The sequence below is a fragment of the Rhinopithecus bieti genome, unplaced genomic scaffold, assembly GCF_001698545.2.
Source record: "Rhinopithecus bieti isolate Rb0 unplaced genomic scaffold, ASM169854v2 scaffold_6717, whole genome shotgun sequence".
NCBI classification, from domain to species: domain Eukaryota; kingdom Metazoa; phylum Chordata; class Mammalia; order Primates; family Cercopithecidae; genus Rhinopithecus; species Rhinopithecus bieti.
This window is the reverse complement of record NW_016805334.1, coordinates 444007-508061: the sequence shown is the minus strand read 5'-3', so window position 1 is coordinate 508061 and position 64055 is coordinate 444007. Positions and strand designations below refer to the sequence as shown.

Sequence of the window (64055 nt, the reverse complement as noted above, 5' to 3'; positions counted from 1 at the left end):
TCCCCTGCTTGAGGAAGGAATTAATCCTGAAGTCTGGGCAACAGAAGGACAATATGGACGAGCAAAGAATGCCTGCCTTGTTCAAGTTAAACTAAAGGATTCCGCCTCCTTTCCCTACCAAAGGCAGTACCCCCTTAGACCTGAGGTCCAACAAGGACTCCAAAATATTGTTAAGGACCTAAAAGCCCAATGCCTAGTAAAACCATGCAATAGCCCCTGCAATATTCCAATTTTAGGAGTACAGAAACCCAACAGACAGTGGAGGTTAGTGCAAGACCTCAGGATTATCAATGAGGCCACTGTCCCTCTATACCCGACTGTACCTAACCCTTATACTCTGCTTTCCCAAATACCAGAGGAAGCAGAGTGGTTTACAGTCCTGGACCTTAAGGATGCCTTTTTCTGCATCCCTGTACATCCGACTCTCAATGCTTATTTGCCTTTAAAGATCCTTCAAATCTAACATCTCATCTCACCTGGACTGTTTTACCCCAAGGGTTCAGGGATAGCTTCCATCTATTTGGCCAGGCATTAGCCCAAGACTTGAGCCAGTTCTCATACCTGGACACTCTTGTCCTTCAGTACATGGATGATTTACTTTTAGTCGCCCGTTCAGAAACTTTGTGCCATCAAGCCACCCAAGCGCTCGTAAATTTACTCACTACCTGTGGCTACAAGGTTTCCAAACCAAAGGCTCAGCTCTGCTCACAGCAGGTTAAATACTTACGGCTAAAATTATCCAAAGGTACCAAGGCCCTCAGTAAGGAACATATCCAGCCTATACTGGCTTATCCTCATCCCAAAACCCTAAAGCAACTAAGAGGGTTCCTTGGCATAACAGGTTTCTGTCAAATATGGATTCCCAGGTACGGCAAAATAACCAGACCATTATATACACTAGTTAAGGAAATTCAGAAAGCCAATACTGAATTTATTAAGATGGACACTTGAAGCAGAGGCAGCTTTCCAGGCCCTAAAGAAGGCCCTAACCCAAGCCCCAGTGTTAAGCTTGTCAACAGGGCAAGACTTTTCTTTATATGTCACAGAAAAAACAGGAGTAGCTCTAGGAGTCCTCACATAGGTCCAAGGGACGAGCTTGCAATCCATGGCATACCTGAGTAAGGAAACTGATGTAGTGGCAAAAGGTTGGCCTCATTGTTTACAGGCAGCAGTAGCAGTCCTAGTGTCTCAAGCAGTTAAAATGATACAGAGAAGAGATCTTACCGTGTGGATATTTCATGATGTGAACGGCATACTCACTGCTAAAGGAGACTTGTGACTGTCAGACAACCATTCACTTAAATATCAGGCTCTATTACTTGAAGGGCCAGTGCTGCGACTGCGCACTTGTGCAACTCTTAACCCAGCCACATTTCTTCCAGACAATAAAGAAAAGATAGAACATAACTATCAACAAGTAATTGCGCAAACCTATGCTGCTCAAGGGGACCTTTAGAGGTTCCCTTCACTGATCCCAACCTCAACTTATATACTGATGGAAGTTCCTTTGTAGAAAAAGGACTTCGAAAAGTGAGGTATGCAGTGGTCAGTGATAACGGAATACTTGAGAGTAATCCCCTCACTCCAGAAACTAGTGCTCAGCTGGCAGAACTAATGGCCTTCACTTGGGCACTAAAATTAGGAGATTGAAAAAGGGTAAGTATATATACAGACTCTAAGTATGCTTACCTAGTCCTCCATGCCCATGCAGCAATATAGAGAGAAAGGGAATTCCTAACTTCCAAGGAAACACTATCAAACATCAGGAAGTCATTAGGAGATTATTATTGGCTGTACAGAAACCTAAAGAGGTGGCAGTCTTACACTGCCAGGGTCATCAGAAAGGAAAGGAAAGGAAAATAGAAGGAAACCGCCAAGTGGATATTGAAGCCAAAAGAGTCTCAAGGCAGGACCCTCCATTAGAAATGCTTATAGAAGGGCCCCTAGTATGGGGTAATCCCCTCCGGGAAACCAAGCCCTAGTACTCAGCAGGAAAAATAGAATAGGGAACCTCACAAGGAGGTACTTTCCTCCCCTACAGATGGTTAGCCACCAAAGAAGGAAAAATACTTTTGCCTGCAGCTAACCAGTAGAAATTACTTAAAACCCTTCACCAAACCTCTCACTTAGCCATTGATAGCACCCATCAGATGGCCAAATCATTATTTACTGGACCTAGGCCTTTTCAAAACTATCAAGCAGATAGTCAGGGCCTGTGAAGTGCGCCGAAGAAATAATCCCCTGCGCTGCAGGCCATACATTTCAATCCCTGTATCTTTAACCTCCTTGTTAAGTTTATCTCTTCCAGAATCGAAGCTGTAAAATTACAAATCGTTCTTCAAATGGAGCCCCAAATGCAGTCCATAACTAAAATTTACCATGAACTCCTGGACCGGCCTGCTAGCCCATGCTCCAATGTTAATGACATCGAAGGCAGCCCTCCCAAGGAAATCGCAACTGCACAACCCCTACTACACCCCAGTTCAGCAGGAAGCAGTTAGAGCGGTTGTCGGCCAACCTCCCCAACAGCACTTGGGTTTTCCTGTTGAGAGGGGGGACTGTGAGACAGGACTAGCTGGATTTCCTAGGCCAACTAAGAATCCCTAAGCCTATCTGGGAAGGTGACTGCTTCCACTTGTAAACACAGGGCTTGCAACTTAGCTCACACCTGACCAGTCAGATAGTAAAGAGAGCTCACTAAAATGCTAATTAGGCAAAACAGGAGTAAAGAAATAGCCAATCATCTATTGCCTGAGAGCACAGTGGGAGGGACAATGATCGGGATATAAACCCAGGCATTTGAGCCAGCAACAGCTACCCTCTTTGGGTCCCCTCCCTTTGTATGGGAGCTCTGTTTTCACTCTATTAAATCTTGCAACTGCAAAAATAAAATAAAANCAACTAAGAATCCCTAAGCCTATCTGGGAAGGTGACTGCTTCCACTTGTAAACACAGGGCTTGCAACTTAGCTCACACCTGACCAGTCAGATAGTAAAGAGAGCTCACTAAAATGCTAATTAGGCAAAAACAGGAGTAAAGAAATAGCCAATCATCTATTGCCTGAGAGCACAGTGGGAGGGACAATGATCGGGATATAAACCCAGGCATTTGAGCCAGCAACAGCTACCCTCTTTGGGTCCCCTCCCTTTGTATGGGAGCTCTGTTTTCACTCTATTAAATCTTGCAACTGCAAAAATAAAAATAAAAATAAAAATCTTCTCCCTAATGCTACTTAAACAATGTATTTCCCAATTTTTTTGATTGATGATAAAACAAAGAGACAAAGATATTGGCTTCAGTATGAGGCCACCAGACTGCCAAGAATATCATTCAGTCACCTGAATGAAGGCACACTTTTCAGAAATGACTTTCTCCTGAAATTCCTGTTATCAGTAAAGAAGACACCGGAAGGGGACAGAACTAGAAACCCCAGATAAGGAAAGAGAGATAATACCACTATTTCTTCAGCAAAGGAAATTAAGAGACACTGCAAATAAATACTGGAATTGTTCTCTGAGGACAAAAACAACCATGATATTAAATACACACATACACATGCATGCATATATGTACACACATGAAGGCAGGAAAATGGATATCTCTGAAATAGATTAAACAATGAGTGACAGAATAACGACAGCTTTCTGCCCCATGTATGGTGTCTGGCTGGGAAAAAAAATGTCAAAAACGCAATCATTTAAAAACTAAATATAAATCAGAAATTTTCTAAGACAAAACAGTCTTAGAAAAGCAAGGAAAACTGTCAGAAAAGAAAAAACTAGTTAAAGGATATATTTGGTTTTGTATTTTAAAAAATTAAGTTATTAAAGAAAGTTAAACATAGCTTCTTCACTGGAATTTTTTTTTTTTTGAGACAGAGTCTTGCTCTATCGCCCAGGCTGGAATACAGTGGTGTGATCTCGGCTGACTGCAACCTATGCCTCCCAGGTTCAAGTGATTCTCCTGCCTTAGCCTCCCAAGTGGCTGGGATTATAGGTGCGTGCCACCACGCCTGGCTAATTTTTTGTATTTTTAGTACAGACGGGGTTTCACTGTGTTAGCTGCGATGGTCTTGATCTTCTGACCCTGTGATCTGCCCGCCTCAACCTCCCAAAGTGCTAGGATTACAGACATGAGCTACTATTCACGGAGGTAATTCTCCAGCAAATCAACCACTATGAGTTTGTTTCATAAGGCCTGCAATAAGTGGGCCTTTTGAAACAAATGAGGAAATGGGGATTTAATATGGTTTGGCTATGTCCTCACCCAAATTTCATCTGGAATTGTAGCTCCCATAATCCCCACGTGCTGTGGGAGGGACCCAGTGGGAGGTAATTGAATCATGGGGGCAGGTCTTTCCCATGCTGTTCTCATGATAGTGAATAAGTCTCAAGGGATCTGATGGTTTTATAAAGGGCAGTTCACCTATACAAGCTCTCTTGCCTGCTGCCATGTAAGATGTAACTTTGCTCCTCCTTTGCCTTTCGCCATGATTGTGAGGCCTCCCCAGCCATGTGGAACCTCTTTCACTTCATTAAACCTCTTTCCTTTATAAATTACCCAGTCTTGGGTATGTCTTTATTAGCAGCATGAGAAGAGACTAACACAGGGTTGAGATAATATCATTGGATTATACTCAACACTCAACATGTATGCCCACAGAAAGATATTAAATAAGACCAATCCGATCAAGAAATCAAGTTCTCCAGATGAGGGACACTGGAATTGCTTTTTTCTTGCAGAAGACCTAACCCAGAAGAGTCCAAGCAAATTCAGTGTTCCTGTCACTGTATTCCTGTTTCTGTCTGGTCTGCACCATGGCAAGCACTAACTGGCTCCGCACTTCCCGCTAGCTGGAAGGCCCAGATATTGACTTCCAAATATTAAGGGAAGAAGTGTGGGGGGTGGGAGGGAGGATAGTCAAAGACTTAATCACAAGATCTGAGAAATCTCTGTTTTTATACTCTTATCTCCCACATGTTCTTAGAAACCTACTATCTGACACAAATAGACCCACAATAGATTTTTCTGAATATGGAACTGCCAAAGCAACAACCTTCCATTCTACAGAATTATTATTATCACTTGAGAGCACAGATTAATTTCCATCTTCCATGGGGGTATACAGAAAGAATTTTTTTAAAGTTTGATTTATTTAGAGTAAGTAGATATCTTCAGAGAGATTTCTAATATACAGAAAGTGGGACTTCTTTAAGTAGGTAAGAAATATTAGTACTAAAATATTTTAAAGAGTTAACCCAAATAAATTCCAAGTATGTTTTCAAGAGTAATCAGAAATTTTAAGTTGGCATTTTGGAGCAGGAAAGACATTAATATTCAACAAGAGAAGAAAATCAACCTATACAAAGATCATGTCCAAAGCTTAATTTATACAGTTATAAAATGTGTATAAAATGTGTCATTATCTTATTTTAATAAAATAACATTTTGTTATGTTTGTATTTCAAAGATGCTGAATACAGCTCTTGTAGAGTTATGCCTGAAATGAGTATGATACATTTATCATTGTGAGAATATCTATTCCCTAAAAAAAAAAGTCAGACATAGAAGTCAAATGTATCAGGCAAGGTGAAAAATAAACCATTATCCCTTCAAAAATCAAACTGCATTTTTGCTGACAAGATAAAAGACACTGAAATATGCACAAGGTGGCATGTACTTATCAAGGCAGGCTTTCTTCAATGACGAAGAAATGGAAAACACACCAAAACTTCTCCCACTTTACTAATTCACATCACTCAGGTAGCACATCTGTCTTCATAGACAGCTGGCAAACTCTTCAGAAGCAGACCCCCTGTTACATGTTGAATTGTGTCCCTCAAAATGGTAGGTTCAAGTCCTGACTGGTAGTACCAATGAACGTGACCATATTTGAAAATAGGGTCATAATTAAGATGAGGTCATTAGGATGGGCCCTAATCCAATAACTGGTGTTCTTATAAAGCGAGGGAAATTTGAGCACAGAGACACAGAGGGCCATGTGAATAGACTGGAGTCATGCTGCCTCAAGCCAAGGAAACCCTGGGGTTCCTCCCCTAGAGGCTTTGGAGAGAGCAGAGCCCTGCCTATATCCTGACTTCCAACTTGCAGGCTCCAGACTGTGTGAGAATAAATTTCCGTTGTTTTAAGCCACCCAATGTGTGATACTTAGTTTTGGAAATGATACTTGGAAACTCATACCCTCTCTCAGTCATCATATTGTAGAGATGTGAGGAACAAGGAAGAAGACAGGGTGGAAGGAAGTAGGCATCATTTTTAGAGTGATTTGGGCTGTCAGTTATCTCTTAAAGGATAAACAGAGCTGTGGATTCAGAAATTCCCATAAAGGTTCATTCTTCTTTGGTGTCTAGTGTCTAACAAGGGATGTCCCTTTCCAAATCCCATGGAGAAAAGTACCTCATTTCCCAGAGAAATGCTCCTGCCCCCTTGTGAAAAAGCAAGATATTAAAATAACATATAAAAACATCACAGAGACTAAAACAAGAGAGGCGGATAACTTGACATAAGTAATACAGTGTTCTAGATAAGAAAAAAAATTGCCTGCCTCTAGGCATAAGCTTATGGTAGAATTAAAATGTTTCACCCAGTCAAAGCTTCAAGCTGCATTTATATTCCTCGGCAAGGTAGAAAAACATACATTGAAAATGGAGGCCTCCAATACATCCAGGAGTCTAGTAGGTTGATTTGTTTGAATCAGTGCAGTCAATTCAGCTTTCGGAGGACTAGATGCACCATCATAAAACTAACAGTGGTATTATTAATGTATACTAATTAAACATAAGTTGTACTCCTTGGTATTTATGAGTAAAACTGTGCTAATTCAAAATCTTAAGCCCAACAATGTAGCAAAAATAATACCTTTTGACCAAAATGTTTTGTAACCCATGACAAGGATAATTTAGACCAAAACTAACAAAATATATTATCAAAAGTAGCTAAAATTGAATTGTGTAGAAGAAAAGAACTAAAACCCCAGGACACCTCAGGCGTGTCAGAAAATTCTAACATATTTCAATACAACTGCCATCATCTACTAAATTTAGAAAATTACTGCAGTTTCACAAGTATGGATTATTCACAAATATTTTTTTTCTCTGATTTAATGAGCCCTGCTGGGTAAAGCTGTCATGTCGAACTCAGGTTAATTTAGGGAAACCTGCTTTTTCCAGATGGCATCAAGGAGAACAGACAGTTAATATGAGACGCTAAACTCAAAGTCATATCACACAGTATTTATCTTAATGTGGAATGCAAGAGCTGTTAGCCCCTGAGCCCACTTTGATCTATTTCTTAAACCAGCCTTCTACTGTGGAATTCTCCACACTGCTCCTAAAATGTCATGTTTCTCTGGAATTCTCCACGCTGCTCCTAAAATGTCATGTTTCTCTCTCAGCAGCCAACCAGTGTTACCCAGAAAGTCTGTAGCAGAGTCAGCTGCAAACCTAGCTCAATCACCTTCCCTGCTTTAGACAAAACAAAATAATAGCACATCCTATGTCTTCTACTGCAGCAAACACATGGCTAATTGAGTGCCCAAAAGTTTACCAGTGTTCCAGATTAATTTAAGAAATTCTGCTCTATAAATCTTTGGACATTTTGTATCTCTAGCCAGGAGCTATTCACCTGCCAAAATGCTGATTAATTGACTGTGTGTCATATTTCTAGTCTTCTTATTTGTTGATAGGCAGCTGTGCCCCAAGTTTCTTTTACATGCTCAAAGCCAATGTCTTGGAAAGTACAATTTGGCATGAATTTCTTGGTCTTAGTAAACAAAGAAACTGCCTATCTCCAAATAGTAGCACAGACTAACCCAGAGATGTTACTAAGGGAGAATAACCCAGCATTAACAACCAGAGCAATGCTGTAAAAATACAATTCACATTAAAACTTGCAACCAAGAAAATGTGGTGGGGAAATGCAAGATCTCCATCTTAATCTAGTATTCTCAAACCAGCTTGAATACCGAAATCATCTAAGGCAGTCTTTTAAAATGCTGATGCGATTCCACGCGAAACCCCTCTCCTACCCTCATGTTCCTCCTTGCGACCATTTTATGGAGTGCGCTAAAAAAAAAAAAAAAAAAAAAAAGAAACTGGTTGGGTTTGGGGGAGAAAATGATTCTATAAAAATAGATTCTCACCCCCCCCCACCGTCTTACATCTGAATCAACTGGAGTGACTCAGGCACTGGGATGTTTCAGAAGCTCTCCAAGATAATTCTAATGGTCAACTATAGTTGAGAACCACAGATAATAGCAGAGTCAGCAAACTTGCTCTATAAAGGGCCCTATCATAAATGTTTCAGGCTTTGTGGGCCACTGAGCTCTATCACAGCTCCTTAATTCTGCCACTGTGGCACAAAAGTAGCCACATACATATGTAAATGAATTAGTATGGCTGTGTTCCAATACAGCTTTATTTATGAACACTGAAATTTGAATTTTTATAACTTTTCTACATCACAAAATATTCTTCTTCTTTTGACTTTTTTTCAATCATTTCAAAATGTAAAAATAATTCTTAGCTTACAGGCCATTCAAAAATAAGTGGTAGGCCAGATTTGGCCCAGCTGTAGTTTACTGACCTCTGATCTATACTGCAGATTGAATATACTCCCACTTAATTCTTTCTCAAAAACATCTGCTCAGTGACTCGCTCAACCAGTCCTTGAAAAGATCCCCTTCAAAGCATGAATACCTTCAGATTCAAGTTGGTCCAGGCCATACGAGGCAGCTGTATTAACGTGAGTAATCGATGGAACAACAGTTCTTCTCTCAGAGGACGTCTCTGAAGCAGGAAGTGCAGGGGAAATGCTGGGTTCCCCCACCATTATTCCAGGGGGTGTCACTGGAGATCCCAGAACTGGTGTGAACTCCTCATTTGGCCCTGTGACTGTGTCCGTTTGTTCTGCCAAACACAACAGACAGGACTTGACCCACAAGATAATCATTATGGCAAATGTAAGCATGTATTTTCACTTTTTAGGCAAGAAATGATTAAACCAGTATCACACAATACAGTAAGTTTGGCACTTGGGTTGGCTGTCCTTTCCCATACTGTATTAATCCAACTCCTCAAAGCACAGACTTTCAGGAAAATGTGTTGTCTTCCAGGAAACGTATTATCTCTAATCAGAACTTTGTTTTTAAATTTTAATCTCCCATTTATTCTATTGGCAATATTATGGATGTTGTAGGATTTTATATTATATATTGCCAAAGGTAAAATATTTAACAAAAATATATTAAAATACATTTCAAAGACTACTTTGGAAAGACAGAATGTCTTTCTCAAAATCAAGTCATAGAGTAAGAGCCTTGATCAGGGTCTGGAATGTCAATTTAAAACCAGCCAAATATAGCCCCAGAAATTCCCAAGTCCAGAGACTCTAGAACAGTAGTAGCTTTCACACAGCTTTAAAAACTTCACTGCCTTTAAGAGATCAGAGCATTTGAGGGCCTCCTATATAGAAAGCACTTTGTAGACATTATTTCAAATTCTTAAAATAACCTATAAAACAGATAGGCATTATTTAGAGGTGAACAACCAAAGCTTACAGAAGTTAAGAAACTTAGCTTGAGGCCACAATATTAGTGAAAGCCAAATTTGCGATTCAAATTCAGGTCCACGCTGTTTTCACCTCATCCCCCCTGGCTCCTTGCAGCAGAGTTACCAAACAGGAAGAGCCTTAGAGCCTTCTCAGAGGGTCTGGCCTTTGAGGACCCAGAGGTGAGCCACCAGGAGACCTTACTTACAAACTAAACCCTTGTCCCTTTTCTTTTTTTTTTTTTGAGACAGAGTCTAGCTCTGTCGCCAGGCTGGAGTGCAGAGGTACGATCTCGGCTCACCACAAGCTCCGCCTCCCGAGTAGCTGGAATTACAGGCACATGCCACCACACCTGGCTAATTTTTTGTATTTTTAGTAGAGACGGGGTCTCACCATCTTGGCCAGGATGGTCTCAATCTCTGACTTCGTGACCCACCCGCCTCAGCCTCCGAAAGTGCTGGGATTACAGGCCTGAGCCACCGCGCCTGGCCAACCCTTGTCCTTGTAAGGCTCTGTCACACCTCTTCAAACAAGACACAGTTCGCACCCCTTTCCAGGTAAAGGTGTGTGTGTGTGTGTGTGTGTGTGTATGCACGCGTGCACGTCGGCTGCCAATGTTGGCTGCCTCACTCATTCTATTCCTCGTCCACTTAACAGAAGAGATCCACCCCCAAAACAGAGTCCAATTTCCTCCCTTACAGACCTTCCACAGTGGGAGTAACTTCAAAAGACAAAGGGATGACTGTAGTTGAAACTGTAGTGGCCAGAGGCTCCCATCTTCTTGACAGTTGAGTAACACCAGGAACGTCAGACACAGGAGAGGGGTCCTCCTTTTCTTCCTCAGTCTTGCCCCTGTCTCTGATAAGCTCCAGGGTAGCAACCTGCTCTTGTGTCACCACGGATAAAGTGGCATCTGGCTCTTGAACAGCTGTTGTCATCTCTGGAGTGATGATGTCTTAAAGGGGGGAAAACATTTTAAAATAGACCAAATCCCTATTTTAAAAACAACAAAAAGAATCATGATATGATTAAAAACTTGGGGGGAGGAGAGCAGATGCTATTTCAGGAACTGGGAAAGCAAAGAGAGAACTCAGAAATAAAATGACAGTAAATAAATGCTTTCTCTGTCACTGCTTTCAGTAAACGTGAATCAATCTACAACAGAGATAAAGAAGTTCATGGAAAAAGCTAAAATGAAATCTAAAACAAAGTAGGAAGATCAATAGCTGAGCTCCCTTTCAGGCACGATTGAATGTCAACATAATCAGTTTGTTAAGAAACAAATTATACAGAACCAAGCTACACTCAAAAACTCTCAGAAACATTTGTATACAGTATATTAATTTTCACATTTGCATTTCTAGATGGTCAAGGAAGATAGCATTTTAAAATAAAGGAGTAATAATTACAATAACTAATATTTACTGAGTTTCTATGTTAAACACCATGGTAAGTGCATGGCATACAGTATCTTATGTATGCATCCTCCCATATGTGCTACAGGGAGATAGGTGCTAGTATCATTCCATGGAAGCTGCATCATAGCGCTCAAGAATGCAGGCTCTAGAGCCAACCTGCCTTAGTCACTTACTAGCTGTGTGATCATAAATTATTTCACATATGTGGGCCTTGAGTTTCCTCAGCTATAAAATGGGGATAATAATAGTATCTATCTCATAGAGCTGCTACAAAGATTAGATAACACAAGCAAAATACCTAGTATTCGGTAAGTATTCAATAATTACCAGCTATTATAACTCCACTTTATAGAATTTAGGTTTAGAAAAGCTAAGGAGCCTACCTTTGGTCACATAGCCAGCACTCTTAACCACTGTGCTAAGCCCAAGGAACAACTTAGAGACGCCTCTGTAGAAGATGTGCACTTGCTTTTAGATCAGAAAAGGAAATGAATAGAACTGGTAGGGTGTGACATTATCTGTCACAGGTCCACTTTCTTTACAACATTATAATTCCCTCAAATACAATATTAAAGACTATAATTATACTCTGCTTTCTCTTCAGATCATATAAATGTTTTGCCTTCTACAGACTACTTATAAGTCAAGATTTGCCTTCTTATGAAGGGGCTATGCTAGAAATTTCAAACACTGTACAGAGCAACTACTAAAAACTTAATTTCTTGAAAACCTTATTGTCTCTCTTTTTTAAAATATCAGTTCTAGATACTAAGTATTTTAGCAAGATCGGTAAGTTATACAATGAAAAATAACATTCTAGGGATAACTTAAAAAAGGTTTCTCAAAGTTTTTATTAATGACATGCCGGGTGCAGTGGCTCACGCCTATAATACCAGCACTTTGGGAGACTGAGGTGGAAGGATCACAAGGTCAGGAGTTCGAGACCAGCCTGGCCAATATGGTGAAACCCCATCTCTACTAAAAATACAAAAAAATTGGCCAGGCATGGTGGCACATTCCTGTCATCCCAGCCACTTGAGAAGCTGAAGCAGGAGAACTGTTTGAACCCAGGAGGTAGAGGTTGCAGTGAGCCGAGATCACGCCACTGCACTCCAGCCCGGATGACAGAGCAAGACTCCGTCTTAAAAAAAAAAAGAAAAAAAAAAGTTTTTATTAATGACATCATGGCATATCCTATTACTTTAAAAAAATGTTGCCTCAAAAACAATGTATTTGCTTTAAAATAATGTGTATTTGTTTGTTTTTCACTATAGGCAGTTCCTTTTCTTGGTACTCATCCAGATTACACTATTTTTCCTTTTGAATTGAAGAGATTTTTATATTTGATGGATTAATATACCTGGTTACAGGACAAACATGTGAGTTAGGGTAAGGTTCTCACATGAGCTTCATATTTGCACTCTATATCATTGTTTGAATTTTGTCTCTCTTTTATTCCTTTCTCCAATATTACCGTAAATCCCTAGAGAGCCAGGATTCATTGTCCTTCTGTACCTCCAGCACGTAGGGCAAAGCTCTGTTTGCCACAAGAAGACAATAACATATAGTTTTACCATTTTAAGCAGTAGGAGTTCTCTCTGTTGCCCTCATTTTTTTTTTTTTTTTTTTTTTTTTTTTTTTTTTTTTTTTGAGACGAGTCTCACTCTGTCGTCCAGGGTGTTGAGTCAGTGCTGGATCTCAGCTCACTGCAAGCTCCGCCTCCCGGGTTTACGCCATTCTCCTGCGCTCAGGCCTCCCGTGTAGGGCTGGACTACAGGCGGCCGCCACCTCGCCGGCTAGGTTTTTTTTTTTTTTTTTTTTTGTATTTTTTAGTAGAGACGGGTTTCACCGTGTTCGCCAGGATGGTCTCGATCTCCTGACCTTGTGATCCGCCCGCTCTCGGCCTCCCAAAGTGCTGGGATTAACTGGCTTGAGCCACCGCGCCCGGCCTGTTGCCTCATTTTTTAAAAGCATTAATGAACACTTTTGAAACACATATACAAAAATAATATGCAGGCGCTGTTTGTATTTTATGAAATAGCAAGAAATGTCAAAATGCATAGTATTTTGAATAAGATAATTACTGTTAGAGAAAAAAGTGAGAACTAGAAACAGTAATAAAAAAATTTTTAAATAAACTTTAAATTTTCCTTAACATCTCTCATTCTTCCTACTTTCATGTTGGAGAAAAAATATTACAGTTTTTTTTTTTTTTTTTGTTTTTGTTTTTTTGAGATGGAGTTCGGCCTGTCGCCCAGGCTGGGAGTGCAGTGGCTGCGATTTCAGCTCACTGCAAGCTCTGCCTCCTGGGTTTACGCATTCTCCTGCCTCAGCCTCCCGAGTAGCTGGGACTACAGGGGCGCTGCCCCTTGCCTGGGCTAGGTTTTTCGTATTTTTTAGTAGAGATTGGGGTTTCCTGTGTTAGCCCGGATGGTCTCGATCTCCTGACCTCGTGATCCGCCCGTCTCGGCCTCCCAAATGGCTGGCAAAGTGCTGGGGTTTACAGGCTTAAGCCCACCGTACCCGCCTATAAGATATATTTTGAAAACCTGATCTTCATTTGGAAGCAGCTGAGTCAAAGGGCTAACTTATAATTCTCAACGTACTCATCTGTTAATATCCAAAACACCAAGAAATCAATGCATATTCTGAAGAAGATAATGTCCTAAGTGGTCCCTGGACTCTAAAGATTAGCATTTGAGGTTGTTTACTTCAGAAAAAATACTATGATCACCGAAAACTGGAGGTATCTAAACTTTTCGGCGCGGGAGCCGGTGGCTGACGCCTGTAAATCCCAGCCACTATTGGAGGCCGAGACGCGGATCACGAGGTTAGGAGATCGAGGAGCGCATCCTGGCGAACCACGGGTGAAACCCCCGACTCTACTTAAAAATACAAAAAAAAAAAAAAAAAAAAAAAAAGAAAACTAGCCGGGCGAGGTTGGTGGCGTGGCCGCCTGTAGTCCCAGCTACACGGGTAGGCTGAAGGCAGCTTGAGAATTGGCGATAAAAACACACGGAAAGGCGGAGCTCCTGCAGTGAGCGTGAGATCCGGCACTGCACTACAGCCCTGCGGGCGACAGAGCCAGACTCTGTCTCAAAAAAAAAAAAAAAAAAGCCTGTCCAAAACATTCTGGCTATTCTATAACAACTGCTGTCAAGAACTGCAATCTTTCCCATTCCTTTTAACTCTATGGGACAAAAAAAAAAGTAAAACAAAAGGAATAAATTGACTGTTCCTCTTGGTACAAAGAACATTTAGAAATTGTTCGATTTTGGATAAGGTAGGCCTGCATGGTTCTCTATCCTCATTTGGAAATCCATTGAAAGGATATTTACTGAGTACCTACTATGTGCCAGGAATTGTGCTATGTGCTAGGAATAACAAGAAGTGGCCTGTTAAAAGATTACAATTTGCTGAGGCAATTATGACTAAGTACAATATTCAAAAATCAAAATAATCAGGAAATTACCAATTCCATTTTACTTCTTAGGCTGTATTAATAGAAGCCAATACAAGTTTAGTACACAAGAATCATGGATTCAATTGTGCAGTGAACAATCTGGGGCTATATGACTTAATGCTCCAAAAATAAAAGTTCTATGAAGAACTGAAGTAAACTTGTTGCTCAGTCCTATCTAAGGTCTTCATGGCCATGTGAACCCAACTCCATGTAAAAACCAACTTACAAGACATTTTATGAAAGCTTCTATGAAAACAGCATACTAGGTCTTTCAGTCTTTAAATAAAAATGACATGTAAAATTCAATCTTTCTTTTGTCATTTATCAGGTGATCTTTCACCATTTTAATTCAATCTCAACACCTTATAAAACATATTACTGATTTGATATTTTCCATTAATTGGGCTAATTGGCTGAAGTAACATGTTGTACATGTTCCAAAACAATTTGAAATGAGCATGTAAACATTACAGTAAGCTTTTCCTTTCCAATGTTGTTATCTGTCCAACTACCCATAATAAAAGAAAACCATTATCCATCAACAACAAATAGAAGGCTTTTCAGCTTATAATATTCACAGATGCAAAGGCTAAAAGAAAGTAGAAAATGCAGAACCAAGCAAGCAGATGATTTATCTTCCACCCTACCTACCCTTCCTTATTTCTAAATGTCCTCATTTTAGGAACACAAAATTAGAAAATTCATATAGTTAATACCATGAGATAACTACAGTACTTACCTAAAACTTTTTTTGTAAGAAATATAAGGGATGTGAGCATATTTTACAACAATGTGTATGTAAGTATCCAAGATTGTTTATTACAGTTTAAACATATAGCTAATTCTTTCATATTTTCTTGTATATTTATACATTTTCATAGTAAAATGTTTGAAAAATATTAGTCTAAAATAAAAATAATAGTATCAGGGTTTCTCAGCCTCAGAGCTATTAACATGTTGGCTGGGATAATTCTTTGTTATGAGGGGCTGTCCTATGTAGTCTAAGATATTTAGCAACATCTTAGCACCCCTCAGTTCTAACAACGAAAAAGGTCTCCAAACATTGCTAAATGTCCCCTGGGGTAAGGGTAAAGCAAAACAAAACTATCCCCCGTTAAAGAACACTGGTCTATAGGCAGGATTTATATTTGGGTGTAATTTTTTTTTTCTTTTTCTTTTTTGAGAGGAAGTTTCGCTCTTGTCACCCAGGCTGGAGTGCAGTGGCACACTCTTGGCTCACTGCAACCTCTGCCTCCCAGGTTCAAGCAATTCTCCTGCCTCAGCCTCCTGAGTAGCTGGGATTACAGGCACCTGCCACCACGCCCAGCTAATTTTTGTATTTTAGTAGAGATGGGGTTTCACCATGTTGGTGAGGCTGGTCTCAAACGCCTGACCTCAAGTGAGCTGCCTGCCTTGGCCTCCCAAAGTGCTGGGGTGACAGGAATTGGGTGTAATTTTTATATAAAATAGATGATGTATTTGTATGCTTCTGCTTTTCTTTATTTTTCAAATTTCATTTTTTTATTCCTTTTCAGAGAAGGGGTCTCACTATATCACCCAGGCTGGTCTCAAACTCCTGGGCTCAAGCAATCCTCCCACCTCGGCCTCCCAAAATGCTGGGATTATAGGCATGAGCCACTGCACCTGGCCTGCTTTTCATTAAAACTTCAATCTATTTCTAAATTGCCATTTTAAAAAAAATTGAAAGTTTCTAAATTAAACCAAAGCTTGTTTTTTTCTTTCTTTTACCTTTCATTGTATTTCCCAACAGTTGGTCTGCCTCAGACTCATATTCTGAGACAGAAACAGTGGTCTCTAAGAAAAACGGGGCATTGTTTTCCTTGGTAGATTCCGTGAAGTCTCCCGTACTTTGGAGCAAGTTCACAATGGAAACTTTCATGTCTTCCATTAGACTTGTGGGGGTAAAGGAACTTGGATCGGTGAAAGCAGGTGATCTCTCATTCCCATGCACTATTAGCAGGGCTGTGCCCGTGTGTGTTTCCCCTTCAGGCAGCTCCAGAGCCACCTCTGCAGCCTCTGTCCAAGGCTGGCCCCCTTCCATACCCTCATGGTTTACTTGTGCTGTCTGAGACATCTCCGTTCTCACCTGAGTCTCTTCATTGTCTCCAAGCTTGGGGGTCCTTATCCGGCTTACACTCTCTAATTTGGTGTCATCCCACTCATCACTTAAGGCAGAAACAGCTGGAACAGCTGCGCTGACACTCACTGTGACTTCTGGGGCTCCTAGCAGACTGTCAGTTTCTGGCTCAACACTCAGGGTGTACTCGGAAGTTGCAAGTGGTTGCTTGGTGGCAGCAGCCTGGGTGTTATCAGCTGTCATCTGCGAAGGCTTCTCCTTATCAGGTGTGAGGCTTCCAGGCTCAGTGCCTGCTGTGGACTCAGCACCAGGAAAATAAGTTGTCCCGTGGTCTGTGTCTGCTTCAAATTTCTCAGTCCTCGGATTGGTGGTTAGCATTTCCTTAGTATTCACATAGGATGAAGGTGAATGTCCCAAACCAGCTCCTTCCTGACTTTCAGTTGCAAGTGATTGGTTATCCATATACTTCAGAAAACCTTTTGTGGTTTCTGTGATCTCTTCTACAATGGGCTGAAAGTTAGTGCTTGTAAGGAGTTCCTCCTTTCCATCAATAGTCAGAGAAGCAGTCGCAGTGATAGCAATGGTTAACATGGCCTTGGAAAGTCCACTTTCAGGAGATATTCTCTCTGGTTGGCTAGAACCAAATACTTCTTCAACTGCTGGGACAGCTGACTCAGTAGCAGTGGAAACACCAGGGCGTTCAGTCTGCATGAGCCCAGCTCGTCCAGGCTGGGTTTCTTTGTTAATAGAGAATGCTTTATTTAATGATGTTGCCGATGGTCCTGCTGACACCATCATTGGATCTTCAGAGACCACCAGTTGGGGAGTCTGCTTTGAGGTAATGGAGCTATTTTCTAGGTCATCGGTGTTCATCTTATCAGACTGCCCTTTTTCCGCATGAACATGTGCTATCTCCCTCCTTTCTATTTTGGGGAAGGCCAGACATTGTGTGGCAACGTTGAAAAGTAGAAGGTTACAGAAAGCCAGACAAATGTGCAATACAATCGGTCCACTCATAGTGGAAGAGAAATGGCACGTACACTGGCAGAGTTGACAAGTCCAGTAATTGAATCCTGCAGAAAAATAAAGCATATCAAACTGTCATATAAATACGTGTTGTAAATAAGTCTCTTTAAATTAAACCGTAAGTAAAATAATCTCCTTGACTTTATAACACACAGAGATGGTAGGTAGGAGAGGACTGTTCTATTTCTTTGTACCTTTGAGACATGGATAACCCAGTTCATTTTTCCCTGCTGAATTTTGCTGATTTAACTTGAAGTTCCCTAGAAAAAGGTACACATAGTTCAAGTATTAAGTTCATTGTTTCTTAAATACCTACTTGAAATAAATTACCCTTGAAGTCACATTTGCAGGAAAATAAGTTGTCCTGTGGTCTGTGGACAAATTCCTCTATTAACCATGTAGTCAAATGATGTAGAAATAGCAACATGTCAAAGAAATAAAAAGTAAGTCTTGTACATTCATTCAAATAACTTTTTAAGTGTTGCCACATTCTGAATGCTTGTGGCCCCCAGAATTCATGTGTTGAAACCTAATCAGCAACATGGTGGTATTAGGAAGCGAGGCCTTTGAGAAGTGATGACTTCATGAGGGCAGAACCCTCATGAATGGGATTTGTGCCCTTATAAAAGAGACCCCAGGGCCAGGCACGGTGGCTCACACCTGTAATCCCAGCACTTTCAGAGGCCAGTGTGAGTGCATCACCTGAGGTCAGGAGTTAGAGACCAGCCTGGCCAACATCGTGAAACCCCGTCTCTACTAAAAATACAAAAATTACTGGGAGTGGTAGCAGGCATCTGTAATCTCAGCTACTCAGGAGGCTGTGGCGAGAGAATCGCTTGAACCTGGAAGGCGGAGATTACAGTGAGCTGAGATCATGCCATTGCACTACAGACTACGCAACAAGAGCAAAACTCTGTCTCAAAAAAAAAAAAAAAAAAAAGAGAGAGAGAGAGAGAGACCCCAGGCCAGGCGCGGTGGCTCATGCCTATAATCCCCGCATTTTAGGAGGCCGAGACCAGCAGATCACTTGAGGTCAGGAGTTTGAGACCAGCCTGGCCAACATGGTGAAACCCCATCTCTAATAAAAATACAAAAATTAGCCAGGCATGGTGGCGCAAACCTGTAATCCCAACTGCTCGGGAGGCTGAGGCAGGAGAATTGCTTAAACATGGGAGGTGGAGGTTGCAGTGAGCTAAGATCATGCCACTGCACTCCAGCCTGGACAGGAGACTCCATCTCAAAAATAAATAAATAAATAAATAAATAAACAAATAAAATAAAAGAGGGCCAGGCAAGGTGGCTCATGCCTGTAATCCCAGCACTTTGGGAGACAGAGGCAGTCAGATCACCTGAGGTCAGGAGTTCAACACCAGCCTGGCCAACATGGTGAAACCCCGTCTCAACTAAAAATACAAAAAAATTAGCTGGGCGTGGTAGCAGGCATCTGTAATCCCAGCTACTTGGGAGGCTGAGGAAGGCGAATCACTTGAACCCGGGAGGCAGAGGTTGCAATCGGCCGAGATCGCGCCATCACAGTCCAGCCTGGGCGACAAGAGGGAAACTCCGTCTTGAAACAATAAAATAAAATAAAATAAAGAGACACCCCAAGAGCTCCCTGGCCCCTTCCACCATGTAGGACACAGCGAAAAGGTGCCTTCTGTGAACCAGAAAGTGGACCCTACCCAGACACCAAATCTACTGACACCTTGACCTTGGACTTCCCAGTCTCCAGAACTGTGAACAATAAACTTCTGTTGTTTACAAACATCCTGTTTATTATACTTTGTTATAGCAGCCCAAATGGACTAAGAAAAGTGTGTTTGAAAACACTAAATATCATCATTAAATGCTGAATACCAGTTACTTTTAAGAGTTTTTAAAAGTAAGTAAATAGTTTTCAATGAAAATGTGTCTTTTAGCTCTTTTTCTTCAGCGAGGCAGCCGAGCAGCAGACGCAGAGATGCAGATCTTTGTGAAGACCCTCATGGACAAGACCATCACCCTTGAGATCGAGCCCAGTGACACTATTTAGAATGTCAAAGCCAAAATTCAAGACAAGGAAGGGTATCCCACCTAACCAGCAGCGTCTGATACTTTCTGGGAAACAGCTGGAGGATGGCCGCACTCTCTCAGGCTACAACATCCAGAAAGAGTCCACCCTAAACCTGGTGCTGTGCCTGCGAGGTGGCATTATTGAGCCTTTCCTCCGCCAGCTCACCCAGAAATACAACTGCGACAAGATGATCTGCTGCAAGTGCTATGCTTGCCTGCACCCCCGTGCTATCAACTGCCGCAAGAAGAAATGCCACAGCAAGAACCTGCACCCCAAGAAGAAGGTCAAATAAGGTTCTTCCTTCCTCGAAGGGCAGCAGCCTTCTGCCCAGGACCCATGGCCTTGGAGCCTCAATAAAGTGTCCCTTTCATTGACTAGAGCAGAAAAAAGAAAAAAAGAAAGAAAGAAAATATGTATTTTAAATGCTTAAGTCATTTGTTATTCTCTGCAACAACTATACAAATTACAGGCAAAACATGTTTCAAAATTGAAGGATTAGAAAGGTTTAAGAGTTTAAGCAAGGTTAATAGTTTCAGAAAAAAACAAAATATATTTTAAAATTAGCAATCTTTACTGAATATCCATTATTATAAGATAAAAAATGTATTGTAGTATTTAAAATAAACTACTCACATTCTCATTACAACTAAAACTATATTAAAATTGTTAATTTTCCCCCAAATTTAAGGGTTTCAGTTCTCTTTTTTATCTATGTTGCTGAGTAGGACCTTTTCTCTTCCCATCATCAGAAATTTCTCAGAGATGCTGCAAGTTTTCTAGAAAATTAAACCTTGAAACTAAAATTCTAAAATAAAAACCTCAACTTTATAAAGTTTACATTTTTTTCTTTCTTTCATGTCTAATCATTCAATGATCTAAGTTAAGCAAATGATGTGCACATGTGAAATTTATAAATTTATTATCATAGGGCCTTCTTCCCTTAAGGAGTTTCAAAGCTTCCATGTGTTATCTCATTTAGTCTTGTAGGTCCTTTCAAGAAGGAAGAAAGGTAAAGTCCTCAGGACATGATCTACACGGCTGAAGACAAAAAGAAGGCTGAATTTTCTTTCCTTCCTCTTTTTTTTGTTTCTTTTCTTTTTTTTTTTTTTTTCTTGAGACGGAGTTTCACTCTGTTGCCCAGGCTGGAATGCAGTGCGAGTCAGCTCACTGCAACCTCCAGCTCCCGAGTTCCTGTGCCTCAGCCTCCCGAGTAGCTGGGACTACAGGCGTGCACCACCATGCCCAGCTAATTTTTGTATTTTTATTAGAGATGGGGTTTCACCATGTTGGCCAGACTGGTCTTGAACTCCTGACCTCAAGTGATCCAACTGCCTCAGCCTCCCAAAGTGCTGAAATTACAGGTGTGAGCTCCCCTCCCCTTCCCTTTCTTCTCTTTTTTTCTTTCCCCAGGCTGGACTTGAACTCCTGGGCTCTAGCAATCCTCCTGCATCAAGCTCCTAAGTAAGTAGGACCACAGGCATGCACCACCACACAGCACAAGAAGACTGACTTTTTCTATGTGAGAAAAAAAGGAATCCATGGATTTAGAGCCAAGGCTTCCTGCCAACTACCACCACCATATGAGTGTACCATCTTGGAAATTGGTCCAGCAGCCCCACTCAGCCCTTCGGATGACTGCACCCCTGGCTGACATCTTGACTACACCTTCTTGAAAGACTTTGTGCCAGAACCACGCAGCTAAGTTACTTCCAAATTTGTGATGCATAGAACTGGTACAAAATAACAAATAATTATTGTTATTTCAAGCCACTAAGCTATGGGGTAATTTGTTACACAGAAATCTTGAGTCCATGATGCTTCAGGGAAATACAGGAATGGAATGGCATCATGAGTATAATAGTATCATGTGCAGAAAAGAAACAGCATATCAGGGATTACAAATTTAGCAGAAGAAAACGGAAGCCAGAGATGACTAAAAGAAACGTAAGTCCCCAAAGAATCTGCAAGGATAATGAGAGGGATGCTAAGTTTCCCCATATGCAAAGGGGGTTTGAAACAAACATATCTGAATATTAAATTACATACTGTTAGTTAGCATTGTTTTTGTTTGTTTGTATGTTTGTTTTTGAGATAGGGTCTCACTCTGTTGCCCAGGCTGGAGTGCACTGATGCCATCTCGGCTCACTGCAACCTCCGTCACCCAGGTTCAAGTGATTCTCCTGCCGCAGCCTCCCAAGTAGCTGGGATTACAGGTGCCCACTACCACACCCAGCTAATTTTTGTATTTTTAATAGAGATGGGGTTTCACCATGTTGGCCAGGCTGGTCTCGAACTTCTGACCCCAAGTGATCCACCTGCCTCAACCTCCCAATGTGCTAGGATTACAGGCATGAGCCACCATGCCCATCTTCTCTTTTTTTGAGACAAGAGTCTTGCTCTGTCACCCAGGTTGGAGTGCAGTGGTGCGATCTCAGCTCACTGCTCCCTCCACCTTCTGGGTTCAAGCGATTCTCCTGCCTCAACTTCCTAAGTAGCTGGGATTACAGGTGCCCGCCATCACACCCAGCTAATTTTTGTATTTTTAGTAGAGATAGGGTTTCACCATTTGGCCAGGCTGGTCTCAAACTCCTGACCTCAAGCAATCCACCCACCTCAGTCTCCCAAAGTTCTGGGATTACAGGCGTAAGCCACCACACCTGGCTGCATTATTCTTTTTAAAAAAGAGAAAATGGCAAAGATATTTGATAAAGAGGAAACAGCATGTGCTACAGCATGTCAACATTCTGGACATTAGTTATCACTGTACTTTAGATGAGCTAGGATGTACTCTAATTCATAGCCAGGTAACAGATCACTGAATTTGGCTTGATGCCTCTATTTGCCTTCCTTAAAACAAAAATGTAGTGAAGGGGCCAGGTGCCGTGGTTCATACCTGTAGTCCCAGTGCTTTGGGAGGCCAAGGCAGGAGGATTACCTGAGTCCAGGAGTTTGAGACCAACCTGAGCAACATGGCAAAATCTCATCTCTACAAAATTAGCCAGGCACATGCCAGTAGATCCAACTACTCAGGAGGTTGAAGTGGGAGAATCACTTGAGCCCGAAAAGTCAAGACTGCAGTGAGCCATGATCACACCACTGCACCCCATTCTGGGTGACAAAGAAAAGCCCCTGTCTCAAAAACAAACAGACAACAACAACAACAACAAAAACATACGAGGCCGGGCGCGGTGGCTCACGCCTGTAATCCCAGCACTTTGGGAGGCCGGGCGCGGTGGCTCACACCTGTAATCCCAGCACTTTGGGAGGCCAAGGCGGGCGGATCATGAGGCCAGGAGATTGAGAACATCCTGGCTCACACGGTGAAACCCCATCTCCACTAAAAATACAAAAAAATTAGCCAGGAGTGGTGGCGGGCGCCTGTAGTCCCAGCTATTCAGGAGGCTGAGGCAGGAGAATGGCATGAACCTGGGAGGCGGGGCTTGCAGTGAGCCAAGATCGTGCCACTGCACTCCAGCCTGGGTGACAGAGGGAAACTCCATCTCAAAATATATATATTATCATATATATATATATATGATAGCTGTGAAACAAGAGTATTGACAGTCAATGAAATTACACCTTTGGGTTTCTGTTCAGACAAATTCACCTACTAAATTATATCTATGTGCTTGAAGAGTCATAAAAGCTATAGAACTCTGTGGTTCATTCCTGATCCATTCAGGTAGCTGCTCCTTCCTAAACAAATACTTGTTCTATTCAGTGAAATCTTACTAAACACGTGGCCTAAAACCTTGGCCCACATGACCCCATACTTCTGAATAAAAATCTGAAAACCCCAGGCCATCATGAATGGTAATAGAGTTTAGAGGGACTTGGGCTGGCATCAGAAAAATGATTCCTGAATCGTAGCTTTATTGATGTTAAAACTTGCTATATGATACTGAGCAAGTGGCCCCAGTTTCTCCTTTGACAAAATGAGGAATTAAAATAATCATTGAAATCCCTTCTTCATCCACGATTTTATTCTTATACCTCACCTATATGACATAAAATAAAACTACAAATATTTCTATATTCCTATAATGTTGCCATCAAGTAGGAAAGGCACTCAAATGGTGGAGCAGATGCTTTATGTGTTATGTGTATGTTATGGAGTCGTGTGGACTGAGAGAAAAATTTTACAAACAAATCAGACCAAGGGAAGAAGGGATAAATAATAAAGACAATACAGCCCCACTGCCTTTCCAAAACATAATTTTCCTTCAAAGTTTTATTTTCATCTGTATCTTGGGTTTTAGAAGTTTTGTGTGAAGGGAATTCTGCTATTGCTCCAAAAGACTTTCCTTCTGTGATTGTCAGCCACCTGCTTTCTAAATTCAATTACAACAGAAAGAGTGGGGGTGAACCACAAGCCTTTGCTTTTTTCCCCCTTTTTCATAGGCATTTATGCAAGCTTTCTCTATGTCTGTGTATTGAGGCCATATGTTCCCTCTCCCCACTATTGAAAGCAACGCTTGTACGTTAAAAGGAAAAAAGACAACCTGTAAGAAGAATAACAGGGAACACGCCTGCAACTCAGATAAACTGATAGATGACCTTCAAATTCCCAGATTTTCTCCATCTTTCAAAGCCCAGTATAGGTTCATGTAGTCACTCCCATTAGTCTGATGTCCCACAATGGGAGTTACATGACGCTCAAGAATAAATAAGAGAAGACTGTTGTTAATTCGACAATATTTCTAAACCTAAATAACCATCTGCAACCATATTTTAAGGCTATGAGCCTTTTCCTTTTTCCTCAATACTGTATCCTCTTCCTGGCAATGTGCCTGGCACAGAAGAAATGCTCAGTAAATATTGGCTGAACAAACAGATGAATGTCTACAGCCCACTTTGCTGGAAGAAGTGGAAGGAGGAGACATTCCATTGCATATTAGAATTCTGTGTCTTAATTATCTTCAATTAGCTCAATCATAAGAATATTTAACAAACAAACAAAAAGAACATTCCTCTTACTTTTCCCTCCCACTGTGTATTTGGATGCTGCTTTCTTTTCACTGTCTCTCTCGATGCAAATTAATTCAGATAAATAAGCTCTAACCAAATTACCAACCGATGTTGGGTATCAGCTTTGAATAGCTTAAAAAGCATCTCCTTCAGAGCAGGTCAGTAGCACTTTGTCGATCATTTGCTATCAAGGTATCTATCCTAATAGCTTGGCAGTCTTCTGAACAATTTACTGCATTTCTGCCACCAGTGAGCAAGATAAGCTGTTCTGTCAGGCTTTATCTTTGACAATCTTACATAGCTACAGTCCAGAATCTGTTTCTTTGTCAAGTCTAGGCATATTCAAGTTTCAAAGACAAATGAAAGGCAACATAAAAAAATACCAGCCTTGGCCATCTGGTTCATCAGATTTTGTAAGCACTGGGTCAATATTTTTTCCAACTAAAATGAATACTGCTATTTCAGTACATTACCAAAATGAAAACACAAAAGGGAAACCAATATGTTAAATCATTCTCACCAGTGATGAAGCTACTATTTCCAGTGTAAACTGAGTTTCACATATAATATTAAGGCACAATGAGCATCGCCCCAAGAGTACTCAAGACAAGGGAGGGCTGTAGAGTTTGCCAATAAACTGGTGACAGTTGGCTTTATATTTTCATTTTCTTATGATATACACAAAAACTACAGAGAGCTACTGTGGGGTAGGTGAAGAAAGCTACCTCATCTTGGCTTTTCATTGTCAACTGTAAGTTACTTTGATGACACTTCAAACACAACCATCTTCATCTGAACTTTGGTGGCCACCTTGAACTCTTCTCTCCTTTACATTCTAGATTCACAACTGCTGTGGATCCTCCTCTCATAACTTCTTTTGGAATTGTAACTTCTGATCACCTCACTGGATTGTTAGTATTTTAAATGCCTCTTAATCGATGACCTTGTCTAGGCTCTCTCCTCTCCAATCTATTTTATATAATCCACTATCTTATATAATCCAGATTTTTTTTTTTTTTGAGACAAAGTCTCACTCTGTCACCAGGCTGGAGTGCAGTGGCGAGATCTCAGCTCACAGCAACCTCCGTTTCCCAGGTTCAAGCGATTCTCCTGCCTCAGCCTCCCAAGCAGCTGGGACCACAAGTGCGCGCCACCACTCCCAGCTAATTTTTGTGTTTTTAGTAGAGATGGGGTTTCACCATGTTGGCTGGGATGGTCTCAATCCCTTGACCTCATGATTCGCCCGCCTCAGTCTCCCAAATTGCTAGGATTATAGGTGTGAGCCACCACACCCAGCCAGTTTATTCTGAAGACTAAAAATTGCAATAATCAATCAAAGACAGCTACCACTTGGGAGCTGCTATGTGCCAAGCATTCTAAGTGCCCAATGGAAATTATCTTATTTAATCCTTACAACAACCTAATAAGGTAGATACTGTCGTTATTCCCACTTTTTAGATGAGGAAAACAACAGGCCAGTAGAGGATAAGTAACTTGCCTAAGGAATAGTGTCTGTTTTTGATCTTTTGGATTCTGTAAGAATTCAAGGTCCCTACCTTTGCCACACAACTCTCTGCTTTCCTAAAACACAACATATAATGTCCCCAAATATACAATTGCCAAGGTCCATATCTAATAATGCAACCCCGCACCATGGTGCCCAGTATAAACACCATCATCAGTCATATACATAGCACTTTTAAGTGCCATACTCATCTCAGGCTCTTAAGTTGGTTTTTGTTTTGTTTTGTTTTGTTTTCGAGATGGAATCTTGCTCTGTTGCCCAGGCTGGAGAGCAGTGGCATGATCTCGGCTCAAAACAACCTCCACCTCCCAGGTTCAAGCAATTCTCCTGCCTCAGCCTACCGAGTAGCTAGGATTATAGGCACCCACCACCATGTCCCACTAATTTTTGTATTCTTAGTAGAAATGGGGTTTCACCTTGTTGGCCAGGCTGCTCTCGAACTCTTGGCTTCGTGATCCACCCACTTTGGCCTCCCAAAGTGTTGGGATTACAGGCATGAGCCACCGTGCTCAGCATTCAGGCTCCCAAGTTTTGAGGATGACACTGTACGACCCGTGGTTCCCTGCCCAGGTATCCAAACCCTGGCCTCCCAGGTCACGTCCCATTCTGGCCCATTCTTTCCCCACCCTTCTCCTAGCTCCTGTAGCATGAATTGTCATGTAAGTCTCAGCACCTCAAATGAGATTGTGTTCTTTGCACACAAACACTAGTCTTTACCATTCCTTTTTTTTGCCACATAATTAGCAATAAGGGTAGGCACAAAGAGGAGAGATTCCATAAATATTTGTTGGCATGATGTGAATACAAATAACCATTGAAGAATGTGAAAAAGAATGTTTAGAGTCTTTATTTTGTACTGGAAGATTTTTTTAATGACATTTCATGGTCTAACTGTGTCTAATTGTATGTTTTATTCAATACCTAGCCAATTTTGTCTACTTATTTAATGTGCCACTCTAACAATAACTTATATGTTCTCATTTCTGCTATATTTTAACGTTTCAGAGTTTATTTCATACACACACACAACAGACCAACAGTTGCAGGTAACAAGTCTTACAGCTTCAGGTCAACATGATTGAAATGCCATCTCACCTTTTGAAATACAATTAGTGACTCTCTGATGAGGGGGAAAGTGTCTTAATAATCCTTGTGTCTTCATAATCTTTCCATCTTGTGTCTTTGTGTCTTAACAATCTTCCCATTTTGTTCTTTTCATGACCATTCCTCAATGACTAATTTATCATTGTCTTACTTTTCCTTTTTTTAAATCCTTAAGGTTCTTACTGCCAATACTATCTTATTGCCAATACTATTGTATTTATTTAAAGCTGAGCTTATAAAGACTTTCACCCTATTAGCCCAGCTGTGGCACATGGCATTAAGGTACCACATTTCTGATTCACTGTGCTACTGACAATCATCACTGGTCTGTTATATTGCTTTAGGATCTGGGCTGCAGCTATCCTTCACCATAAATTAAATAGCTGAATAACAGACGATCCTTTCAGCAGCATGTTCCATCACAATGGAAGGAGAAGGAGTAAGTAACCACAAAGAAAAGCATGGTCCCCCAGGAGGAAAGCAGCCCCAGAGCTGGCAGTAAAGAGGGTAAGTAGGCTGGGGTCAAAATAGCTACTCTGGAAACTAAATACCAGCAAAGCAATTTACCATCCCTGAAGACCATACCTAAGTCCTACATACTGAGCCCACAAGCTTTAGTCTCTACAAATTAGTGATGTAGACAAATGAAGATATCCGTGCTTATCACCCCTAGCATATCACCTCATCCCTGGTAAAAGGAGATGGACTTGAAGATTTAAAAATAGGTTTATTTGAGTTCCAGCTCTACCTTAGGCAAATTGCTGAAACTCAGTTTTCTTGTTGCAAAGTAGAAATAACAATGCTTGTTACATTTTTTCTAAGGGTGGAGAACACACACAAAAGTGATAATAGACATAAAAGCCGTTTGAAAAAAAAAAAGTACAGTATCATGCAATATAAGATACCAGCATGCTACTGACATGCATTCCCATCAAACTACAGAAATGTGAGCAATTTGAAGCATCCATAACATCAGCCACAAATGGAGTAGCATTTTTTTCACCAAGTTATTCCCATGGAGCTTCCCCCTTCAGTTTTCACGTAGACAATGTGACCTGAGAGGCTTCTGCTGTCTGCAGAATCCTATCCTGATCAAGCTTGATCAACAAGCTCTTCTCCATCCATCAGACAGTTTATTCCAGTGACCCAATTGGACACTTCATTTTTGTTTTTTGTGGTACACAAATGTAGCCATTTGCTTAACTAGATCTCTAAGTAGTTGACATTTAAAGGGAAGCTGAAACTAGCTTCAGATACTTTCCTTATAATCACCAAGTAAACACAATATGGAAAAATAAGATTGACCTCACATCTTGATTAGGGAATGAGTTTTCATTTTACAAAAATTAAAACCAGGTTCCCTCTGAATAGACAGCTTCCCTACATGAGAATTTTATAAGCTCAATTAACAAAATACAATTCCATACACAACTTTTCAGACAAACATCTACAGAATAAAGGGCAAAGGACACCTTTAGTTGGAGAGCGGACGTTTTCCACAACAGATAAACCTATTTTCCTCATTTTGATTCTATACTTATATTTAGCATCAAACCATTTCTGTAATACCAAATTATAATATTGTAAGGATCTGGAAACTCTGGAATATATAGTAAGAAACCTCCCATGAAAACAAAGACAAATTCACATCTCTCTAATTGGCTCCGTTGCTGTAGCTACCTTACACTTGGTGAGCCTTGGGAATTTTTATGAATAAACTCAACCAATGTCAAATCTGTCTGCTGCACAAGTGCTTGGTTCATTATTATGACAAATACAAAAAATACCACTTTATTCATAAGAGCAAGTCAGAGTACCTTTAAATCTGTGTGTGTAAAAGAAGCAATGTTCTGATACTGTGAAACCTTACCCGGTTGTGTGTTTCAATAGATGCTACTGTGGGGTTCCACTGGCATGTGTGCCAAAGTCAATGACTGTAGATGCTTGGCTTAAAGGAGACTCCTTGGAGCCCAACAGCATCACTTGTCACCAAGGAAATAAACCAAAAGAAAGAGCAGGCATGTGAATTCTGACCACTCAAGAATTTTTGTCCTTTGGAGAAGAGATCCTTCAGAACTCTAGGGATGGTTTTGCGAACTACTCAACACTCCCCCTCAAGTTTCAAACTAAAACTTGCAAAGAAAGAAGGCAGACACTTTAAAGCAGCCATCTCTCCTCTCTTCCACATCAGTTCTGCACTGAAATTGGATGCCAAGTGCGAGGCGGATCCTAGGGATCATCTGGGAATGTCAAGGATTTCTCATCTTTGAGAACCCAAACTCTTAAGGGTCCGGACCTGTTTTGTTCGCTCCTGCTTGCTTCCTCGCCAGCCAAGGTTCTACATGTTTGGAATCTACACAGGTCAGATTCTGTCAGTGGCCACGAGGCACATGAGACATTTGGGCACCTCCGGCAGCACCTCCCAACTATTACAGAGTCTCAAGCAGAGCCTCGCCTTCCCCAGGTCTAACCCGCAGGCCCTCTTTTAATTAAGTGACCTTTCCAAGGAGCGTCCTCCAGCCGCGTCCTGGGGGACGGGTCAGCGGCTGAGCAAGGAGGCTCGACATCACTGCGCTAAACACTCAACTGTTTGTTTTCTGCAAAGTGGCCGGATATATTTCGGTGGCGACCGCAGCCCGATTCGCTCCTCGATTGTTGGGCTCTGAGTGGCACTGGGGACACTGCGATCGACGGTTTGAAAGGAGTAAACCGTTGTTTTCGGGAACTTCTCTCTCACTGCTGCGGGATTGCGAGCGGAGGGAGAAAGAAAAGCCCACACAAAAGCAGCCAGCCCTGCAAGCTCCGCCAGCACAAAGGCCGGCTCGCTGGTGCGGAGCTAGGAGGCTGGGCTGGAGCAAGGAGTGCCGTGAGTCCTCCGAGGCCTGCGCGCCGCGCCCAGAGCGCCCGGAGCTGCCCCCGCGCACCCCGCACCTGGGCACCGCGCTCTGGAGGAGGCTCCGGGCGCACGCCTGGCGCACCCAGAGCTGCAACGTTCCCGGGACTGCACGCTCCCGGGACGACCCCACGCCACTGAGGCTCGGTTCCGTCCCTGCCCCGGCGCCACGTCTACAGCCGCGGCCGCCCAAGTGGCCGGAGCCGGGCTCGTCCTCACCTGTGCGCCTTCAGCGGAGCAGCGCGCGGAGGACAGAGGCAGCGGCGGCGCGGGCGCTCGGCATCCCCGCGGCGGGCCCTGCGGCGGCGGCGGCGACTCCCTAGCTGTCTGGGACGCTAGGGGGAGGGCGCTTCGCTTTGTTGCTTATTCATAAGGCCGCGGCTACGGCCGGGGATTGGGCGGTGAGTAGGTGTGCCCGCCCCGGCTCTGCTGGCACTGACAGCCGACGCCGTCGCCCAACGCCCCTCGGCGCCCACTTCCCCGCCTCCGCTCCCCCGCGGGGGCGGCTTCTGCTGGAGTCCGGGCACCTGGGACCCCTCGGAGATCCCGTGCTCCGCTTCCCCTCTTTACAGCCGGAGCTTCTGCGGCAGCTCCGCTTCCCTACCTACAGAGAAGAGACCAGGGCACCGTTTACACAAGAAAAATCTCAATTTTGCTGGTCTTTGGTTCAGGCAAGGAGCGCAAATCTGAGACTGCAGAGTGTTCCTTGTGGAAACTATGGACGGCTTGGCAGGGCCCTTAAGTAGGACCCTTAAAGTAACTCTACACAGAATTTCCCTTCTCCGTCTCTCGGAGAGGTTGCAAACTAGTGCTAGTCATAAGTAAGGTTGATTGAGCCCTTGCACAAGAGTAGATGCTTTGCCCATTACTTTACCTGCTTAATCTGCACGATAGAAGTATAGACATTGTAGTCCTCATTTACCAGGGTAGGAGGTTAAGGCTAAGGGCTGTGTAACTTGTCCAAGGTCTTTCGGCTCGCGTGGCCACCGGGAATTTGTGTCCTCCATTCTTGAGCCTCTCAAGGACTGTTTTCTTTTTCTGTTATTTCTAATGGTGTGGAAAGAGGTGTTGGAATCTAAAGGCACATTCTGGAACAACCTCCCCAAGCCCAGCATTTTACATTTGCAGCGCACTCTTCACATTCGTCCGCTATTGTGCTTATTAACTCCCTTCTTCATAATAACTTAGTCCCCTTTTGTAGTTAATTATAAACACCTTGAAGTCAGAGCAAGCGCTGGTTCACCTTTGACCCCCACGCCTAACACAATGCATAGGTATGTACTGGTTTCTGTTTGTTTGTTTGTTTGTTTTTGAGACAGGATTTCTCTCCCCCAGGCTGGAGTGCAGTGGCGCCATCATGGCTCACTGCAGCCTCGACCTCCTCCTGGGACCTCAAGCGATTCCCCACCTCAGCCTCCTAAGTAGCTGGGACCACAGGCATGCGGCACCACGACTGGCTAATTTATTATTATTATTATTATTATTATTATTATTATTATTATTATTGGTAGAGATGGGGTCTCCCTATCTTGCCCTGACTGTTTTCAAACTCCTGGACTCAAGCCATCCTCCTGCCTTGGCCTGTCAAAGTGTTTGAATTACAGACATGAGCCACGGTGCCCAGCAGGTATGCACTGTTACCCATTCCACCTCCCTTTAGAAATTATTATCTATGTATAAATGTATTGATTAATTAGGGGAATACATTCTGAGAAATGTATCCTTAGGCAATGTTGTTGTTATGCAAGCATAATAGTATACTTACACAGACCTAGATGGCATAGCCTACTATGTACCAAGGCTATATGGTACAGCTTATTACTCCTAGGCTACAAGCCTGTAGCATGTTACTATACGCGGTACTGTAGGCAATTGTAACACAATGGTATTTCTATATCTAAACATTGAAACAATACAGTAAAAATATTGCATAAAAGATAAAAAATGGTGCATCTGTATAGAGCACTTACCATAAATGGAGCTTATAGGACTGGAAGTTGCTCTGGGTGAGTCAACTCATGATGAGTGATACTGTGAAGACCTCGTACATAACTGTACACTACTGTAATGTACATAACCGTACACTACTGACATAACTGTATACTACTGTAGTTATGTAGGATATAACTGTATACTACACTGCTACTGTAGTGTAAACAATGTACACTTAGGCTGTACTGTAGACAAAAACATTTTTTCTTCAATAATAAATTAGCTCACCATTTTTACTTTATAAACTTAAACTTAATTTTTTTTAACTTTTGACTCTTTTTTTTTTTTTTTTTTTGAGACAGGGTCTCACTCTGTCACACAGGCTGGAGTCCAGTGGTACCATCACAGTTCACTGCAGCCTGGACTTCCTAAATTCAAGTAATCCTCCTGCCTCAGCCTCCCCAGTAGTTGGGACTATGGGCACATGCCACCATGGCTGGGTAACTTTTGACTGTTTTGTGATGACACAGCTTAAAACACAAACATATTGTATAGCTGTTCAAAATACTTCATTTCTTTATTTTCTTATTCTATAAGCCTTTTTCTATTTAAAAAACAAAATTTTAAAAGGCCGGGCGTGGTGGCTCACGCCTGAAATATCAGCACTTTGAGAGGTCAAGGCAGGTGGATCACCTGAGGTCAGGAGTTCGAGACCAACCTGGCCAGTATGGCAAAACCCTGTCTCTACTAAAAATATAAAAATTAGCCGGACATGGTGGTGTGTGCTTGTAATCCCAGCTATTAGGGGGGCTAAGGCAGGAGGATTGCTTGAACCTGGGAGGCAGAGGTTGCAGTGAGCCAATATCGTACCACTGCACTACAGCCTGGGCAACAACAAGGCGAGACTCCATCTCAAAAAAAAAAAAATTAACTTTTAAACTTTTGGTTAAAACCAAAACAGAAACACACACATTAGTCTGGGCCCGTAAAGAGTCAGGATCATTATCACCTCCACATCTTGTCCTGCTTCAGCACCATGACTAACTCAGGTCTGGAAGTAGAATTCTATACTTGGAACTTAGATTATCATGTGGCTACTGAGCCTCTAAGAAGAGTAGGGTGTTAGAAAGGGATACTGAAAAGGAGGCAGGAAGATGTCAGAGAAACTTTGAGGACCATAACACACATAGAACAGTCATCTCCTATGATAACAAGGCCTTCTTCTGCAATACCTCCTGAAAGACCTGCCTGATGCTGTTTTACAGTTACCATCTTTATTTACAAGTAGAAGTAGTACACTCTAATGATTATAGTACAGTAAATATATAAGCCAGAGTAACATAGACATTTGTTATTATAAAGTATATACTGTACATTATTGTATGTGCTATAATTTTATATGACCGGCAGTGTGGTAGGTTTGTTTACACCAGCATCACCACACAAAGGAGAGTAATGCATTATGTTGCATTGCACTAGGATATTCCAATGGCTACCATGTCACTAAGTGATAGAAACTTTCCGGCTCCATCATAATCTAATGGGACCATCATTTTATATGCAGTTTGTGGTTGACTGAAACATTGTTATGGGTACATGAGTACTTCCAGAATGTGATTGGATTGAGTTGAATCTATGAGGTTGGTTGGTTGGTTTGTTTTTAGACAGGGTCATGCTGTGTCACCCAAGCTGGAATTGAGTGGCCCAATCACTGCTCATTGCAGCCTCAACCTCCCCAGGCTCAAGCAATCCTCCCACCTCAGCCTCCCGAGTAGCTGGGAACACAGGCGTATACCACCTCACCAAGCTATTTTTTTCTTTTTTGAAATTTTTTGTAGAGACGAGGTTTTGCCATGTTGTTCAGGCTGATATTGAACTCCTACACTCAAGTTATCTGCCTGCCTTGACCTCCCAAAATGCTGGTATTATAGGCGTGAGCAACCACACCTGGCCTGAGATCTGCTTTTTGTATGTATTCAGTGCAATACATTGCACTGTGACCAGGTCTTCTATCTGGATTCAGTACCCGCCATGTAGATGAGCCACACCCAGCCTGACCACGTCATATTTCAGCATTTTATTTTTAAGTCACTTGTTTGAAACTCAGACCACATCTTCTTGTAAAAACAATGTTATATCGTATGGCAGGGCTACCAGCTAGCCCACAATATTAAGTCTACTCTGCAGGGGCCATTGAAAATAATATGCTAAGAATAGATAAGGCTCAAGGACAGTATCTCTAGCTAGTTGCACTTTCAATGAACTCCAGTAGTCAAGGACAGTATCTCTAGTTGAACTTTTAATGAAATCTAGTAGGCGCCAAGAAGGCAGACAAAATAAGAAAGAACTTAGAGACAAGGAACTAAGCAGAAGGTTATATCTGGGTGCAGAAAGTTTGTTTTGCATTGTGTTATTTTTGCTGACGTGGGATTTATGGAGTATAAATAAAGTGAGGCGGAGGCTCTAGGCGCGGCCGCCATGTTCTCTGTCTTTGTCTCTTGTGTCTGTTCATTCTCCACCACCCCCGGCACGGTCCCCAATATACTCAACCCAAATACAGGTAAATAATAGTACTAAAAAAAAAAAAAAAAAAAAAAACTAACCTGAATTCTGGGTGTTCTGACCAGATGGCCAGGCAGAAGAGGAGAGACAGCAAGAGGAAGGAATTCCAGTTCTCCTCACATTTACACACAAATTTGAGACATTCAAAGTTTCTTTGACATCTTCCTGCCTCCTTTTCAGTATCCCTTTCTAACATCCTACTCTTCTTAGAGACTCAGTAGCCACATGATAATCTAAGTTCCAAGTATAGAATTCTACTTTCAGATCTGAGTTAGACTCAAAATTTTCCATTCTTCAAAATTACCCTTTTCTCATAGTAAAATTCCTGTCTCCCATTTCCTCAATATAAATTATTTCAGGTGTGCAGTAAAAGTGAAGTGATCTTATTGGAAATCATTTATACTAGTCCTTTATCCTTCCAAAAATGGTTTGTACTGCTTTCAACAACTCTGGTTTATACAATTTATCTCAACCGCTGCTGTTGATACATGGCAGTAGTCATAATATTTACTCTTCTCTTCCCTCAACACACACACACACACACACACACACACACACACACGCAAATTGTGGGTTAAGGAAAGTTGTACTCTACAAGTCAAATAAGTAAATCCACATACAATGAATGTTATTAACCTTTTACAGTAGAGCAAGAAACTGTAGGGCGGTGGGGTGGGGGCAGTGGGGAGAGGTTTAGAGTTTGGGAATAATAAAAACTCCAATCAGGCCAGGCGCGGTGGCTCACACCTGTAATCTCAGCACTTTGGGAGGCTGAGGTGGGCAGATCACCTGAGGTAGGGAATTTGAGACCAGCCTGATCAACATGGAGAAACCCTGTCTCTACTAAAAACACAAAATTAGCCAGGTATGGTGGTACATGCCTGTAATCCCAGCTACTCCAGGGGCTGAAGCAGGAGAATCAGTTGAACCTGGGAGGCAGTTTGCGGTGAGCTGAGATCATGCCATTGCACTCCAGCCTGGGCAACAAGAACGAAACTCCATCTCAAAAAAAAAAAAACTCCAGTCAAGGTAATAGGCAAGGAAACAGGAAGGCAATTTTAAAGTTGCCAGATTTCGCAAATAAAAATAGGAGATTCGCCTGTAATCCCAGCACTTTGGGAGGCCGAAACCGCCGGATCATGAGGTCAGGAGATCGAGACCATCCTGGCTAACACGGTGAAACCCCGTCTCTACTAAAAAAATACAAAAAAACTAGCCGGGCGAGGTGGCGGGCGCCTGTAGTCCCAGCTACTCGGGAGGCTGAGGCAGGAGAATGGCGTAAACCCGGGAGGCGGAGCTTGCAGTGAGCTGAGATCCGGCCACTGCACTCCAGCCTGGGAGACAGAGCCAGACTCCGTCTCAAAAAAAAAAAAAGATATTTCCAGTTAAATTTGAATTTCAGATAAACCACAAACAAGTTTTAGCAAAAGTATGTCCCGAATATGGAAAGAATGGGACAGACAGTACTGAAACATTATTTGTGATTTATCTGAAATTCCAGTTTAACTGGGCATCCTGCATTTTATCTGGTAGCCCTCTCAGTTTTAGGCAATTAGTTGGTCCTGGTTAGTAAAAAGTCTTTGTGTCAGAGAGAAACTGGTCAAGTGTAGCAAAGAACAGGATAACCAACCCCCAAGAGCCAGAAGTGAACAATACCCATTCAAATACCGCACAGAGGGAAGAGCTTTGGCAATGCAGATGTGAGCATTATGATGTCCTTGGTGAGGCTGTCACTCAGTTGGGAAGAAATGCTTCTCAGTATGATAATTAATTGTCGTTAGTTTGATGCCCACGTACCAAATCCCATGTATATGGCACATGGGGCTCTGCTAAAACGAACATTTCTGTCTGCTTGACCTCTATAAAATTGTTATTCTGTATTATGTGAGCTGAATTGTTTGAGTCTGTTCCTAACACGTATATTCATGCCCACAAAAATTGGGTTTCTGGTCTTGCAAAGTTAAGAACAAGGCCTTGAGCAGAGCTGACTTTATCGAGGTAAGTGCCACTTCATAAGTATACTTAAAGACCAGGTGGCAGGTCCTCCCCAGACTCTGCATCACTGTTTGCTGAGGACGTTTTTTTGTTGCAGTTTGTTTTGTCTTGTTTTTATTTGAAATTGTACCAACCACAAGGATTTGAGGCCATCGAATAAAATGAAATGGAAGAGCCACATGAGAAAAAACTTCTTGGAAGGTTGAGTTTACCTGAGATCTCCTCAAAACCGTTCCTGTTTTCAGTGATTTTTTCCTCCCTTTTATAAAATTCCTTCCTTGAATTTTTTAGTTCTTATTGGCCCCCAGATACACAACAAGGAGGTCCCGCCATGGAAGACGAAGAACAGGAGCTGCTATGTAAAATAGGAGTCATTTGCAAGTTGGATATTTAAGTCCTCCCTGCAATAAATGGTCTTTTCCTTTTGGCCTTCCTAAAAGTTTATGAACATGAGCTTTTCAGCATCCCCCACTGTTCTCTGCCCAACTGCTCCCTAACTCTAATTCTCCATTGGGGACTTCCTTGTTGCTTTTAATTTTTTCGGTTTGTTTTTAGTTTTGAGACAGAGTCTCGCTCTGTTGCCCAGGCTGAAGTGCAGTGGCCCAATCTCAGCTCACTGCAACTACCTCCCGGATTCAAGCGATTCTTGTGCCTCAGCCTGCCGAGCAGCTGGGACTACACACATGTATCACGCCTGACTGATTGCTTTTAATTTTTTAAGTTGAAATTCTAATTCCCTGGGGTGGACTTTAGTGTAAAATAATATTGCTAAGTATACTCCACTCACTCTTGGTATTCAATAAATATTTTATTTTTGTGGTGATGATGATGTAGATAATGGTAATCATGTTAGACAGAATCAGCTTCATTAATTCTGATAGATGTTTTCATTGCATCCAAAACTCTCAGAACACTTGGCATGACCAGTCTTGAACTACTGCAGTGCCAGTGGGCTTAGATTTTTACCTCCTACTAAATTATGTCATTGGTATGCAGTTTTTTATGAAGACAAGTTGGAAGAATAAATCCCATAATAAAACAATTTTCCTTAAACAAGGCTTTGGAACAGACTTTTATACATTGTAGTTTTTTTTTTTTTTTTTTTTTTAACAGAGTCTCCCTCTGTCGCCCAGGCTGGAGTACAGTGGCACTATCTTGGCTCACTGCAACCTCTGCCTCCCGGGTTCAAGCCATTCTCCTGCCTCAGCCTCCAAGTAGCTGGGATTACAGGTGTGCACCACCACGCCCAGCTAATTTTTGTATTTACAGTAGAGACGGGGTTTCGCTTGGCCAGGCTGGTCTCAAACTCCTGACCCCAAGTGATCCACGCACCTTGGCCTCCCAAAGTGCTGGGATTACAGGCATGAGCCACTGCGCCTGGCCTATAGTTGCTTTTAACTGCTAATATACAAGTCCACTACATTTACCTATCTTTATTACCTAACACTCAGGTGAATCTTCTTGCTTCTCTGCTCTCCCCAAGAAAGTTATTACAATTATAGAAGCAGAATATTGTATGCCTTACATTTGCTTCTTTAAAATCTATGCTTTTCAATATTCTCTTATTAAGTATTGGATTTATTTAGGCCCTGAATTTTCTATTCAGTTCTAAGAAATGGAATTTTGTCTGTTGCCTTGAAAAAGCAAGATAGGAGAGGAACAGACCACTAAGCAGGCACAGAAAGAAACAAAATACAAAAAGAATACAGCCATTTTAAAAAAGCTTTTTTAGATAAAGAGGCTGAAAACATTTACAAAAAAATAAATCTTGTCCTTTACTTTACAGCCATGAATATGTCCTTGTGAGACAGTCTATAAAAATCCCTTTCAAGAGATTCAAACATCAAAGGTCTAATGTCTTCTGTGGAATATATCCTTTAATTCTAAATGAATTGGCCATCAGAAGTAACTATTGTGTATTCAAAATGGCATCCATAACTAAAAAAGATATGAATTGCCTTTTACTTTATCAGACAAAAGAGTCTTATCTCCATCTTTGTATTTTTTAATGTTCAATGGTAAATAAATCAATGACTCTTAGAGGGTCCTTATCTTAAACCATGGGTTTGAGATATTTATTCTTGACATAATGGTATACATAACCACTGCCTATGTTGCAAAGAAAGATTATTTACTCTTCTCTGTCTCTATTAAGGGTAGAATTAAAGAAAATGGATTTACCAGGGAAGCAAAGTTCAGGCTCAAAGAAGCACTGTTGTCACAGAAAGTTCTTAGACACTGGAATAGACTAGCAAAAGAGATTATATATTTTCTTTTGTGTAGGCTTCTAAAACAAGGATGAATTTAAATCTGACTGGGTTGTGGGTCTCTGATGAAACACCATTAGTTCACTCAATAAGGACATTATGGGGATAGTTGTAGATGTGGAAAAGCTACCAAATATATTTACTGAGAAGAACTATATTATTGTTTATTATCTACCTTCTAACAAATGTTGTTTATGTCACTTTTAAAGAATATGATTCAGTTATTAACATCAAGTTCAGGACACACAAGAGTTCATTCAAAGAGCACGCTGACAGCAAAAGCAAAGGACAGGATACTATCAATGGAGATTTTCTCCATTATAATGTAGCTCATAATCAGAATAATACCAACAAATTTGAATACTGGTTGACCAAGGTTTAAATATGGTATGGATGTCAGTGCAAAAAACAAACAAAAAAAGAGTTTCCTTCAGTGTAACACTCAACCTCCTGCTTAATTTTTTATTCCTATAAATTTTGGTTAGTTTTGCTGGCCAAACAGCCCTAGATGAGTTCATGTTTCACAGTCATTAAGCCATGGGCACTGCATCATGTAATGTGGGTTATGTGTGTATTTTGGCATTGAGCTTAGCTCTGTGGTTAATCAATCATCAACAAATGTTTTTGTTTTGTGGGAGGTATGTGGAGTACGCAAAGATCAATAATTGAACTCAACATTCCCTGGGAATCTTAAATTTAGTTGAGAGGAAAAGGTATATACTTAAAAACATTACCAATAACACACAATGTAAAATTTCTTTATAGGCTTCTTTCGTGATCTAAAGGGAGTATGGATTTTCATCATCTTTTTCCCTGATACTACCACAAAGCAGAGCTATTTGATAAAGTCTACATGGAAAGCCAGTGTCTTAATATAGTTAGTGCATGTGTGTGTAACTGTCTTTCCCCTAAGAAAACTATAAGCTCTTTGAATTAAGACAGTGTGTTTTAAATAATCTCACATCTCCCACAACACCTACAGAAGTGCCTTGACATAGCAGCTGTTCAAAAAGTATTTGTTGACCAATCATGACCATAGCTTATGCCAAAATAAAAATGTAACACTACAATGCTCAACATTTTATAATTATGAAGCATGAAACTGAATACTACTCACATGCAAAGGAAATTTGGCTAGCTTCAGAATGAAATACATAAATCTCATTCAAATTGGGAAGATACATTCCAACGTAAGTGCCTCTGAGACTTAGGATTTAATTATTTTTTTACATCCTTTAAGAAAGGGTTAGTCCATGTGTGCATGTGTCCTGTCTGAAACAGAGAACTGAGCCAATTGATGTTTCAAGTCCCTTTCTAACCACAAGTCTGTGATCCTTTTTATTGGTGAAGTTCACATTAATTTAAAGAAGAGTTGCAGGCCTGACGTGGTGGCTCACACCTGTAATCCCAGCACTTTGAAAGGCCAAAGTGGGCGGATCACTTGAGCCCAGGAGTTTGAGCCCAGCCTAAGCAACATGGCCTAGCCACCATGCCTGGCTAATTCTTTGATTTTTTGTAGAGACAGCCTGAGAGATTGAGGCTGCAGTCAGTCGTGATCACGCCACTGCACTTCAGCCTGGGCAACAGAGTGAGACCTTGTCTCAAAACACAAAACAAAACAAAGAAACAAAAAACAAAGAGGAGTTGTGCATGAACAAGAAATACCCTGAGTGTAAGATTAAAAACAAAAACAGAAACCTGCTTCAAGATGAATCCAGAACTAGATTTCATGCAGGCCTAAGTCCTTTGAAGTAGCTACAGAAATATGTTTTGTGTTATTTTTTTTCTCAAGACCTGCAATATAAAGTACGCATAAAAGATTCACTTTGCAGAATCAGTCCAAAGTAATTCCTCCATAACTTGTTTACAAAATAGCCAAAGGGGTGGAAAACTTCCTTCAGAATCAGGGTGATTGAAAGCATGTCTCATACGGAGAAAATTATTTACTTTTGGACTGGTCTAAAGTGTGAGGCATCACCACAAAAGAATAAATGAATTTTTATCCAAAAGATTCCCAGTAAAGATAAATGGAGGGTCATGTGATGTTCTTTCTTTTCTCTTCTCTTTTTGCTTTTAGGAGCCTTCTATAAGTGGTATTCAGGCATAGTGATATGTTTTATTTTCCTTCTGTTTCTCTCTTTGCAAAAGGCGTTTTAAGGGACTTGCCATTACCAGCTAATGTTCATTTTATGACATTGTTCCTAGCAATCAATCTTACATTGATGGGCACTTCTCAGTCAGAGTCAGATCATATTCTGCTTGGTTCATAAAAAAAAAAAAAAAAAAAAAAAAAGATTTTTTTCCTTATTACTCTCCATTTCTCCTTTAAATTCTATTTCTTTGTTTTTCTCGTCTCATACTTCTACTTTCTAGATTTCATACTGCTGCTTTTAAAATTTAATGTCTTCTCCAGTGTATACATTGTTCCTTGTTTCAAAGATGCGAGCCTGAGCACTTTGGCCCAATCCTTTTCAATTTCATAGCCTTTAATTCCAGTATGCTGCTGTGTTTGAGGCAGCCTTGAGGACTATAACAAAATTTCACGTGGTGCAATGTATTATTCATTCATAAGCAGTTTTACAGGCCCGTTCTTTTGCCCAAGGCACAAACATAAGCAATTGATCTTACTTCCTCTCCCTCTCCTTCTACCTGAGAGTAAGAAATGCGGCAGATATCAAGGACATCTAAAGCAGATGATAAATATATGGAAGAAATTATCCATTATCCCAGGCTGTTGCTCCAAGCCTGCCCAATGTCATCCCTTTCCCAGCCTCAACTCCTCCGCCTCCTCCCCACCATCCTGAAGTAAATGGGAGTAACACCTGTGTTATGGACTGAGTTGTATTCCCCCAAAATTCTCACGTTGAAGCCCTAACTCCCAGTACCTCAGAATGTGACTGTATTTGGAAAGAGAGTCTTTTCTAAAATTTTTTTTTTTTTTTTTTTTTTTTTTTTTTTTTTTTTTTTTTTTTGAGACGGAGTCTCGCTCTGTCGCCCAGGCTGGAGTGCAGTGGCCGGATCTCAGCTCACTGCAAGCTCCGCCTCCCGGGTTCCGGCCATCCACCCCTCTCGGCCACCCAAAGTGCTGGGATTATAGGCTTGAGCCACCGCGCCCGGCTTTTCTAAATTTTATTTTATTTTAGAGACAGGGTCTTGCTCTGTTGCCCAGACTAGAGTGCAGTGGTGCCATCATAGCTCACTGTAACCTCAAATTCCTGGGCTCAAGGGATTCCCCTGCCTAGCCTCCTGAGTACCTGGGACTACAGGCATGGGCCACCATGCCTAGCTAATTTTTTTTTCTCTTTTTTGGTAGAGACAAAGTCTCACTATGTTGCCTAGGCTGGTCTCGAACTTCTGAGCTCAAGTGATCCTCCCACCTTGACTCCCAAAGTGCTGGAATTGCAGACGTAAGCCACTGAGCCCAGCCAAGAGGGTTTTTAAAGAGGTAATTAATTAAAAATTCAATCCCGTATATCTTGTGTCCTTATAAAAAGGACACAGACACACATGGAAGATCATGTGAAATCACAGAAAGTAACCATCTATAAGCCACGAAGAGAGGCCTCAGATGAGACCAACCCCGTTGACACCTTAATCTTGGGCTTCTAGACTCCCCAACTATGAGAATATTAATTTCCGTTGTTTAAGGCTCTTGGTTCATGGTACTTTGTTAGGTACCCCTAACAGACTAATACAGCCTGGCACAGTTGGAGGTCTCTTCTGATTGGCTAGTGCTTTTGCCATGCTGAGTATTTTCAATAGCTTCCCTGGTTGAAGCAAAACAGTTATATATTTAGAGGGGGAGCATAGGAAAATCAGTCTCCCAAAAGGAGCATATTTTCAGATCAGAAAACCCACAGGTGGCACCTTTTTTACATTGCAGCTCTCCTTATCGTCGGGCAGCCTGTTAGCCATTCTTTTTTTTTTTTTTTGAACGGGCAGTCTGCCTGTCTCGCCAGGCTGGATTGCAGTGGCCGTCTCAGCTCACTGGGCCAAGCTCCGCCCTTCCCCCAGATCAGCCCATTCTCCTGCCCAGCCTCCCAAAGCTGGACTACAGGACCCGCCACGCGCCTGGCTATTTTTTTTTTTTTTTGTTTTGTATTTTTTTTAGTAAGAGACGGGGTTCACCATGTTAGCCAGATGGTCTCTATCTCCTGACTCTGAGCCGCCCTCTTGGCCTCCCAATAGTGCTGGGATTACAGGCTTGAGCCACCACGCCTGGCCCTAAGCCATTTCTTAAGAACATGACTTGGACTGCTGTAGAGGCCACCTGGAGGTTCTTGGCCTTTCCTGGGATAAGAGAGCAAACAAGTGTTCAAACAATCTAAGCAAAAGTATTGCAGAGGAACCAGGGGCATGCATTTAGCTTCAAAATAGGATAATAATACTTTTGATATCCTAGGATTATTGGGAGAATTAAATGCAATAAGGTGTAATGGACTAAACACAGTGTCTTTAACACCCATTACATATTCAATGAATACTATTATGTGAATCAAAGTGCAGACCCAGGTAATGAAGTATTGATTTTCAGCTGTAGAAGCAGGTATTTCCTGAGTTGATGGCTAATGGATTTTTTTCTTTCTTGAGGAACTTTCTGGGAATAAAAATGGACCTATCGGTATGCCTATATTTAAACTTCAGGTTATTATGGAAAGAACAATTTTCTGGGAATAGATTTTAGAATGGTAATTTTGGCATAATTCTGTGGCATTTTCTTGGAATTTCACCAAGTTTCATCAATAAAACTGTCAAATTTAAGTAATTTGCACTATGTCCATCCACCAGGTTCCCATTAACACTAAATTTTTCCCCAAGCAGAAACATTCTTACATAGGCAGAAAATGTTTTTAAATTTACTGAAATTATACTATTATTTAAATGATCTAGCATTTTATGAAACTGCACTTAACTAGAACCAATTACATGACTTACATAGCTGAAAATAAGTTGGAATTATAATAGTGTCTGGCCTATTACAGATATTTAATAAATTTATCTCATTTAAGGATCTCGAAACATAATAATTATGGAGGTGTGCTTCTCATCTGCTCCAATTTCCTTATTTATCAAATGAGACACTAAACCTACAAGAGATTGCCCAATGTCAGGGCAAAGCATACACAGGAACCCAAATCTCTGGATGCGTAATCCAGGACTCTTCCTCTCCTATTCAGTGGCACTTCTATGTTTCAAGGGGAGAGAAACACATTTAAGAGTTTAACCAAAGATTTAGTTTCCCGGCCAGGCACAGTGGCTCACACTGTAATCCCAGCGCTTTGGGAGAACAAGACCTCACCTGAGGTCAGGAGTTGGAGACCAGCCTGGCCAACATGGCGAAACCCCATCTCTCCTAAAAACTACAAAAATTAGCCAGACATGGTGGTGCACGCCTGTCGTCCCAGCTACTCAAGAGGCTGAGGCAGGAGAGTTGCTTAGAACCTAGGAGGCGGAGGTTGTAGTGAGCTGAGATCATGCCACTGCACTCCAGCCTTGGTGACAAAGATTTAGCTTCCCAACTAAGCATCGTAATCCACATTGACACCTCTGTGCCTGGGCTGGGCTCATGTTCCCTCACCTGAATTGAACATTTGTGTCTTCTTTGTCTGGCTAAGGATACTTACACATGGTTACAAACTCACCTTAGCCATCCTGTTCAGGAAACTCTCCCTGATTACCGAGGCTGGGTGGAATGCCCCCATCACACCTGGGCACACAGTTCTGTCTTGGCACTCAGATTCAACTAGCCACGTGTCAGGCACCCAGCTGCCCACGGTGCCTCCTCCAGCATCCCACTCCAGCCTGTATTGTTTTTAGTGTGTATCGCCCCTCAGTCCCTCAGACCTTCCCACAGTCTGTATTCTGCCTGGCCTGTATCCTCCCTTAGTCTGTACCCCTGACTTTTATCTTCCCTTCAGCCTGCATCACGCCCCAGCCTGTATCCTCTCTTAATTGTACCACTTCCTAACCTGTATCCATCTCAGCTTTTATCCACCTTCCTGTATCCTCCCCAAGCTATTCCCCCACCAGACTGTATCCTGTATCACTCCCGAATCCCCCAGCCTGTATCTCCTCTTGAAAGGCAGAATTCTAAGATGGTCCCAAAGACTCCTAGCCTCTGGTATGTATAATTCACATCAGAGTAATTCAGTAATTACTCTTTTCCCATTCAGTCAAACATGAGTCAGTAATTTGGTCAAACATGACTCCTTTCCCAGTAATTTAGTCAAACATGAATCTAGTGCAGCTGTGAAGTTGCAGATATAATTAAGGTCCCAAATCAGTTGATTTTAAGATACGGAGAGGGCTAAGCATCGTGGTGCGTGCCTGTAGTCCCAGCTACTAGGGAGGCGGAGGTGGGAGGGTCACCTGAGCCCAGGAGTTCCAGGATGCAGTGAGCCCCAATCACACCATTGCACTCCAGCTTGGGCTACAGAGCAAGATCCTGTCTCAAAAAAATAAAAATAGGGAGATTATCTAGTAGGGCTGACATAATCAATGGACCCTTTCAATCTGGATGTAGAGGTTATAAACAGAGAAGTCAGAGATTCAAAGCATGAGAGGACCTGGGAAGGGAACCACATGACAAGGAACTGCGGGCGCCCTCTAGTGGTGCGGACTGCCGTGGCCAAAAGCCAGCAAGATGCTTCACTCCTACAGCCACAGGAGTTGAATTCTTCCAACAACCCTGTGAGTTTAAGAGGTTCCTGAGCCCTAGAAAGGAGCACAGCCCAGCTGACACGTTCATTCTCCCCTTGGGATACACTGAGTGGAGAACTCAGCCACACCGTGTCTGGACTTCTGGCCTACAGCACTGTGAACTAATAAACGGTGTGTTTTAAGACACTAAGTGTATAAAAATTTGTTATATAACATAGAAACTTAATACAACACCTTCCGCAGCCCGTGCACCCCAGTCTGTATCCCCTCAATCTATATCCCACAGCCTGTATCACTCCAGCCTGAATTCCCCCAGGATACATCTCCCCAGCTTGAGTCATTTCCCAGTCTGTATCACCCACTCCAGCATGAATGCCTCTGGCCTACATTCCTCTCAGCTTGTACCATCCCCCAGCCTAAATGCCCCCTACATACCCACAGCTTATCATATAATGCCCCCATCAATACCATCTCTCTCTCTCTCACACACACACACACACACCACTAGCACCGCTAACACCACCACCCACCACCTGCACAGCACAGCACCCTCAGTGATTCTGCCCAAAGAGTACACCACTCGGGTTCACAGTCTGCAGCACCAGATGGAAATTTTGTCTGCTTTCCAAGACTGGTGAGCAGGACTGGGCAATCCAAAGGGAAAATGTAGTCTCTTTGCTTCTTTGAGCCTCAAGCCAATCACGAGCAGCCAGTCAGCCCTGCTTCCTATGCACTGAGCTCTGCACTAGTTTCCTCAGCAGTCTCGAATCACCTCCCACCCCCACCAAGCCGGCAGCAGGCACTCCCTTTCCAAAGGGAAATGAAATGGGGCCCAAATCAGTTGGCCAAATCCTCTCATCTTTCCTATCGAAGAGTTTGAAAGTTCCTTTTCTCCAGGAGGATTGCTAACCCCCTCCACCCATTCCCCACCTCCAGTCCAGAGCTGGCCTTCTGGACTTTTCTGTCCTTCTGGACTTTTCTTCATCTGTGCTATCTCATAACTTACATTTGCAAGATGGTGTGTTTCTCAGTGATGTATTCCTCCATAATTATCCTTGTACCTTAACTTGAACTTTTTCTGAGTTGGTTGGGATGAGTGGTATAAGTAACCAATACCTACTGTCAAATAGCAAACATTAGGTGAAGAACATAGAACATCTGTGTAAAAGGATAAATAACTTCACGTGTACAAACATACACACATACAAAGTATATGCATCTATACAGTGTGTATGTATATACACATATATAATATGTATTACATTTTATATATTTATAGATTGTATATATAAAACAACAACCCTGCAAAGTGTAGTTCCTATTCCTATTTCATAGATGAGGAAATTGAGGTTCACAGAAGTTAACTAAGTTGTCTAATGGCACACAGCAAGCAAGGAACAGAGCTGGAATACCAACTTGAGCAGTCTGGCTCCAGAGTTGATCTTCTTACCCACTCTGCTGAACACTTACAAGGTGTCAGGATCACTGTGCTAAGTAGGGCGCATGCATCAATTATGGCAAGAAAAGAGCAGGAGAGAAAGCAGAGAAAACTGTGTGCTAAAGCAATCAGGACAATTTTCACAGAGAAAGTGGGGCTTGAGCTAGCATGAAGGGAAAAGTTGGACTCAAACTTACAAGGGTAGGGTATTCAGGTTGGAGGAATGGAATGAACTAGGCACAGGAGTCGGGGCATGCATGTTATGGTAGCATAATTTGTATAAGGGAGCTATGGGAAATAAGACAGGAGAGGTTAAGTGGAGACCACATTGTGGCTGCCTTGAATGTTAAGCCAAGGCATTTGGCCTTAATTATAAGGCAAGAAGAGGAAGACCTAGGAAAATTTTTGAGCGAGTGAGTGGGAGAGGAGAGAGACAGTTGAATATGGTGAATGACTGAACTTGGGAGATAAAAAGAATATAAAATTAGTCCAAAATTTAGTTCTTGGGTGATTCAAGTCATTTTTGTTTTAATAATACAAATTGATTAAATTATATGTGGGGCTGAAATTTGCTTCCTTGCAATAGTTACACACATGATTGTTCTTTAAATTCTGCTGGGATGGAAATCCTATTTTGCCCTCCCCATAAAGCAATCCAGGAAAAATTTGTGTAGGGCCAGACAAGTATGAAAAGTCAACAGGATCATTAGAATCCTATGGATTCTCCTACCCTAGAGAAAAATTCAAAATTTCAGCTATACTATGGGCATTTTAGCAACAAGCCAGTTGCCCTCTGGGATAGTACCCCAACTAAATAGGATGTTATGGAGCTTTGCAATGATTCCAAATACTTACATAGGTTGTTGTAGGAGTTACATGTTTTGCTGTGGGAATAACAGAGAGTCTAATCCCCCTTCCCATGAGAATGCTATGTCATACTTTATCAGACCATATATGTGAGTTATTAACCTCCAACTACTGGACTCCAAAACATATACAAACCCAAGATTTTGACAGACAGATTGAGAGCTTAGGCTGTGGCAGGGCTACTCTCTGTCAGCCTTCAAGCTCTTCTCCAAAGCATCTCCAGCCAATACCAGCACCACTTGCTAGCCTGGAGGGACCTTGGCCATCATACATGTCTTTGAGGATCTCTGCTGTGTTGGTCAAACCATCTTTGCCAAGAACTTCTTGTAGCTTTCTACAAGAAAGATTTTGTCCTTTTGTGTCTAGCTTATTTCACATAACATAACGTTTTTCAAAGTTTACCCATGTTGTAGCATGTATTAGAACTTCATTCCTTTTTATGGCTGAATAGTATTCCATTGTATGCCTCAAACTTTGACTGGACTCTACATCCACAGAGGCCTGCTTCCATCCTAACTGAGTAACTAGACTTTAATAATGGACTCTAAATGAAATTGGAACTCACTGATTCTGTGGCTAATGCCATCTATTAAGTATTAATATATTCCCTGTGAGATTTGTTCTTGTTATTCTCTTTCAGCATTATGAAAAAGAAAAAATATATCTTTCTATGGCAATAAATCATGTGATTCATGAAATCATACTTTGATCGCCTCCCTATTTTAATCTACAAAACATAGAACAGCTGAGGAACTCAACTCTAGGAGCTCCTTTCTTGCTCTATATTTATATCGAGTGGGTGAGAAGTAGGTTTCTGTTGACAGTGAGATCAAAGCAGGCCTGATTTGCTAAAGGTGTAGAAAATATTATTGGTCCGAAGTTATATATCATAGTTAATCACTATATACTCTCCCGTCTTTTTAGATACCTCATTATTTTAAAGTGTTATTAGGGGGTTAGTTGCTGTGAATATGCAACCTAAAAGACATACTTTAAACGTTTCCTCCACAGAAGGAATTAACAATAAATGAGAACATAAAGTGCGTGGGAAAATATACTTCACACCAGCCCTGGTACACGTTGCAAATACTCAACCAAAGCAGGAGAAGTGCCTGGTGTCCTCCAGCACTGCCTGGCATGGGAGAGTGGATGGAAGAAGCACAGGGCAGAAAGGGAGCAGTAGAGGCTGGAACCTGTCACACCACCCCCACCTCCACCACCACCACAGGATAGTCCACACCTGCTCGCTAAAGCCAAAAAACAGAAACTTTAGAGCCAGTTCAATAAACACTCTAGTCTTGCAGTTTACCAGCTGCATTTACCTTGGCCAAGTTACCTCTATGTGTCATATCATTATTCCAAAATAAAAGGTTAAAAATAATCTATGCCGGGTGCGGTGGCTCACACCTATAATCCCAGCGCTTTGGGAGGCCAAGGCAGTCAGATCACAAGGTCAGGAATTTGAGATCAGCCTGGCCAACATGGCAAAACCTTGTCTCTACCAAAAATACAAAAATTAGCTGGGCATGGTGGCAGGCGCCTGTAATCCCAGCTACTTGGGAGGCTAAGGCAGGAGAATCACTTGAACCCGGGAGGCGGAGGTTGCAGTGAGCCGAGATCGTGCCATTGCACTCCAGCCTGGGCGACAAGAGCAAGACTCTGTCAAAAAGAAAATAAATAAAAAATCTATTACATTAAACAACATTTGCGAAGCACCTACCATAGCACCCAAAACATTGAGGAGACCCATAACTATTCATTCCTTGTGTCTTCCCCACAGTGCGCAGCAGGAAGCAGTGGGGGAATGGGATCTTCCAACAGGCATCTAGGCAGAGCCCAGGACCAGGGAATCCAAGAGAAAGCAGATTGTGAAGTATTAGGCTGGGGTCAGGTGCCTCCACAGCTAGCCTGCAGCTTACTGGGACAGACTGGCAGGGTGGAGTGTTAGTGGGAAGGTAAATGGAGTCAAAAGTGGAGTCCCAGGGAAGGCACCAAACCCCTGGAGATTAAGTAGAGAAGAAAGGGACTTTAAATGGGAATTATGTATAATGGGAGAGGGTATGGGAACAGGAAGGAATTCAGGAATACAGTGGATCTTACAAAATCTTGAAGGTGAGTACTTTCAATAAAAAATACTGAGCCAAGGCAGGAAAACCTTCCTCCCAAGACCAAGATTTGGGACAGACTCCCCTGAGAAAACTGGCAAGAAAAGGATGGGGTTTGGTGACAAAACAAAGACCCAATTATCATAACTGGGATAGAAAATGAGAGCAAGGTCAGAGCCCGTGACAAGATCAGATCAGGAGGAACAGCTGCCACATGGTGCTGAGTCACTGCGACCTGATGCTGAGTCAGCAGAAGACCGACCCTCTGATTGGTCCCCAAGCTTGGGGCAGGGCTAAGCATGCAGATGGCAGCCCAGAGCCCTCAGCTGGGAGCCAGAAACAGGAATCTAAGCTTGGCATTGAAAGGGCAAATATTCCACAGAATCTTACAGTCAGGGGCCCTCCAGACACCAGAAGACATTCTCCTCTCTGTTTTCAGAGTATATTATCAAATACCTTTAAGAATACTTCTGTCCTTTGGCTTCACACTCACCTGGGGAACGTGTTAAAAATAAGTGTTCCAGCCCACCTCAAACTTAACAAATCAGAATCTTTATGGATGGGGACAAAGCAGTCAGATTGGGTGAGTCTTAATATAAACTAGATTTGGAAAGACAGAGTGTAAGATTTTAAACTTTAAAAGGACACTCTTGCTCACCTTGACTCTGATTTTATGTATTGGCACCTGTGTTAATTGGCAGTCTCTCCCTTCACTCTCTGAAAAGTAACTAGTCTCTAACAACCATATGGGTCTCAGACTCTGTGGCAGGCTCAGGTAGGTTCTGAGGAGGAAGTGGGGAGGTAAAATATATACAATATAAAATATGCCACTTTCATCAGTCTTAAGTGTAAAATTCAGAGGCATTAATTACGTTATACAATTACCACCACTGTGTATTTTCTTTTTCATCACTCATAACAGAAAGTCTATATCCTTTAAGCAATAACTCCACATTCTCCCATACCTCCAGCCCCTGGCAACCTCTAATCTACTTTCTGCCTCTATAAATTTGCCTATGCTTGATATCTCGAAAAGTGGAATCATACAATATTTGTCCTTTTGTGTCTAGCTTGTTTCACATGGCATAATATTTTTCAAGGTTGATCCACGTTGTAGCATGTATTAGAACTTCATTCCTTTTTATGGCGGAATAGTATTCTGTTGTATGTATATGCCACATTTTGTTTATCCATTCTTCTGTTGATAGACCCTTGGATTGTTTCCACCTTTTGGCTATTGTGAAGAATGTTGCTATGAACATTGGTGTACAAGTATATTTTTGAGTAACTCTTTTCCATTATTTTGAGTATATACCCAGGTGTGCTCATATGGTAATTCTGTGTCTCACTTGTTGAGGAACTGCCAAACTGTTTTCCACACCAGGTGCATCATTTCACATTCCTATTGCTAACTTATAAAGATTTCAATTTCCCCATAGCCTCAACAACACTTGTTATTTTCCATTTTTTAATAAGTCATCATAGTAGGTGTGAAGTGATAGCTTGTAGTTTTAATTTGCATGTCTCCATTGACTAATGATGTTGACATCTTTTCATGTGCTTATTGGCCATTTGTTTATCTTCTTTGGAGAAATGTTTATTCAAGCCTTTTGTCCATTGTAAGACGGACAAAAATGGTTTGTCTTTTTGTTGTTTGTTTACAACCATTTTGTTTTAAAATGATTTGTCTTTTTGTCGTTGAATTGTAGAAGTTTTTTAATATACTTTGGATATTACACCCTTTTCATATGTACAATTTGCAAGTATTTTTCCTATTCTATAAGTTGTTTTTTCACTTTCTTGACAATGTTCTTTGATGCACAAAAACTTTTAATTTTGATGAAGTCCAATTTATATATTTATTCTTTTGTTGCTTATGCTTTTAAAGTCATATTAAGAATCCAGGCCAAGTGCGGTGACTCATGCCTGTAATCCCAGCGCTTTGGGTGGCTGAGGTGGGTGGGTCACCTGAGTTCAGGAGTTTGAGACCAGCCTGCAACATGGTCAAACCCCGTCCCTTTTAAAAATACCAAAATTAGCCAGGCATGGTGGTGGGTACCTGTAATCCCAGCTATTCAGGAGGCTGAGGTAGGAGAATTGCTTGAACCTGATAGGCAGAGGTTGTAGTGAGCTGAGGTTGTACCACTGCACTCCAGCCTGGGCAACAAGAGTGCAACTCCATTTCAAAAAAAGAATACATTGCCAAATCAAAAGTCATAAAAATTTAGCCCCATGTTTTCTTCTAAGAGCTTTATGATTTTAGTACTTATGGTTAAGTTGTTGATGGATTTGAAGTTAATTTTGTATATGGTATGAGAGATAGAGATCCAAACTCATTGTTTTGAATGTGGAAACTCAGAACCATTTGTTGAAGATGCTATCTTTTTCCATAGAGTGGATTTGGTACCATTATTAAAAATCAATTGGCCATATTATTATTTAATAGGTACAGATTTTCAGATTTGCAAGGTGAAAAAAGTTCTGGAGATGGATGGTGAAGAATGCAAGTGTATGTAATGTCACTGTACTGTACACTTCAAAAGATGGTAAATTTTGGCTGGGCGCGGTGGCTCATGCCTGTAATCCCAACACTTTGGGAGGCCAAGGCAGGTGGATCATGATGTCAGGAGTTTAAGACTAGCCTGGCCAATATGGTGAAACCCTGAATACAAAAAAAAAATTAGCCAGGCATGGTGGCATGCAACTGTAGTCCCAGCTACTCAGGAGGCTGAGGCAGGAGAATCACTTGAACCTGGGAGGCAGAGGTTGCAGTAAGCCAAGATCACGCCACTGCACTCCAGCCTGGGTGACAGAGTGAGACTCCATCTCAAAAAAAAATATGGTAAATTTTATGTTATGTGTATGTTATCACAGTTGTTTCTGTTAATTTAATTTTATTTTAAAATTTTAAAATACATTTGGGGTGGGTACAAGTGCAGTGTTTTTACATGGAGATAGTGCACAGTAGTGAAGTCTAGGCTTTTAGCATAACCATCACCACAATAGTGTACATTGGACCTACTAGATAATCCTCATCTCTTACCCTCTCCCACCCTCTCACCTTTCCAAGTCTCTAATGTCTATTATTCCACTCTCTATGTTCATGTTATTACAATTTTTAAAACCCAATTGGCCATAGATGTATGGGTTTATTTATGGACTCTCAATTCTGTCCCATTGGTCTGTGTGTCTATCCTTATGCTAATACCACAGTAGTTTTATTTCTGTAGCTTTGTAGTAACTTTTGGTATCAGGAAGTGTGAATAATCCAACTTTATTCTTTGTGTTCAGGATTGTTTTGGCTATTCAGGGACCCTTGCAATTCTATATGAATTTGAGGGTCATCTTTTCCATTTCTGTGAAAAAAAGATTTTGGAATTTTGATAGGGATTGTGCTGAATCTGTAGATAGCTTTAGGTAATATTGCCATTGTAACAACATTATGTCTTCCAGTCCATGAACATGGACTGTCTTTTCATTTACTTAAGTCTTGTTTCTTTCATCAGTGTTGGTCATGTTCAGTTCAGGTAGTTGTTCTTAAGCTATAGAGTTTTTCTTCCATTGCTTCAGTATAACACATTTTACATTAAAAAAAGAAAAAGAAAGAAAGAAATGTAACCTACAAGAAGGCAACCAGTATTTTATTCATTTTACTGGCATTTACTCATGAGAAGATAAGACTTATAGACCACTCAGTATTAAACCAGCATTTATTGATGATTCATTCCATTCTGAGCCCTGGGCTGCATCCTGGAAAGTCTCTGCTTTCCGTAAGTTTTTAATAATATAACTATTGGGTAGAAATCTAACTAGTGATGGTAAAATAGGAAATATTATAAAGCAGCCTCGTACAGAAAGCCGAGAAAACACAAAGGAAGCACAACTAAGTGCCCATGAGGGAGGCTGAGTTAGAAAATGTGTCAAATAGGAGGCTTTGAAAGTGGAGTGAGATTTTGCCAGTCAAAAAAGGAAAATAAGAGGAAGGGCATTTTGGGAAGAGGATGTGAATAAAAGGTGAGACAAGGCATATTCAAGAAATTCTAAAGAGGGCTACTGAGGGATGTGTGTTTGTCTGGTGTATGTCTGTCTGTATCAGTGTATCTGTGTGCCTGTGTGCATCCGTATATGTCGGTGTGTGAGATAGAGGATGGGAGGTGGGGAGAAACATGGAGATAACAGGGAGGTGGAAATGCCTAAATTGTCTGTGGTTAGTAAACTAGCCTATTCCTTTGAACACTTGTAAAAAAAAAAAAAAAAAAAAAAAAAAAAAAGTTAGGGCACATATCAATTGACACATTCTTTTCAATAAATGATGATACAATTAAAAAGTAATGCTGTTGGGACACTTTTAAAAATAGAATAAAATCTGTGGAGCAGATAATAGTACTGTATTGATGTATTTCTTTGTTTTGTTTTGTTTTGTTTTGTTTCGTTTTGTTTTGAGATGGAGTCTCCCTCTGTTGTCCATACTGGAGTGCAGTGGCACGATCTCAGCTCACTGCAAACTCCACCCACCAGGTTCAAGCAGTTCTCATGTCTCAGCCTCCCAAGTAGCTGGGATTACAGGCGTGTGCCACCACACCTGGCTAATTTCTATATTTTTAGTAGAGGCGGGGTTTCACTATATTGGGTAGGCTGGTTTTGAACTCCTGACCTCAAGTGATCTGCCCATCTCAACCACCAAAATTGCTGGGATTTACCCCACAACACCTGGCCCTCTATCAAAGTTAATTCCCTGATTTTGATACTTATACTAAGGTTATGACAGAGGATGTCCTTCTTAGGAAATACAAGCTGAAGTGTAAATGGGTGTCATGAACACAACTTACTTTTTAATCGTTCAGAAAAAATAGTACATATATATAAAAACAGAGATAATCATAAAATAAATGTGGTAAAATGTTAACAGTTGGAGAATCTGAGCGAAGGGTATAGTTTTTGTACTATTCTTGCAACTTTCTTAAAAGTCTGGAATTAATTCAAAGTAAAAATTACCAAAAATAAACAGTACACTTTGGGAGGCGAAGACGGATGGATCACCTGAGTTCGGGGGTTCAAGACTAGCCTGACCAAGATGGAGAAACTCTGTCTGTACTAAAAATACAAAATTAGCTGGGCATGGTGGTGCATGCCTGTAATCCCAGGTACTCGGGAGGCTGAAGCAGGAGAATCACTTGAACACAGGAGGCGGAGGTTGCAATGTGCCGAGATTGTGCCATTGCACTCCAGCCTGGGTAACAAGAGCAAAACTCCATCTGAAAAAAAAAAAAAGAGAGGGAAGTAGCACTGTTTCTTCTCTCATAAAGTTCTGGAAAAGCGTTAATGTTTTCAATTTAAAATGTTTTTATACCCATAGAAAACTGTCTGAAAGCACACCAAACTATTTCCCGATGACTACTTCTAAGGAATAGAACTGGGAGAGATAGGAGGATTTAGAATTTTACTTTATATGTTTCTGTATTGTCTGAATATTTTATCTAGAGCACATATTAATTTTGTAATTTTGTAAAATAAAACTAGAAAAGACTTTAAAAGAAAAAACCTGAAAGTGATCATTGATATTTTAAAAACTCCTTTCTATTGAGTTTTAATAGGGATGGAGTGGTAAGAAAAGATATGTTTAAAGTAAAAAAATACATATTTTATAAACATACACAAAGATCAACAAATATATGCCATTATAGAAATAATGGTTGCCAGTTTTTGAGAATGATTTTTTAAGTTCCTGAGAAGGTTTTTTCAGAAACCGAGAGCTTGGAAATGTTACCACACAGTGCTTCATTAGTAAGGCAAATCAAAAAAAACTCTCTTTTAATTTGAACAAAAAGCCCACATCTTCATCTTAATTACTGCCTACATTTTGCTGAAGCTAAGGTTGTTTTTGTTCAGGATGATGTCTGTGGGCTGACATTAAAAAATTACAGCCTGTTGTAGTTTCCCTAGACCATCACCATGATCACACTGAATTAAGTTTTCATTGAAATCATGCACTTAAAAGAAAGAGGCGGGGGGAGAGAGACAGAGAGAGAGAGAGAGAGAGAGAGAGAGAGAGAGAGAGAAAGTACCATTTATTCTGCATGTGAATAAAAAGAGAAATATAAAAATGACACCAATCAACCAGTACTCAACCTCCTGACCCTGGCCCTGGCCCCAGAATAGAAGACCACCAAGTCATGCTTTCCCTAGAGTTGACATGAACACTTTCCCTAGGGTTCACTTAAAACAGAAGTGATACTAATAAAGAATCCTAAACAAAGGCCATGGATTCATGCCATCTTTCCAGTTTGGGAGAGGGCCAGAAGACTCAGGTGAAGTCAGGCATCAACCGATGAGAAACATCTAATGCCAAGCTCGGAAGCTTCAGGTGGCCAGGGCTCATCCCTTTTATACTGTTTTATACCATTGTCTCCCAACTCATTCCTACCACCTCTGTACACCACTGTCCTTGTCCCTCTGCCTCAAGGATGCAGGTGCAGAAGCAGAGCTTTGTCTGTTAGTTCCTGGCTTGACTAATCTATCTTACTTGTGATTCATTCAATAAATGAGAAACATTATTCTGGCTGGGTCCTTTTGTATCTAAGTATAATCTTATTTTTTGACTCTATATATTTTTGAACTAAAATAGGCTTATTATATAAACTCTGAACATAAATATGACCTAGGTTTTTTTTTCTTTAATAAAAGGAGAAAAAACTATAGAAGAAATCTTCAATCACAGGTTGAAATTACTTCAATTTTTTAAAATTCCAAATTCCAAATTTTAATGATCACAAATATATCTTTTAAGATATATATGCTACAGCTTAAATTTATTTAAAAAGTATTTAGTGCCACTATTATGTTGAATAAAACACATCCCCAAGCCGGATGCAGTGGTGCACACCTGCAGTCGCAGCTACTCAGGAGGCTGAAGCTGGAGGATTGCTTGAGTCGAGGAGTTCAAGGCCAGCCTGGGCAACATAGCAAGACCGCATCATTTAAAAAAAATTACCCTGCTTTTAAGAACCTTATACTCTAACAACTGTAACTATTTTATTGATTTTTAAAAAGAGGGCAGGCTGGGTGTGGTGGCTTACGCCTGTAATCCCAGCACTTTGGGAGGCTAAGGCCGGCCCATCATGAGGTCAGGAGGTCAAGACAAGCCTAGCCAACTTAGTGAAACCCCATCTCTACTAAAAATACAAGAATTACCCGGATGTGATGGCACACGCCTGTAGTCCCAGCTACTCAGGAGGCTGAGGCAGGAGAACAGCTTGAACCCAGGAGGCAGAGGTTGCAGTGAGCCAAGACTGCACCATTACACTCCAGCATGGGCAACAGAGTGAGACTCTGTCTCAAAAAAAAAAAAAAAAAAAAAAGGCAATAAGAAATCACCTAAATATACCATATCATTCTATCAGTTAGATAATAGATTCTTTGGGGCAAGTTTGCTGAATGACATACAAAAAATAGTAGAAACTTATACGGTGTTGGTCCATTATGCCTGCCATGACAAACTAGCATAGTGACTTATAAACAACAGGTTATATACATGTAACAAACGTTCATATGTACTCCATAAATTTGTAAAAATAAAAAATATATTTTAAAATATTTTAAAGACTTCCAACAAACATGTGACCAATTTTCTGAATTAAATCCCATGTGAAATATTTTTTAAAAAATGTATTTCTCACAGTTGTGGAGACTGAGAAACCCAAGATCAAGACATCAACAGATTCACTGTCTGGTGAGGGTCCTCTTTATAGATGGCTATCTTTTCACTGTGTCCTCACATGACAGAAGGGGTGAGCTAGCTCTCTCGGGCCCCTTACATACAGGCAGTAATACCAATCGCCTCCCAAAGGCCCCACTTCCTAATACCATCACCTTGGGGGTTAGATTTCAACATATGAATTTTGGAGGGAACATAAACATTCGGTCTATGGCACTTGCTTTCAAGTCGTCTTGTATTGGTGGCAATACATTCAAATTCATATTGAACTACATTGCATGTATGTAGCCATTTTGTATTTTGTTCTCCCCGATGTCACTTTATTTTAACAGTATTTAATTTGTGAACCAGAATAAATATTGAAAAAGAATATCTTCATTGAAATATTTCGAAGCAACAGAAATTCTGAGTAATGACAACAAAAAGGTTCATTTGTTTATTTTCTCTAATTAGTTTTTTTTTAAATTTTTTTGAGACAGAGTCTCCTCTATCGCCAAGGCTAGAATCCAGTGGGACAATCTCCACTCACCACAACCTCTGCCTCCCAGGCTCAAGTGATTCTCCTGCCTCAGCCTCCTAAGTAGCTGGGATTACAGACAGCTGCCACTACTGCCCGGCTAATTTTTGTATTCTTAGTAGAGACTGGGGTTTCACCATGTTGGCCAGGCTGGTCTGGAACTCCTGACCTCAAATGATCTACCCGCCTCCGCCTCCCAAAGTGCTGGGATTACAGACGTGAGCCACAGCTCCCGGCCTATAATTAGATCTTGATAGAATTTTAGAGTAACATTTTTTAAAATTGTAACTACATCCCACAACTAAGTTACCATTTTTTTTTAAGCTGGGTTTCTGTATTCTTTCTTGCTAAAAATATCACCAAGGTGAGTCAGAAATTTAAACATAAATATATGACACCATGAATGTACTGGATATAATAAATAAGTAGTTTTATAGCCTTGCATTATAGAAGTGTTTTCTAAATATGACAGTTATTTCAGAAGCCATACAAAGAATAACAAATTAGTTCATACAAAATTGAAATTCTAGCTGGGTATGGTGGCATGAGCTTATAGTCCCAGCTACTCAGGAGGCTAAGGTAGGAGGATCTCTTGAAACCAGGAGTTCTGGGCTGTAGTGCGCTATGCCAATGGGGTGTCCACACTGAGTGTGGCATCACTATGGCGACCTCCCGGGAGTGGGGGCCCACCAAGTTGCCTAAGGAGGGGTGAACCAGGTTGAAAACAGAAGAGATAAAAATGCCCACGCTGATCAGTAGTGGGATTACACCCGTGAATAGTCACTACACTCCAGCCTGGGGCAATATAGCCGACCCCATCTCATTTAAGAAAAACAAATTAAAATTCTGAAGGGTAAAAGTTACTTTAAATAGAGTTGAAAGGAGAAGCAGGAAAAATATTTGTCACAAACATGACACAAAACAGCTGATTTATTTCATAAATAAAGGGCTCTTGTAAATCAAATAAAAGCAGTCATAAAATCAAAGTGGGACAAGGGGATGAGGAGGCCATTTCCGTTATCTGTCATCCATACTTTGATAAGAACAACAAACAATAGACCTTTTCTCAATCTTTTGTAAACTATGGCACAATCACAATTTTAAGGCAAGGTCCTTAGCTTTATCCTTTCCAACAAGGTTGCTTATCTTAAACTCTTTCTATTTAGAAATTCTGGTGTTGCCACTAAAAAGAAGACACTTAATTCAATAGAATAATGGGCAAAGAACGTAAGTGGGCAATATAAAACAACCCCATAAAAATATATTCAACCCCAGTCATCGTTACAGAAAGTTATATTAAGATAATAATGTGATATCATTTCCCATCTATCAAATGAGTAAAGATTTAAAAGAATGAAGTTACCCTGGGTTAGAGAAAGTTAGGCAAATGGGCATTCTTATTTATTATTGGTGGGAGTGTAAATTGGTACAACTTTAGGGCTACATTTAATATACATACACAAAAATATATAAATATGTGTGTGTGTGTATATTTCCTTTACTCAGCAATTCTACTTTTAGAAATTTATCTTATAGATATACTTGTACATACATACTATAGCATATATACATACTATAATGTGTCTTATAGATATACTTGATATACAAGTACACAAAGACTACATATGTATGTATACATTATATATGTGTGTGTATATATAAGAGTGTGTGTGTGTGTGTGTGTATACATATGTATATTTTTTTTAAAGAATGTTCATTGTAGGACAGACACGGTGCTCACATCAGTAATCCTAGCACTTTGGGTGGCTGAGTCAAGAGGATCATGTGAGGCGTTCTAGACCACCCTGGGCAAAATATAGTGGGACTCCATCTCTACAAAAAAAGGTTGTTTTTTTTTTTTGAGATGGAGTCTTGCTCTGTCACCCAGGCTGGAGTGCAACGGCGCAGTCTCGGCTCACTGCAACCTCCGCCTCCCAGGTTCAAGCGATTCTCCTGCCTCAGCCTCCCAAGTAGCTGGGATTACAGGTGCCCACCACCATGCCAGGCTAATCTTTGTATTTTTAGTAGAGACGAAGTTTCACTATGTTGGCCAGGCTGGTCTTGAACTCCTGACCTCTCTCCAGGAGGTTTGAAACTAGATGCTAATTACTTTGTTTTTGTAGAGACAAGGTCTCACTATGTTGCCCAGACTGGTCTGGAACTCTTGGCCTCAATCACTCCTCCTGTCTCAGCTTCCCAAGGTGCTGGGATTACAGACATGAGTCACTGCATGTGCCTGGCCATGCTAATTGTTTTTTATAAACCAGCTGACAAAAGTCATGTTAAAAATCAGAACAAAGAAAGGATCAAGGGAATTACTCTCTTACAGTTTACTGGGATAGACCTCAATGTAAATGACCTTAGGCAGTTTACTGTGCAGTGGTAATTTAGGGCAACAAGTCCGGATCTCTACTCTGAAGGTTAGTTGGCTGGTCGTCTTTATAAACAAGGGGGGAAATTATAAACAAGGGGGAAAATTACAGGCTCTGTTTTACTCACTCATTATATGCTTAATTCATTCATTGTTCTGTGCATCATTGATCCATTTTTTAAAAATTTATTGAATACTTTGTATGTTCAGCTCTGAGAACAAGAAGTTAAAACACCATCCTTAGACTCAAATGTTCTGAAGATGAAGGGTGGATAAGAAAAGGGGAAAATTACAAAACAAAGTAATAAAAGGTTTGTTCAGAAAGTGAAGGGAACCCAAAGGAGAAGCACTAGTAAAAACTGGAGGGCCAAGGAAGACTTCCTAACAAACAGAATGTCTGAACTGAGTCCTGAAGGATGAAGGCATTCCAGACAGGGAGAGGGAGCAGTGTGCTAAGTCATAGGAGCAAACTGAAAAAACACACACATTTTGGGAAATACTCATAGTTCAGTACTGTATTAGCAGATTTCTAAGAGGGGAATGGTAAGGCCAGGGAGAGATGAGCAGGGGTCAGGTCATGAGGGGCTTTGTTTGTCATACTGAGAAATCTGCAACTCATTTGGAATTTGTCCTGATGATAATGGGTTTTAAGCAGAAAGATGACATGATGAGGGTTGGGTTTTAGAAAGATGTCTTGGGCAGCAGTGTGAAGAAATAAAACTAGGTGAGAAATATGAAGGGATAGTATGATACTTAAAGGCAGGAAAATTAGTGAGGAAGTAGTTGCAGTAATATAGGAAGGAGATGGTGAGGGCTTTTGCTTTGTAGAGGACATACCAAATAGCAGATGAAGAAGCTGGTTCTTTGACTAAACTCTGATGCCCTGGGAAAGTCAATGGAGTCAGGGACTGAGGCAGTTTATAGAATCCTTTGTCAGTGATGGCTAGGGCCTTGGCGGCTAGGGCCTTGGCAGCAAGGCCTAGGACAAAGAGTGGTCCTTGGTATACAAGCTGGGCCACCTGGCCAAGGCCATGGAAATTACTTCCTTGGAGGAGATCTCTTTCTGCTTATCAAGGAGTCTGAGGGGTTTTTTTCCCCCCTCTTCTAGGGCAATCACTTAAGGCCCTGAAGATCTTGTTCATCCTTAAACAAACTGGGGCAGTACATGACCCAGGCTGAGGGCATTTGTGGCCATTGGGTTGATGTGGCAGTCTATTTTATTTATTTATTTATTTAGAGACATAGTCTCGCTCTGTCGCCCAGGCTGGAGTGCAGTAGCGCTATCTCCACTCACTGCAAGCTCTGCTTCCTGGGTTCACGCCATTCTCCTGCCTCAGCCTCCTGAGTTGCTGGGACTACAGGCACCCGCCACCACACCTGGCTAATTTTTTGTATTTTTAGTAGAGACAGGGTTTCACTGTGTTAGCCAGGATGGTCTCCATCTCCTGACCTCGTGATTGCCTACCTCAGCCTCTGAAAGTGCTGGGATTACAGGCGTGAGCCACCGCACCCAGCCAGATGTGGCAGTCTATAGCTGCTTCATGGAAGTCAATGGTGCCATCATCTTGACCAAGATAGCTTAATTCCTGTGAGATGAAGCTGCTGGGAGAACAATATTAACAAGCACTTCATGCTTGCCAGGTGATACTCTCTTTTAAGGTGACAGGGTGCTGGGTCTCATTAGGGATGCATCTTACTCTTGCCCCTAAATGAAGTGACATTATCTCTCTGTTCTTGTGCCTAAGAGACTTCTGCTGATTACTGATGTCAATAACTGCTATACTTCTGCCAGGAACTGCACTGCTACTTGGATAACTTTGATAAAGTCATCTTTGATGCCCTCTCCAAATCCTACAGGCTATCTGACCCCTGAACTCTGGAAAAAGACAATATTCACCAAACCTCCCTCTCACAGATTTACTGACCATAAAGACTCAAATGACAGTGCAAAGAACCTAAAATCTTTGTATGGCTACCATGCTGTGTTCATATACAAGTAAAATTAAAGAAAGGGTGGGAAAGAAAGATGATGAAGCCCTGAACTAATGTAGTAGTAGTAAGGATGGAGAGAAAGGGCTATGATCTGAATGTTTATGTCCCCTGAAATTCATACATTGAAATCTAAACCCCCAAGGTGATGGTGTTAAAAGGTGGCACCTTTTGGGAGGTGATTAGGTCATGAAGGCAGAGTTCTCATGAATAGGATTAGTTCCCCAATTTTGAGAAAGAATAAAAAAGCCCCAGGGAGCTGCCTTGCCCCTTCCACCATGTGAGGTTGCAGTGAGAAGGCACAATTCAGTGAACTAGGGAGTGGGCCTTCACTAGACACCTTGATCTTGGACTTCCAAGCCTCCAGAACTATGAGAAATAAGTTTCTGTTTTGCATAAGATACCTAGTTTATGGTATTTTGTTATAGCAGCATGAACAGACTAAGACAAAAGATAATAGACCCAAGATATACGAGAAGGAAAAATCACAGGACTTCATGACTGATGGAAAATAGGAAGTAAAAGGAAAGGAGGAGTTGAGAAAACTATTTCTGGTTTCCAGACTGGGATCCTGAAAGATCTTTCATAGTGATTTTAAAAAAATGTAGGCTATGGGGACACTTTTCAAAGGATTATTAGTAGTTAAGTTTTGGACATGTTGAGTTTAAGGTGGTTGTGGGATGTCTGCAAAGAATTTGTCTGTGTTTTGTTGGATAATAAAGTTTTAAGCTCAAGCAACATATCTGAGCTGAAGTTACAGCCTGTGTGAGAGTGGGGTTGGGCATGAGTATATGATGGTAAATGAAGCCATGAAAGAGAATAAGATAACTGAGGTAGCAAGTGTGGAGGTGAGAAAAGAAGTGACCCCAAGACAAAATGGTAGAGAATAGTATATTAACATTAAGAGATAGAGTAGTAGACAACTCCAAAGAAATATCTATAATATATGCGATAAACCAAAAAAGAGTAGTATTGTAGAAGCTAAGGGAAGAGAAAGTTTCAAGGAGAGAGCAGTCAACAGTTTGAAAATTTACAGAGAAATCAAGTAGGCTAAACACTGACCTATGTCCATTGGATTTAGCAAACAAAGAAGAAACTGATGTGGTTTGCAAGAGCAATATTGGTCAGGTGGCAAAATCCAGAGTGCAATAGGTTAAGGAATGACGGGAAGAAAGAAAGATGAGGCAATGAATGTAGACAACTCTTTCACAAAGATCAAATAGAAAAGAGATAGGGTAGCCGGGCGCGGTGGCTCAAGCCTGTAATCCCAGCACTTTGGGAGGCTGAGACAGGCGGATCACAAGGTCAGGAGATCGAGACCATCCTGGCTAACACGGTGAAACCCCGTCTCTACTAAAAATACAAAAAACTAGCCGGGTGAGGTGGCGGTCGCCTGTAGTCCCAGCTACTCCTGAGGCTGAGGCAGGAGAATGGTGTGAACCCGGGAGGCGGAGCTTGCAGTGAGCTGAGATCCGGCCACTGCACTCCAGCCCGGGCAACAGAGCAAGACTCCGTCTCAAAAA

At 41.3% G+C, this 64055-nt stretch overlaps 1 protein-coding gene and 1 pseudogene across 1 annotated transcript; one reads left to right on the top strand and one right to left on the bottom strand.

The window, feature by feature from the left end:
* Positions 1-8676: 8676 nt before the first annotated feature.
* ARMH4 (armadillo like helical domain containing 4) lies at positions 8677-30486 on the bottom strand. The gene is made up of 4 exons (XM_017872193.1): positions 30335-30486; positions 16198-17619; positions 10271-10522; positions 8677-8927 (listed from the first exon to the last, which is right to left on the bottom strand). Exons 2-4 carry the CDS (start codon positions 17561-17563, stop codon positions 8677-8679), a joined length of 1869 nt encoding a protein of 622 aa, XP_017727682.1. The 5' UTR covers positions 17564-17619; positions 30335-30486.
* On the top strand, positions 19500-19917 carry LOC108529726 (ubiquitin-60S ribosomal protein L40 pseudogene; annotated as a pseudogene).
* Positions 30487-64055: the final 33569 nt, after the last annotated feature.

Excerpts from the sequence above, each read along its gene's own strand:
- ARMH4 (XM_017872193.1), bottom strand. The coding sequence starts at position 17,563 with ATGAGTGGACCGATTGTATTGCACATTTGTCTGGCTTTCTGTAACCTT. Across the intron at positions 10,523-16,197 it reads GTTGGGAAATACAATGAAAG|ACATCATCACTCCAGAGATG; the intron begins GTAAAAGAAAGA and ends CCCCCCTTTAAG. Across the intron at positions 8,928-10,270 it reads AGTTACTCCCACTGTGGAAG|AACAAACGGACACAGTCACA; the intron begins GTCTGTAAGGGA and ends TGTGTTTGGCAG.